General features: G+C 45.0%; 1 protein-coding gene across 1 annotated transcript; it reads left to right on the top strand.

The window, feature by feature from the left end:
• Window positions 1–30,887: 30,887 nt before the first annotated feature.
• On the top strand, window positions 30,888–50,921 carry LOC120051961 (SLAM family member 5-like). The gene is made up of 5 exons (XM_038998840.1): window positions 30,888–31,055; window positions 47,384–47,701; window positions 47,801–48,082; window positions 48,203–48,323; window positions 49,828–50,921. Exons 1-5 carry the CDS (start codon window positions 30,986–30,988, stop codon window positions 49,880–49,882), a joined length of 846 nt encoding a protein of 281 aa, XP_038854768.1. The 5' UTR covers window positions 30,888–30,985; the 3' UTR covers window positions 49,883–50,921.
• Window positions 50,922–72,089: the final 21,168 nt, after the last annotated feature.

Below are 72,089 nucleotides of genomic sequence, written 5' to 3'. Positions count from 1 at the left end.
AGACTGTACAATTGTCTACGTGAGAGACGCCTGTCTAGCGGTACGGGCATAGAGGCCGACACGCTGCTCGTGGAGTTGGCAAACGTTCTGAAAGGTAGTGTGACCGTGTGGCACAGGAGACTCGGACCTGGTGGCCGTGCTGACGGCTGGTGGCCGCGAGGTACCCCTACACCTGTCTTTCAGTCATTACTATGCAAGGCATACCTCACAGTGTTTCATATCCCCCATAGGATAGACTGTGCACTCCCAGCACTTACACAGACGAGGGGTAGCACTATGCATCACTTGCCCAACTCTATTTCAGGCACAACTTATTGTTTACATTGGGATGGAAATGTAGCACATACCCCTGACAGACATGGTCAATTAGTCAGCCCTAGCAAGCAACTCCCGAATGCACTCTGTGAGACTGAGACAGAGTATCATATTGTAGCCTAAGCCAGGTGCATATATTATAGACACAGAGATATTTAGCCAGAGACTAGGACAGTGTGTATGAGAGACAAACCAATAGACAGGGGCGAAGTGCAGCCACTATCACCTACATAGGACGAAGAAGGACATGAAACCAACAGTAGGGGGGAGCGACGGGAAGGTACATGCCGAAACACACCGGGTGACAGGATGGTTAGGATTACTATAATGCTCACCAGACACAGTGGTCCTAACCAAAAGATATGTTATTTCTATAGTTTTACAATACTTTTGGAAATAGTTAGTTGATAATCGGGGACAGCCTGTCACTTCGCACACAGGGCCCTTGCCCGTAATGTGGCGTGTGTGAATTCTGGGGCAGGATGTTTGACTAGTATCCACTTGGTGGTAGTGTGGTGCAAGTAATGAATGTAATAACCCTCCCGTTGTCTCGGCGGGTCAGAGCGACCCCGGGCAGTTCCGAGTTGATTGCCCGTGTCTGTGTGTGGGTCGGAGTGACCCCGGCAGCGTTAGCAAGGTGTATGTTGTAACCCTCCTGCCCCTGTGTGGGCGGGGTCATAGTGACGTCAGAGGGGTCAGAGTGACCCCGGCGGCGTTAGCAAGGTGTATGTTGTAACCCTCCTGCCCCTGCCCCTGTGTGGGCGGGGTCATAGTGACGTCAGAGGGGTCAGAGTGACCCTCGGCAGCGTTACCAGTCGCTTCCCCCGTGTCTGTGTGGGTCAGAGAGACCCTGGCAGGCCGGGGTCACAGTGACCCAACACCACCACCTGCTGGATACTAGTAAAAGGTCCTGCCCCAAAATTGACACGCTCAACATTCCGGGCAAGGGCCTGTGTCGAATACGGCCCTCTGTCCCATCGGGCCCTTGGGCCCCGTGTGAGTTTGGATATTGAATCTAAAAACGCCCCCCTACAAACTACTTTCCCTTGGTTGTGGAAATTGTGCCTTTCGGGTATGGCTGTTGTTACACAACCTTCCCCTTGCCTCGGCGGGTCAGAGTTACCCCCGGCCAGCGTTACGAGTCGATTCCCAGTGTCTGTGTGGGTTAGAGAGACCCTGGCAGCGTTAGCAAGTATGTTTGTTGTAACCCTCCTACCCCTGTCTGGGCCGGGTCACAGTGACCCGAGCCCTGTTGTAGGCCCTGCGTTATGAGTTGTTCCCCTCTGTCCCGGGGGCCTGGGGTCAGAGTGACCCCGGCGGCGTTAGCAAGGTGTATGTTGTAAACCCTCCCCTCCTACCCCTGTCTGAGCTGGGTCGGAGTGACCCGGGGCCTGTGTTAGGAGTTGTTCCCCTCTGTCTGGGCCGGGTCTGAGTGACCCCGGCAGGGACCAGTTGTCCCCAACAACTCAGTGCACGACCTCGGTGCTATCACACGGGGAGGCCAGCCGAGCGTCCCGGATGGGACCGAAGGGGCCGAAGGGCCCGAAGGAGCAGGCAGGGCCGACCACGCGCCTCGTCCATTCGCGTGCCTCGTCCCATTCACGTGGCCACCGTAAGCAGGGCGTAGAGAGGCTACTAATATCGTCAGGAAGAAGAAGAAGAAGAAGAAGAAGAAGAAGAAGAAGAAGAAGAGGACGAGGACGAGGACGACGACGAGGAGGAATACGACCCCGCCGAGCGTGAGCCCTCCGCCTACGACTGTAAGCAGGGCGTAGAGAGCCTACTAATATTGTCAGGAAGAAGAAGAACAAGAACAAGAACAAGAAGAAGAACAAGAAGAACAAGAAGAAGAAGAAGAAGATGAGGACGATGATGAGGACGACGACGAGGACGACGACGACGACGAGGAATACGACCCCGCCGAGCGTGTTGCCTCCGCCTACGACGCCTCGCAGTCCCGGTTTCAGCGCGGCTCAGGTCCTGGAACAGATATCCTCCAGCGTCGACCAAGAAGACGAAGAAGACTACTGCGATTCCGAAGAGGAGGACGTTTCGGAAGATGAAGACGGTGAGGAATACAACCCCGAGCGCGACGCGGACGACTACGAAGACGACTCGGCCTCGCGGTCGTGCTCCTCTTCGGAGGAAGAGCCGGAGGGAGAGCGAGAGGGAGACGCGGCCGCTGGCCGAGAGCGAGACAGAGAGCCAGACAGAGAGCGAGCCAGAGACAGAGAGCGAGAGCGAGACAGAGCCAGAGAGCCAGAGCCAGAAAGGGAGACGTTGCTGTCAAAAAACGGCAAAATCAAATGGTCCTCCGTGGCCTATCGCGGCCCGGACCGGCCCCGCGCCATCCGCCCGCCCTGCCCCGCCGTGACGCCGGGCCCCACGGCCTACGCCGCGTCGCGAGCGCTCGACATCGCGTCCGCCTTCCGTCTGTTTGTCACACCGGCGATAGAAAGGATCATCGTGGACATGACGAATCTGCAGGGGGTGAGAAAATACGGCGACGGCTGGCGACCCATGGACTCCACCGACCTGCGCGCCTACGTAGGGCTGCTGATCCTAGCCGGCGTCTACAGGTCCCGAGGCGAGGCCGCGGCCAGCCTGTGGGACGCCGAGAGCGGCAGGACCGTGTTCCGCGCCACCATGCCGCTCAAGGCGTTTCACAAGTACTCGAGGCTGCTGCGATTCGACGACCGCCAGTCGAGACCCGCGAGACTCGCCACCGACAGACTGGCGGCCGTGAGAGAGGTGTGGGACCTGTGGGAGGAGCGGCTGCAGGCCCTCTACAACCCGGGGCCCGAAGTGACGGTGGACGAACAACTGGTCCCGTTCAGAGGTACCGTCTATGCATCTGTGTACGTACGCGTAGCGTAGAGAGCACGGGCAGTCTATGTATCTGTGTTTGTACGTGTAGCGTAGAGAGCACGGGCAGTCTATGTATCTGTGTTTGTACGTGTAGCGTAGAGCACGGGCAGTCAATGTATCTGTCTATGTACGTGTAGCATAGAGAGCACGGGCAGTAGTAGCACGGGCAGTAGTAGCAATCGGCAAGAGTAGCAACGTGGAGCACGGGCAGTAGTAGCACGGGCAGTAGTAGCAATCGGCAGTAGTAGCAATCGGCAGTAGCACGGGCGGCGGAGGCGGCTGCGTGTAACGTAAACGCAGTGCGCCCCGATGGTGAGCCGGTAACGATGACGCTGGTATCTGTGTTTGTACGTGTAGCGTAGAGAGCACGGGCAGTCTATGTATCTGTGTATGACTCTGCTAATCTCCTCTCCCTCTCCTCTCCCTCCCCTCTCCCTCGCCGAAAGGACGCTGTCCTTTCCGACAGTACATTCCCAGCAAGCCGGCCAAATACGGCATCAAGTCGTGGGTGGCCTGCGACGCCAAGTCCAGCTACGCTTGGAAGATGCAAGTGTACACCGGCAAGGCGGCCGGCGGAGGCCCCGAGAAGAACCAGGGCGCGCGCGTCGTCCTCGATCTGACCGAGGGACTGCCGGGCGGTCACAACGTCACGTGTGACAATTTCTTCACCTCCTACGAACTCGGGCAGCGGCTCCTCGAGAGGAACCTCACCATGGTGGGCACGGTGCGAAAGAACAAGCCCGAGCTCCCTCCCGCGCTGCTCCAGTCCAAGGACAGACAGGTCTCGTCCTCCAGGTTCGCCTTCACGCCCACCGCCACTCTAGTGTCCTACCTGGCAAAGAGAAATAAGAACGTGCTGCTTCTGAGCACGCGGCACGCGGAGCCCGACGTTAGCGATCGCCGAGACCGGAAGCCGGCCCTCATCCTAGACTACAACTGCAACAAGGGCGGCGTGGACAACCTAGACAAGGTGGTCGGCACCTACAGCTGCAGACGGATGACCGCCCGCTGGCCCCTGGTCATCTTCCACAACATCCTCGACGTGTCCTCCTACAACGCCTTTGTCATATGGCGAGAGATCAACCCCGACTGGATGCCCGGGAAGCGGAACAAGAGGAGGGTGTTCCTGGAGCAGCTCGGAAAGGCGCTCGTGAAGCCCTTGATCCAAAGAAGGCAGCGTCTCCCCCGCACCGAAGCCGCCTCAGCACTTGTCAAAGTCATACGGGGCGAGCGTGTATCCGCCGAGGCTCGTCCGCAAGCCCTTGAGCGAGCCGTCGGCCCGGCCGCCGCCTCCGACCCAGCCCCGGCTGCCCGGCTGGAGGCGAGTAAGAGGAAGAGGTGTCAGCTCTGCCCACCCAAGAAGGACGCCAAGACACACACCGCGTGCTGCAGGTGTAAGAAATACATCTGCAAAGGCTGTTCACACCCATACTGTCACACTTGTGCCCACTGGGCCTTTAGCCAAGACGGGACAGGGTGACCCGGGGGGGACACTGTGTGCTAGGCATAATAGGAGGACAACGGGAGGGTTAAAATATTTCGCATTTTTTAATTTGACCAATGTTACTAATTAAAACATTGAAAATGTAAAAATAAAAACATTAGGCTACTTATCTATCATCTCCTACATAAAATGTTAGTTAGTGCAGCAAATCAGTAAAAACAAAAGAAACATACCATTAATGACAAAATTTAGCAGCATGAACGTCAGTCTGGCAAGCCTTCTCCATCTCAACAAATGGTTCATTCCTCTAAATCTTCAGCTGTTCAGTGGTTTGTGTTGTGAAGAGATGTGATCTTGTCCTGGTACAGAGGAGAGAATAGACTCAACCAGACCAGCAGCCCACCGATGTGTATTCATTATGCAGATTCCTCTGAAAAAGGTTTCTTAAACAGAAGGAAACAGAATGGGGAGGGACCTACCTGAATTTATCCAATGGAAACTGTTGTTTTAGTTGCAACTGTTTGGACCTATGTTTACACCCTGATCTCATCACCAGCCTGTCTCACCCTCTGGAGGTAGAGAGATACGATTACAACTCCATCTACAGTGGTGTAGTTGCAAACCCTGTCAGTAATCCCACCATCAACATCAACATCACAGCACCCTGTGGAGATGGAGGCTTAGGAGAAGAAGTATATGTGAGAAAGCGGATTATCCATGAATGCCATCAGCTCTGAGCTCATTATACTTAAATACCTATCCCTGTAAATTGGACAGTTCAATTAGATTACGGAGAATTTAAGCTTTCTGCCAATATCAGATATGTCTATGTCCTGTGAAATGTTCCTGTTACTTACGACCTCATGCTAATCACATTAGCCTACGTTAGCTCAACCAACCCGTGGGAGGGACACCGATCCCGAATACATTTTTAAAGAGCACCTTCTAGTGGAGGAAAGAGAATTTCACTATTAACTGTTTGCATGACAGGTGAATCCAGGTGAAGCTATGATCCCTTGATGTCACGGTCACCTGTTAAATCCACTTCAATCAGTGTTGATGAAGGGGAGGAGACATGTTAAATAAGGATTTTTAAGCCGATAAGACAATTGAGACATGGATGGTGTATGAGTGCCATTCAAGGGGTGAAAGGGTAAGACTAAAGATTTAAGTACCTTTGAACAGGGTATGGCAGTAGGTGTGTCAAGTGTGTCAAGAACTGCAATGCTGCTAGGTTTTTTCACACTCAACAGTTTCCCGGTGTGTATCAAGAATGGTCCACCACCCAAAGGACATCCAGCCAACTTCACACAACTGTGGGAAGCAAGGTTGCTGACATGGGCCAGCATCCCTGTGGAACACTTTCAACACCTTGTAGAGTCCATGACCCGGTGAACTGAGGCTGTTCTGAGAGCAAACGTGTGTGCAACTCAATATTAGGAAGGTGTTCTAATGTTTGTACACTCAGTTCCTTCAGAAAGTATTCACACCCATTGACTTATTCCAAATTTCGTTGTGTTACAGACTAAATTCAAAATGGATTAAACAGATTTTTTCTCCTCACCCACACAATAACCCAATAGCACATTTATTGGAAATTAAATAGAGAAATACTTAATTTACCTAAGTACTCACACCCCTGAGTCAATAATTTGTAGAAGCATCTCTGGCAGCTATTACAGCTGTGTCTTTCTGGGTAAGTCTCTAAGAGCTTTGCAGACCTGGATTGTACAGTATTTGCACATTATTCTTATTCTTCAAGCTCTGTCAGGTTAGTTATTGTTTATTGCTAGACAGACTTTTTCAAGTCTTGCCATAGATTTACAAGCCGATTTAAGTGAAAACTGTTATTAGGCCACTCAGGAACATTCAATGTAGTCTTGGTAAGCAACTCCAGTGTATAGTTGGCCTTTTTGTTTTAGGTTATTGTCCTGCTGAAAGGTGAATTTGTTTCCAGTCTGTTGGAAATCAGACTGAACCATGTTTTCCTCTAGGATTTTGCCTATTCCATTTATTTTTTATCCTAAACAGACTCCCAAGTACTTCCCGGTGACAAGCATACCCATAACATGATGTAGCCACCACCATGCTTGAAAATATGAAGAGTGGTACTCAGTGATGTGTTGTGTTGAATTTGCCCCAAACATAACACTTTGTACTCAGGACATAAAGTACATTTCTTTGCCTTATTGCAAACAGGATGTATGTTTTGGAATATTTTTATTCTGTACTGGCTTCATATTAGTGTTGTGGATTAACTACAATGTTGCTGGTCCATCTCCAGTTGTCTCCTATCATTGCCATTAACCTTGTCAATAGGGGGGCGTTGTTTTCACTTTGGAAAAAAATTGTGCCCAAATTAAACTGCCTCGTACTCTATTCTAGATCGTACAATATGCATATTATTATTACTATTGGATAGAAAACACTCTCAAGTTTCTAAAACTGTGAATTATATATGTGAGTAAAACGGAACTCATTTTGCAGCAAACGTCCTGACAGGAAGTGGAAAATCTGAAATCGATGCTCTGTTCCAGGGCCTGCCTATTCAATTGCCTAATATTTATCGATATGGATGCACTTCATACGCCTTCCACTAGATGTCAACAGGCAGTGGAAGGTGGAATGGGGTGTCTAGCTTGATCTGAGGCCGAACAAGAGCTTTTGGAGTGACAGGTCTGGAAATTTCTTTGTCTTCTCTGGCGCGCAAAGTACGTCGACATTGGCTTCTGAAAAGCGTTCGGTATACACGGCGGATATCTCTGGCTCTGATTTTATTTGATACATGTGATAATAACTTCATAAAGTATGTTTTTTCAACCAAGTTTTATCAGATTATTCAACGTTTATTGGGACTTTTGGAGTTTTCCGTTCTTTGCGTCGAGAAACTGGGAACGTCATCAACATTGGCTAGCATTGTGGCATGAATTCGACAGGAGAAAAGGACATTCTAAAACCAAACAACGATTTATTCTGGACCTAGGACTCCTTGTACAAGATTCTGATGGAAGCTCAACAAAAGTAAGAACAATTTATGATGTTATTTCATATTTCTGTGGAAAATGTTGATTCCTATTCTCTGCCGTTTTGGCGGGCGCTGTCTCGCAATAACGCAAGCTGTTTGTTATGGTAAAGTATTTTTTTTAAACTAACACCGCGGTTGCATTAAGAACCAGTGTATCTTTAATTTGCCATACAACAAGTATTTTTATGTAAAGTTTATGATGAGTTCTTTGGTCAGATTAGGTGAGTGTCCAAAATAGCTCCGGACATTCTGGTGAATCGATGCTACATATTCACAATGTATAACCACGGTTTGCAGCTCTAAATATGCACATTTTTGAACAAAACATAAGTGTATTGTATAACCTGATGTTATAAGACTGTCATCCGATGAAGTTGGTCAAGGTTAGTGATTCATTTTATATCTTTTGCTGGTTTTTGCGAATGCTATCTATGCGGTGAATAAATGCGGTTGTGTGTTTGGCTATTGTGGTAAGCTAATATAATGCTATATTGTGTTTTCGCTGTAAAACACTTAAAAAATCGGAAATATTGGCTGGATTCACAAGATGTTTATCTTTCATTTGCTGTACACCATGTATTTTTCATAAATGTTTTATGATGAGTATTTATGTATTTCACGTTGCTCTCTGTAAATATTCTGGCTGCTTTGGTGATATTTTTGATGGTAGCTGCAATGTAAAACTATGATTTATACCTCAAATATGCACATTTTCGAACAAAACATAGATGTATTGTATAACATGTTATAAGACTGTCATCTGATGAAGTTGTTTCTTGGTTAGTGACTAATTTTATCTCTATTTTGTCGGTTTTGTGATAGCTACCTATGCGGTAGAAACATGGTGAAAATATATGGTTGAATCTTTCGCTATTGTGGTTAGCTAATAGAAATACATATTGTGTTTTCGCTGTAAAACATTTAAAAAATCGGAAATGATGGCTGGATTCACAAGATGTTTATCTTTCATTTGCTGTTTTGGACTTGTGATTTTATGATATTTATAAGCTATTATTTACTTGTGGTGCTATGCTAGGCTATGCTAGTCAGCTTTCACTGATGAGGATGCTCCCGGATCCGGGATGGGTGTTAAGTAAAGGTTAATAGCTCTGTAACTGTTTTAAAGTCACCATTGGCCTCATGGAGAAATCCCTGAGTGGTTTCCTTCCTCTCCGTCAACTGAGTTAGGAAGGACGTCTGTATCTTCGTAGTGACTGGGTGTTTAGATACACCATCCAAAGTGAAATTAATAACTTCACCATGCTCAAAGGGATATAATTCAATGTTTGTTTTTTATTTTTAATCTATCTAACCAATAGGGTGCCTTTTTTGCAAGGCATTTGAAAGTCTCCGTTGTCTTTGAATCTGTGTTTGAAATGCACTGATCAACTGTGGGACCTCACAGATAATGTGGGAGGTACAGAGATGAGGTAGTCATTCAAAAAGCATGTTAAACAATATTATTGCACACAAGACCATGCAACTCATTCTGTGACTTGTTAAGCTAATTATTTTCTCCTGAACATATTTAGGCTTACCATAACAAAGGGGCTAGAAATGCTGTGAAAAGTGCCGCTCCTACATCTTTCCAATACTGTATTTGAAAGGGGCAACAAGTGTAACAACTATCAGATCAGAGTGGCATGTCTCTTTCTATAAGCATGGTGTGGTCTGATAGAAATGTGCTGTATAGAACATACTGTACAGACACCTCTTCTGTACACTCTGCAAGGTTCTATGAATAAGGCCCTGGTGTTAGTCTCAAAACAACACCCACAAATGGAGAGAGCGGAAGCCTTGTGGTTGCTATATCTCAAGTAAAGCCACACAAATGCATGTATCAAAATGAACAAGTGTCAACGTATATGGATTCCATCAACCCCCAAAACACCCCCATTTTGTCTCTGTGTGTGTTAGTGTACTCTTCTCTATCGCCACTTTTACAGAATGTGGTTATTGCTTATTTGTTCTCTCTGAGGTCAGTAACCTATATGGGTCAGTCGCTTTCATTCTCACGTGCTTATATGGGGAGATGTGGTACCGCCCTCTATCTCTGCACAGCTTCTCTCCAGCAAGAGAGCTGACACCACAAACCATGCTCACAGTCCCCTGCACCCACATTTAGCAGGCACTCTCATAAAGAGATCATCTTTTTGCTGTGAAGTACACTACCACAAGCTCACCAATAGCATTTTAACTCAATTAAATGCTCAAGTCATTTTAAGATACAAGGGGTATGATGAATGACGTTTATTTCTCTTTATAGAGAGGTGTAGATAAGGTCTCTGTCTCTAAGCTAGACAGGATGTGGTAGGGCTGCAGAGAAACAGAGATGATAAAAAATGGGGGCTTGGAGAAATACACCATCTCTGACTGATATCATCGACCACACGCCCAAGGTCACAAGCACCAAAATTCTGTTCAAACTAGATTTTGGGTTCAGAGTAGGGCTAATGCCAAAAAAGTGTATTGTTGTATATAATTTGACGTTTTGAGGATATGGTAAGTGCATTATCTGTCTCTTCCCCATGCTGGTGTCTTAGCAAAGATTCAAGATGGCTGATGTGTGAAACTACACTGAGTAGTTTGAGTAGAAAGCCTCAAAACAGCATGGTTGTGTAATGAATCCCTGAAAAGTAGTGCTCCTAATCAAACATCTAATCAAATATTATTGGTAGCATACACATATTTTGCAGATGTTATAGCAGGTGCAGTGAAATGCTTATGTTTCTTGCTCCAACAAAGCAATACTGAAGGTAGCATGGAGGTTTGAAGCGTTGGGCCAGTAACCAAAAGGTAAAAATCTGTTGTTCTGCCCTTGAGCAAGGCAATTAACCCTAATTGTTCCAGGGTCGCTGTCAATATTGGCTGATCCCTGGCTGTGACCCCCCTCTCTGAGAGTGTCTCAGGGGAGTGGGATCTGCAAAAAATGTACATGCAGTGTAACATGACAATATAATTACCCTGTAATTATAACAATACACACAAATCCAAAAAAGAAAAAGAAATAATGAAGAAATATCAGAATGAGCAATGTCAGAGTCTGGAATAAAAAATATCAGAATAAGCAATGTCAAAGTCTGGAATATAAATATCAGAACGAGCAATGTCAGATTCTGGAATATAAATACATTTGTATTTTATGGTGTGTTTAGACATTGTCACGCCCTGACCTTAGTATTCTTTGTTTTCTTTATTATCGTTGGTTAGGTCAGGGTGTGACAAGGGTGATATATGTTTTTGTCCTGTCTAGGGTTTTTGTATGTTTATGGGGTTGGCACTAGTCTAGGTGTTTTGTTATGTCTATGGTTGCCTAGATTGGTTCTCAATTAGAGGCAGCTGTTTATCGTTGTCTCTGATTGGGAACCATATTTAGGCAGCCATATTCCTTGAGTATTTCGTGTGTAATTGTCTATGGTTAGTTGCCTGTGTCAGCACTATTATTCTATAGCTACACGTTCGTTATGTTGTTTTTGTATAGTTCGTTCAGTGTTCGTTCTTCATTAACTTCTTCTGGCTGCAAGCCCGAGGCCGCCCACAATATGACAACAGCCACTTCAAGTGCAGGGCGCGAAATTCAAAATATATTTTGTAGAAATATTTAACTTTCACACATTAACAAGTCCAATACAGCAAATGAAAGGTACACATCTTGTGAATCCAGCCAACATGTCCGATTTTTAAAATGTTTTACAGCGAAAAGAGCACGTATATTTATGTTAGCTCACCAACAAATACAAAAAAGGACAGACATTTTTCACAGCACAGGTAGCATGCACAAAGCCAACCTAACTAACCAAGAACCAACCAAACTAATCAACAAACAACTTCATCAGATGACAGTCTTATAACATGTTATTCAATAAATCTGTTTTGTTCGAAAAATGTGCATATTTCAGGTATAAATCATAGTTTACATTGCAGCTACAATCAGAAATTGCACCGAAAGCAGACAGAATAATTACAGACACCAACGCCAAATACCTAAATACTCATCATAAAACATTTCTGAAACATACATAGTGTACAGCAAATGAAAGACAGGCATCTTGTGATTCCAGACAATATTTCCGATTTATTAAGTGTTTTACAGCGAAAACACAATATAGCGTTATATTAGCTTACCACAATAGCCAGAAACACAAGCCATTTCCCAGTAGCAAAAGTTAGCGATCGTAACAAACCAGTAAAATATATATAATTTGATTAACCTTGATAAGGTTCATCAGATGACAGTCCTATAACATCAGGTTATACATACACTTATGTTTTGTTCGAAAATGTGCATATTTAGAGCTGAAATCAGTGGTTATACATTGTGCTAACGTAGCTACTTTTTCCCACAATGTCCGGATTTTTTTCTGACACACATATTCTGACCAAATAGCTATTCATAAACATAACTAAAAAATACATGTTGTATAGGAAATGATAGATACACTAGTTCTTAATGCAATCGCTGTGTTAGAATTCTAAAAATAACTTCATTACGACATCCAGCTTAGGTATGGCGAGAGCGTACCCAAAAGCTTGGCGCAAACGACTAGTTCACATGTTCGACAGATATATGAAATAGCATCATAAAATGGGTCCTACTTTTGCTGATCTTCCATCAGAATGTTGTACAAGGTGTCCTTTGTCAAGAACAATCGTTGTTTGTATTTAGAACGTCCTTTTTCCCTCTTGAATTAGCAAGCGCACTAGCCAAGTGGCGCGAAGCTCTCCTTTCTGAACAAAGGCACACAACGCAACACGCCTAACGTCCCGAATAAATTTCAAAAATCGAATAAAACTATATTGAAAAAACATACTTTACGATGATATTGTCACATGTATCAAATAAAATCAAAGCCGGAGATAGTAGTCGCCTATAACGAAAGCTTTTCAGAAGGCAATTCCAGGTCCAACCTCGCGCCTTCCTGAAAACAGGAAATGGGTGACACGTCATTCCAAGACGATTTATTCCAACTCAGACCAAGATAAACACTCAATTTCTTCTCTCGCAGCCTCTTGACATCCAGGGGAAGGTGTATGACGTGCATGTATACTAATACGTATCATGCCCATTTATAGGCAGGACCTAGAAGAGAGCATCGATTTCAGATTTTCCACTTCCTGGTCAGGAAGTTTGTGCCAAATGAGTTCTGTTTTACTCACAGATATAATTCAAACGGTTTTAGAAACTAGAGAGTGTTTTCTATCCAATAGTAATAATAATATGCATATTGTACGAGCAAGAATTGAGTACGAGGCCGTTTGAAATGGGCCCCTTTTATCTGGCTACTCAATACTGCCCCTGCAGCCCAAACAGGTTAAAGAAGATGTACTGAAATCACGCTGCGCTTTGGTCTCATCACTATAACGAACGTGACAGACATTTAGGTTATGAACAGAAAAGGTATGTACAGCATACAGAATACAGTATATACATATGAAATGGGTAAAACAGTATGTAAACATTAAAGTAAGCAGTGTTTAAAGACACATTACACAGGGCAGCAGTCTCTAAAGTGCAGGGTAGAGTAACAAGTGGTAGCCGGCTAGTAACAGTGACTAAGTTCACGGCAGAGGCCGGCAAGTGGTGAATGTTTAACAGTCTGATGTGCTGGCGATATAAACTATTTCAGTCTCGGTCACAGCTTTGATGTCACGTTTGTTGAAGGAAGAGGACCAAGGTGCAGCGTGGGAAGCGTACATTTTCTTTTTATTAGAATGACGCCGAACAAAACAATAAACACTACAAAAACAAACCGTGAAGCTAAAGGCTATGTGCCATAAACAAAGTCAACTTCCCACTAAGACAGGTGGCTACCTAAGTATGGTTCTCAATCAGAGAGAACGATAGACAGCTGTCCCTGATTGAGAACCCTACCCGGCCAAAACATAGAAATACAAATAATAGAACATAGAAATCCCACCCCAACTCACACCCTGACCAAACCAAAATAGAGACATAAAAAGGATCTCTAAGGTCAGGGCGTGACAGTTGATGCACCTGTACTGTCTCCGCCTTCTAAATGGTAACAGGGTGAACATGCCGTGGCTCGGGTGACTGAGGTTGATGATGATATACTTCGCCTTCCTGTGATACCGGGTGCTGTAGAGGTCCTGGAAGGCAGGCAGTAAGCTGAGATCTGGTGTTTGGAGGATGTTTGTTTGTAAACCCAGCTTAATGTACGTGTCATAATACACAGAAATTAAGTGTTAAACCTAAATATTGGAACTTTAGAGAATGTTGTGAATTCACTTTTTGGGGGTTTCAGTGCAGGTAAAAGGCAGCATCAAAACACAATAACTCTGTTTCTCAAACAATCAATGGTTTAGAAATGAAAATGGTTGAACTTCTCTAGGATAGGGGGCAGCATTTTCACTTTGGATGAATAGCGTGCCCAGAGTGAACTGCCTCCTACTCTGTCCCAGATGCTAATATACAGTATGCATATTATTATTACTATTGGATATAAAACACTCTGAAGTTTCTAAAACAGTTTGAATGATGTCTGTGAGTATAACAGAACTCATATGGCAGGCAAAAACCTGAGAAAAAATCCAAACAGGAAGTGAGAATTCTGAGACTGGTCAATGTTCAACTCATCGCCGATTCAATTCCCTGTAAGATATGGAGCTGTTTGCACTTCCTACGCCTTCCACTAGATGTCAACAGTCTGTAGAACATGGAATGAAGCCTCTAGTGTGATGTGGTGCCTGATGGGAGGTGTTTCAGTCATTGGTCTGGCAGAATGCCAGTTCCTGGTCATGCGCTTTCCTCATGATATCGCCTTGCGTTCCATAACTTCTACAGACATGAAGGAATGCTCCGGTTGGAACGCTATTGGATATATATGATAACAACATCCTGAAGATTGATTCTCTACTTAGTTTGACCAGTTTATTCGACCTGTTATATAACTTTTTGAAGTTTTCGTCCGAGTTTGCCTGCATCTGCGCGAGCGTTTGGACATGTGCACTAAACATGCTAGCAAAAGTAGCTACTTAGACATAAGTAATGGACATTATTGAACAAAACAACGATTTATTGTGGAACTAGGATTCCTGGGAGTGCATTCTGATGAAGATGATCAAAGGTAAGGGAATATTTATGATGTAATTTCGTATTTCTGTTGACTCCAACATGGCAGAGAAATTTTGTTTTTATCTGAGCGCCGTCTCAGATTATTGCATGGTGTGCTTTTTACGTAAAGTTTTGTGATGAGTGATGAGCTCTACAGCAGAGTCTCACAACTCAATCACTGGTTGAAAACTGTTTTCTGCCCCTCCCAAAAGATAGAATTTGTAGATAATTGGCCCTCTTTCTGGGACTCACCCACAAACAGGACCAAGCCTGGCCTGTTGAGGAGTGAAGGACTCCATCCTAGCTGGAGGGGTGCTCTCATCTTATCTACGAACATAGACAGGGCTCTAACTCCCTTAGCTCCATAATGAAATAAGGTGCAGGCCAGGCAGCAGGCTGTTAGCCAGCATGCCAGCTTAGTGGAGTCTGCCACTAGCACAGTCAGTGTATCAGTCATCCCCATTGAGACTGTGTCTGTGCCTCGACCTAGGATGGGCAAAACTTAACATGGCGGTGTTCGGCTTAGCAATCTTACTAGAATAAAGACCTCCTCCATTCCTGCCATTATTGAAAGAGATTGTGATACCTCACATCTCAAAATAGGGCTACTTAATGTTAGATCCCTCACTTCCAAGGCAGTTATATTCAATGAACTAATCACTGATCATAATCTTGATGTGATTGGCCTGACTGAAACATGGCTTAAGCCTGATGAATTTACTGTGTTAAATGAGGCCTCACCTCCTGGTTACACTAGTGACCATATCTGTTTACAGGCCTCCTGGGCCATATACAGCGTTCCTCACTGAGTTCCCTGAATTCCTAATATTCAAAGTTTTGTGACTTTAATATTCACATGGAAAGGTCCACAGACCCACTCCAAAAGACTTTCGGAGCCATCATCGACTCAGTGGGTTTTGTCCAACATGTCTCCGGACCTACTCACTGCCAAAGTCATACTCTGGACCTAGTTTTGTCCCATGGAATAAATGTTGTGGATCTTAATATTTTTCCTCATAATCCTGGACTATCGGACCACCATTTTATTACATTTGCAATCGCAACAAATAATCTGCTCAGACCCCAACCAAGGAGCATCAAAAGTCGTGCTATAAATTCTCAGACAACCCAAAGATGCCTTGATGCCCTTCCAGACTCCCTCTGCCTACCCAAGGACGTCAGAAGACAAAAATCAGTTAAGGGGGCAGCATTTTCACGTTTGGATGAAAAGCATGCCCAGAGTAAACGGCCTGCTACTCAGTCCCAGTTGCTAATATATGCATATTATTAGTATATTTGGATAGATAACACTCTGGCGCTTCTATAACTGTTTGAATCATGTCTGTGAGTATAACAGAACTTATGTAGCAGGCAAAACTCCGAGGACTAACCATTCAGAATAATTTTTTTTGAGGTCACTGTCTGTTCAATGAGGTTTCATTGGGATACTAGATTTCTAAGGGACTTGTTTGCAGTTCCTACCGCTTCCACTGGATGTCACCAGTCTTTGGATATTGGTTGAGGTTATTCCTTTGTGCAATGAAGCAGTACGGCCATCTTGAATCAGTGTAACGTTATGTGTACTGTTTGAGAGTTGCGCAAGACTAGAAAAGTAGCGTTAGTTTGTTGTCCTCCTATATTGAAAACAGATAGACCCGTCTTAAACTTCTTCTCAATAGGGGGTGCTATTTGCACTTTGTAATAATTTCGTTCCCAAATTAAACTGCCTCGTACTCAATTCTTGCTCGTACAATATGCATATTATTATTGGATAGAAAACACTCTCTAGTTTCTAAAACCGTTTGAATTATATCTGTGAGTGAAACAGAACTCATTTTGCAGCAAACTTCCTGACAGGAAGTGGAAAATCTAAAATCGATGCTCTGTTCTAGGGCCTGCCAATAAATGTCCTTGATATATATCAGTATACATGCACTTCATACGTCTTCCACTAGATGTCGACAGGCAGTGAGAGAAGAAATTGAGTGTATAACTTGATCTGGGGTCGAATAAATGCTCTTTGTATGACGTGTCACCAGTTTCCTGTTTTCTGGAGAGCGCGTGAAGGGACCTGGTTTTGCCTTCTGTACAGCTGTCGTTATAGACGACTAATATCTCCGGCTTTGATTTTATTTGATACATGTGACAATATCATCGTAAAGTATGTTTTTTCAATATAGTTTTATTAGATTATTGAAATTTTTTCGGGACGTTAGGCGTGTTGCGTTGTCTGCGTTTGTTCACGAAGGAGAGTTTAGCGCCACTTTGCTAGCTTTCCGTGCTAATTGACTGGAGAAGAGGACATTCTAAATCCAAACAACGATTGTTCCCGACAAAGGACCCCTTGTACAACATTCTGATGAAAGATCATCAAAAGTAGGACCCATTTTATGATGTTGTACCCATTTTATGACTCAAGCGTCCCACATATCCATGAGAGGTTAACAAGAAGTTAAGCTTTATTTTGGTCTATTGCACTTGTGATTTTATGATTTTATAAATATTTCTAATAATTTAATTTGAATTTCGCGCTAGCGGAACGTCTAGCTGTAACAGGTAATGCTTTCGCCGTAAAGCCTTTTTGGAATCTGACAACGCGGTTGGATTAACAAGAAGTTAAGCTTTTAAATGATGTATGACACTTGTATTTTAATGTATGTTTAATATTACAATTTTTGTATTTTGAATTTTGCACTCCGCAATTTCACCGGATGTTGTCGTAGGTTTCCCGCTAGCGGTTCATCCGCCCTAACAGGTTTCAAGAACAAATTCTTGCTAACAATGATGGCATAGGAACAGTGGGTTAACTGCCTTGTTCAGGGGCAGAACAACAGATTTTTACTTTGTCAGCTTGGGGATTCGATCTAGCAACCTTTCGGTTACTGGCCCAACACTAACCACTAGGCTACCTGTCTTTCTGCTGACAAGGTTAGGAGCAACACAGCTGTATGTGGAGTAGTAGTTATTTCCATCTACCTCCAAACGGAGAGATAGATCAGTGGTGAGATCAGGACTGCTGGTCTGGTTTAGTATTTCTTCTCCCCTGTACAAGGTCAAAGTCACCTCTCTCTTATGTATTACTGAAAACACACCACACTCCAGGAGCTGTTGTCACACTCTGTCTCCTGAGGTATGGAAACAACATCTGGAAGACAAATAGTAAATACATTGGAATGGAATTTATATTTAATGTTTTTGTAATATACCACACACACACACACACACACACACACACACACACACACACACACACACACACACACACACACACACACACACACACACACACACTTACAGTAAAGAGTGAGGCTAAATTTAGGTGTCCTCTTCTCTCCATCTTTATTCTCCACAGAATAAACCCCAGCATCTTCTATCTGTAGGTCTGACAGACTGAATAATCCTGTCACATTGTCCCAGTGAAGGCAATTTTTAAATCTCTCTTCTGGATCTATTTGGCTTTGTCCATTGATCACATTTGCATTAGTGTCTTCTCCATACCTTAAATATCCAGTTTTAAACACTCTCTCTGGAAAAGATAAAGACTTTCCCATGATGCCTTTCACCTGCTGAGTCTCAGACTTGATTGTTTGCTGGGAAGCACAGAATACTGTGGACAGGGAGAGACTCAATATCAACACAATAGTAGTATTCCAGGAGGTCTGCAAAACAGTCGCACAATAAATCTCACAATACCAGGATAAGTGCTTAACATGTCAGTAACTGCATCCATATGATATTGCAATCTGATGCCAGAAGATAACAATGACATTCAATCATTAGTTGATTTGTGCAGCACGTCTACAATGTAGTAGCCTGGAACCACACTATTGACTTGAGTATCACAGTTCCTCTCAGCTAATAACAGGTCTGATGTGATGGTGAAGGTCAGGAAACAAAGTTTTAGGACTGGTAGTTCAATATTTTGTCTGAAATTGAGTTCACATGGAAATACATTCTCTGAGCAAGGGAAAATCTTCCACCAATTGACTGTTTTCTTTTCTTTCTAAAATAAAAAAATCAAGGATCACTGAAAAGCACATGATAGAGGGATATTTAACACATTTCCACTTGCTAAACAGGAGAGGCTCAAAACTGTGCCTCACCTGCCCTGAATGACGGACAGCCACTGTTCATGCCACGAGAAGTACCGGATCCTGGAAAATAGGTTTCGGAATGCAACAGTCCGAAACTGAGAGGTGCCGGATCCTGTTCTCAAATTAACTTCTTCTTGCTGCAAGCCCGAACCTGGGCACAATATGACAACAGCCACTTCAAGTGCAGGGCGCGAAATTCAAAATATATTTTTTAGAAATATTTAACTTTCACACATTAACAAGTCCAATACAGCAAATGAAAGGTACACATCTTGTGAATCCAGCCAACATGTCCGATTTTTAAGATGTTTTACAGCGAAAACACCACATATATTTATGTTAGCTCACCAACAAATACAAAAAAGGACAGACATTTTTCACAGCACAGGTAGCATGCACAAAACCAACCTAACTAACCAAGAACCAACCAAACTAACCAAGAAACAACTTCATCAGATGACAGTCTTATAACATGTTACTCAATAAATCTATGTTTTGTTCGAAAAATGTGCATATTTGAGCTATAAATCAGTTTTACATTGCAGCTACCATCACAGCTACCGTCAGAAATGGCACCGAAGCAGCCAGAGTAATTACAGACACCAACGTCAAATACCTAAATACCGTTCATAAAACATTTCTGAAAAATACATGGTGTACAGCAAATGAAAGACAGGCATCTTGTGATTCCAGCCAATATTTCCGATTTCTTAAGTGTTTTACAGCGAAAACACAATATAGCATTATATTAGCTTACCACAATAGCCAGAAACACAAGCCATTCCCCAGCAGCAAAAGTTAGCGATCGTAACAAACCAGCAAAAGATATATAATTTTTGACTAACCCTGATAAGCTTCATCAGATGACAGTCCTATAACATCAGGTTATACATACACTTATGTTTTGTTCGAAAATGTGCATATTTAGAGCTGAAATCAGTGGTTATACATTGTGCTAACGTAGCATCTTTTTCCCACAACGTCCGGATATTTTTCTGACACTCACATATTCTGACCAAATAACTATTCATAAACATAACTAAAAAATACATGTTGTATAGGAAATGATAGATACACTAGTTCTTAATGCAATCGACGTGTTAGAATTCTAAAAATAACTTCATTACGATATGCAGTTTACGTTATGGCGAGAGTGTGCCCAAAACCTGGCCGCAAACTACTAGTTCACATGTACGACAGATATATGAAATAACATCATAAAATGTGTCCTACTTTTGATGATCTTCCATCAGAATGTTGTACAAGGGGTCCTTTGTCCAGAACAATCGTTGTTTGGATTTAGAATGTCCTCTTCTCCAGTCAATTAGCACGGAAAGCTAGCAAAGTGGCGCGTAGCTCTCCTTCCTGAACAAACGCAGACAAAGCAACACGCCTAACGTCCTGAAAAAAATTCAATAATCTAATAAAACTATATTGAAAAAACATACTTTACGATGATATTGTCACATGTATCAAATAAAATCAAAGCCGGAGATATTAGTCGTCTATAACGACAGCTGTACAGAAGGCAAAACCAGGTCCCTTCACGCGCTCTCCAGAAAACAGGAAACTGGTGACACGTCATACAAAGAGCTTTTATTCGACCCCAGATCAAGTTATACACTCCATTTATTCTCTCACTGCCTGTCGACATCTAGTGGAAGACGTATGAAGTGCATGTATACTGATATATATCAAGGACATTTATAGGCAGGCCCTAGAACAGAGCATCGATTTCAGATTTTCCACTTCCTGTCAGGAAGTTTGCTGCAAAATCAGTTCTGTTTTACTCACAGATATAAATCAAACGGTTTTAGAAACTAGAGAGTGTTTTCTATCCAATAGTAATAATAATATGCATATTGTACGAGCAAGAATTGAGTACGAGGCCGTTTGAAATGGGCACCTTTTATCCGGTTATTTAATACTGCCGCTGCAGCCCAAACAGGTTAACGTCGGTAGCCCTGCCCCCTGGTAAACAGTGTATGATCGCTGGATGATTCGTTTTAAGTCTAATACTATGGGTAATGGAGTCGCCAATGACTAGAGCTTTCAATTTGTCAGAGCTAATGGTGGGAGCCTTCGGTGTCTCAGACCCCGTAACGGGATGAGTAGACACCAGAGAAGGCTCGGCCTCAGACTCCGACTCGCTGCTTAATGGGGAGAACCGGTTGAAAATCTGTCGGCTGAATGAGCGACACCGGTTGAGCATTAATACAGCATTTCCCTCCAGAAGCCATGAGGAAGTTGGTCTGCTGCGGGGACCGTGGGAGGGGATTTATACTACCATCTGTACTTACTGGTGGCACAGACGCTGTTTCATCCTTTCCTACACTGAAATGACCCTTGCCTAATGATTGCGTTTGAAGCTGGGCTTGCAGCGCAGCTATCCTCGCCGTAAGGCGATCGTTCTCTTTTATATTATGAGTTCAGCGACTGCAATTAGAAGGCATCATGTTAATACTTAGCTTCGGCTGTTGGAGGTCCAGATAAAGCGTCTAGAGTGAAAAAGTTGAATGAAAAAAAATAGTGTTTTCTATCCAATGCTACCAATTATATGCATATCTTAGCTTCTGGGCCTGAGTAACAGGCAGTTTACTTTGGGCACGTCAGTCATCCGAAATTCCGAACAATAACCAGTATGCCAAAGAAGTTTCAACTGACTTGCCTAGTTAACTTCTCTGGGATATGTGGGATGGTAACGTCCCACTTGGCCAAAAGCCAGAAAAAAATGGAGCGCGCCAAATTCAAATATATTACTATAAAAATCAATCTTTCATGAAATCACACATGAAAGACACCAAATTAAAGCTACACATGTTGTGAATCCAGCCAACATGTCTGATTTCAAAAATGATTTACGGGGAAAGCACACCAAAACATTGTGTTAGCTCAGTATATAGCCACAGAAAAACACAGCCATTTCCCAGCAAAAGATAGTAGTCACAAAAAGCAGAAATATAGATAAAATGAATCACTAACCTTTGATGATCTTCATCAGATGACACTCATATGACATCATGTTACACAATACATTTATGTTTTGTTCGATAATGTGCATATTTATATCCACAAATCTCGGTTTACATTGGCGCCATGTTCAGAAATGCCTCCAAAATATCCGGAGAAATTGCAGAGAGCCACGTCAAATAACAGAAATACTCATCATAAACTTTGATGAAAGATACATGTTTTACATATAATTAAAGTTACACTTGTTCTTTATGCAACCACTGTGTCAGATTTAAAAAAACTTTACATAAAAAGCACACCATGCAATAATCTGAGATGGCGCTCAGATAAAAACTAAATTTCTCCGCCATGTTGGAGTCAACAGAAATACGAAATTACATCATAAATATTCCCTTACCTTTGATCATCTTCATCAGAATGCACTCCCAGGAATCCTAGTTCCACAATAAATCGTTGTTTTGTTCAATAATGTCCATTACTTATGTCTAAGTAGCTACTTTTGCTAGCATGTTTAGTGCACATGTCCAAACGCTCGCGCAGATGCAGGCAAACTCGGACGAAAACTTCAAAAAGTTATATAACAGGTCGAATAAACTGGTCAAACTAAGTAGAGAATCAATCTTCAGGATGTAGTTATCATATATATCCAATAACGTTCCAACCGGAGCATTCCTTCATGTCTGTAGAAGTTATGGAACGCAAGGCGATATCATGAGGAAAGCGCATGACCAGGAACTGGCATTCTGCCAGACCAATGACTGAAACACCTCCCATCCAGCACCACATCACACTAGAGGCATTCATTCCACGTTCTACAGACTGTTGACATCTAGTGGAAGGTGTAGGAAGTGCATACAGATCCATATCTTACAGGGAATTAAATCGGCGATGAGTTGAACATTGACCAGTCTCAGAATTCTCACTTCCTGTTTGGATTTTTTCTCAGGTTTTTGCCTGCCATATTAGTTCTGTTATACTCACAGGCATCATTCAAACTGTTTTAGAAACTTCAGAGTGTTTTATATCCAATAGTAATAATAATATGCATACTGTATATTAGCATCTGGGACAGAGTAGGAGGCAGTTCACTCTGGGCACGCTATTCATCCAAAGTGAAAATGCTGCCCCCTATCCTAGAGAAGTTCAACCATTTTCATTTATAAACCATTGATTGTTTGAGAAACAGAGTTATTGTGTTTTGATGCTGCCTTTTACCTGCACTGAAACCTCCAAAAAGTGAATTCACAACATTCTCTTAAAAATTCCAATATTTAGGTTTAACACTTAATTTCTGTGTATTATAACACGTACAATAAGCTGGGTTTACAAACAAACACCCTCCAAACACCAGATCTCAGCTTACTGCCTGCCTTCCAGGACCTCTACAGCACCCGGTACCACAGGAAGGCCAAGTATATCATCATCATCCTCAGTCACCCGAGCCACGGCATGTTCACCCTGTTACCATTTAGAAGGCGGAGACAGTACAGGTGCATCAAATGTCACGCCCTGACCTTAGAGATCCTTTTTATGTCTCTATTTTGGTTTGGTCAGGGTGTGAGTTGGGGTGGGATTTCTATGTTCTATTATTTTTATTTCTATGTTTTGGCCGGGTAGGGTTCTCAATCAGGGACAGCTGTCTATCGTTGTCTCTGATTGAGAACCATACTTAGGTATCCCTTTTTCCCACCTGTCTTAGTGGGAAGTTGACTTTGTTTATGGCACATAGCCTTTAGCTTCACGGTTTGTTTTTGTAGTGTTTATTGTTTTGTTCGGCGTCATTCTAATAAAAAGAAAATGTACGCTTCCCACGCTGCACCTTGGTCCTCTTCCTTCAACAAACGTGACATCAAAGCTGTGACCGAGAGACTGAAATAGTTTATATCGCCAGCACATCAGACTGTTAAAACTTCTTATGGCTGCAAGGGGCGGTATTGAGTAGCCTGATAAAATGTGTCCATTTCAAACGGCCTCGTACTCAATTCTTGCTCGTACAATATGCATATTATTATTACTATTGGATAGAAAACACTCTCTAGTTTCTAAAACCGTTTGAATTATTTCTCTGAGTGAAACAGAACTCCTTCTGCAGCACTTTTCCTGACCAGTAAGTGGAATGTCAGAAATCGATGCTCTGTTCAACTTCATGCCTATACATGGGCGTGATATGTAAGAGTCTACATACACTTCATACGCCTTCCCCTGGTTGTCAAGATGCGGTGAGAGAAGAAATTTCGTGTCTATCTTGGTCTGAGGTGGAATAAAGTGATCAGTGCCACTTGGCAAGTGCCCATGCTAAATGAAGACGGATATTTGCCGTTCCAGATCAAAACAACGACTGTTCTGGACAAAGGACACCTTGTCCAACATTCTGACGGAAGATCACCAAAAGTAAGAAACATTTTATGATGCTATTTCTAATATCTGTCGTGCATGTGAACTGGTCGTGGGCGCCCAAGTGTTTCTGGCTATTGTGGCTACGCTAATAGCACGCTACATTTTGTTTGCGCTGTAAAACATTTAATAAATCGGAAATATTGTCTAGAATCACAAGATGCCTGTCTTTCAATTGCTGTACACTATGTATTTTTCAGAAATGTTTTATGATGAGTAATTAATTATTTGACGTTGGTGTCTGTAAATATTATGGCTGCTTTCGGTGCAATTTCTGATTGTAGCTGAAATGTAAACTATGATTTATACCTGAAATATGCAAATCTTTCAAAAAAAACATATGCTATACAATAAATATGTTATCAGACTGTCATCTGATGAGGTTGTTTCTTGGTTAGTGGCTATTTATATCTTTATTTGGCCGAATTTGTGATAGCTACTGATGGAGTCAAAAACTGATGGAGTAATAAAAGTGGAGTCTTTTGCTAACGTGGTTAGCTAATAGATTTACATATTTTGTCTTCCCTGTAAAACATTTTAAAAATCGGACATGTTGGCTTGATTCATCAGATGTGCACCTTTCATATGCTGTCTTGGACTTGTTAATTATGGCTGCAGGAGGCGTATTGAAAAACTGGAAAATATGTGCCCATTTTCAAACGGCCTCTTAATCAATTTTTGCTCTTACAATATGCATATTATTACTACTATTGGATAGAAAACAGTCTCTAGTTTCTAAAAACGTTTGAATTATTTCTCTAAGTGGAACAGAACTATTTTTACAGCCCATTTCCTATCCGGATTTGAGATTTCCAAAATCGATGTCTCTCTTCAAGACCTTGTCTATAAAAGGGCATGTCACTTGGGACCATAGAAACACGTCATACGCCTTCCACTGGGTGTCATGCGGAAGTGAGAGCAGAAAGGACTTGAATATCTCGTTCAGGGCTTGAATACAGCCTCTTGGAGTGAGAGGACCGCCATAATTTTTTTTCTCCCAGGCGCGAAGTTGGACTTTGTATTGCCTCCTGGAAAACTGTCGTTATACGTGAATATAGTCTCCGGCTTCGATTTGACTTGATACATGTCACAATATCATCCTAAAGTATGTTTTTTCAATATAGTTTAATTATATTATTGAAATTTATTCGGGACTTTAGACGTGATGCTTTGGAAGAATTGTTTGAAGAAGGAGAGGTTAGCGCCGCACGGCCAGTGTGCTTGCTAATTCAAGAGGGAAATAGTTCGTTCTGGATCCCAAACAAAGACTGTACTGGACAATGGACCCCTTTACAACATTCTGATGGAAGATCAACAAAGATAAGGACCCAATTTGGGATGCTTTCTCATATATCTGTCGAACTGTGCTATGCTACCGTTTGACTAGAATCAATGCTGCTGTGTGCTAGCTAATGTAGGAAGCTAATATAACGATATATTGTGTTTTCGCTGTAAAACACTTCAAAAATCGGAAATATTGGCTCTATTTACAAGATCTTTGTCTTTCATTAGCTATCCACCATATATTTTTCTGAAATGTTTTATGATGTGTAATTAGTAGTTGACGTTGGTGTCTGTATTTTCTCTGGCTACTCCCGTGCGATTTCTTACTGTAGCTATGATGGTAGCAGTAATGTAAAACTGATTTATAGCTAAAATATGCACATTTTTTGAACAAAACATAGATTTATTGTGTAACATGTTATAGGACTGTCATCTGAGGTAGTTTTTTCTAGGTTATTTAGGTTGGTTCTAGGTTAGTTAGGTTGGCTTGTGCATGCTACTTGCATCCTACTTGTGCTGTGAAAAATGTCTGTCCTCTTTTTTATTTGGTGGTGAGCTAACATAAATATATGTGGTGTTTTCTCTGTAAAACATTTAAAAAATCGGACATGTTGGCTGGATTGACAAGATGTTTATCTTTCAAATGCTGTATTGGACTTGTTAATGTGTGAAAGTTAAATATTTTTAAAAAATAGATTTTGAATTTCGCGCCCTGCACCTGAGCTGGATGTTGTCATAAGTGTACCGGTGTCGGGCTGCAGCCATAACAGGTTAATGTGTGAAAGTTAAATATTTAAAAAAAATATCTTTTGAATTTCGCGCCCTGCACTTGAGCTGGATGTTGTCATAAGTGTACCGGTGTACATATATCACCCTTGTCACACCCTGACCTAACCAACGATAATAAAGAAAACAAAGAATACTAAGGTCAGGGCGTGACAATGTCTAAACACACCATAAAATACAAATGTATTTATATTCCAGACTCTGACATTGCTCGTTCTGATATTTATATTCCAGACTCTGACATTGCTCATTCTGATATTTATATTCCAGACTCTGACATTGCTCATTCTGATATTTATATTCCAGACTCTGACATTGCTCATTCTGATATTTATATTCCAGACTCTGACATTGCTCATTCTGATATTTATATTCCAGACTCTGACATTGCTCATTCTGATATTTCTTCATTATTTTCTTTTTCGGATTTGTGTGTATTGTTATAATTACAGGGTAATTATATTGTCATGTTACACTGCATGTACATTTTTTGCAGATCCCACTCCCCTGAGACACTCTCAGAGAGGGGGGTCACAGCCAGGGATCAGCCAATATTGACAGCGACTCTGGAGCAATTAGGGTTAATTCCTTTGCTCAAGGACAGAACGACAGATTTTTACCTTTCGGTTACTGGCCCAACGCTTCAAACCGCCAGGCTACCTACAGTATTGCTCTGTTGGAGCAAGAAACATAAGCATTTCACTGCACCTGCTATAACATCTGCATAATATGTGTATGCTATCAATAGTATTTGATCAGATGTTTGATTAGGAGCACTACTTTTCAGGGATTCATTACACAACCATGCTGTTTTGAGGCTTTCTACTCAAACTACTCAGTGTAGTTTCACACATCAGCCATCTCGAATCTTTGCTAAGACACGACAAATAATGCACTTACCATATCCTCAAAACGTCAAATTGTGACCTTGGGCGTGTGGTCGATGATATCAGTCAGAGATGGTGTATTTCTCCAAGCCCCCGTTTTCTATCATCTGTGTTTCTCTGCAGCCCTACCACATCCTGTCTAGCTTAGAGACAGAGACATTATCTACACCTCTCCATAAAGAGAAATAAACGTCATTCATCATACCCCTTGTATCTTAAAATGATTTGAGCATTTAATTGAGTTAAAATGCTATTGGTGAGCTTGTGGTAGTGTACTTCACAGCAAAAAGATGATCTCTTTATGAGAGTGCCTGCTAAATGTGGGTGCAGGGGACTGTGAGCATGGTTTGTGGTGTCAGCTCTCTTGCTGGAGAGAAGCTGTGCAGAGATAGAGGGCGGTACCACATCTCCCCATATAAGCACGTGAGAATGAAAGCGACTGACCCATATAGGTTACTGACCTCAGAGAGAACAAATAAGCAATAACCACATTCTGTAAAAGTGGCGATAGAGAAGAGTACACTAACACACAGAGACAAAATGGGGGTGTTTTGGGGGTTGATGGAATCCATATACGTTGACACTCGTTCATTTTGATACATGCATTTGTGTGGCTTTACTTGAGATATAGCAACCACAAGGCTTCCGCTCTCTCTCCATTTGTGGGTGTTGTTTTGAGACTAACACCAGGGCCTTATTCATAGAACCTTGCAGAGTGTACAGAAGAGGTGTCTGTACAGTATGTTCTATACAGCACATTTCTATCAGACCACACCATGCTCATAGACAGAGACATGCTAATCTGATATGATAGGTGCAACATGTGTAACAACTTTCAAATACAGTATTGAAAAGATGTAGCAGCTGCACTTTTCACAGCATTTCTAGTCCCTTTGTTATGGCAAGCCTAAATATGTTCAAGAGAAAATAATTAGCTTAACAAGTCACAGAATGAGTTGCATGGTCTTGTGTGCAATAATATTGTTTAACATGCTTTTTGAATGACTACCTCATCTCTGGACCTCCCACATTATCTGTGAGGTCCCACAGTTGATCAGTGCATTTCAAACACAGATTCAAACACAAAGACAAGGGAGGCTTTCAAATGCCTTGCAAAAAAGGCACCCTATTGGTAGATAGATAAAAAATAAAAAACAAACATTGAATTGTATCCCTTTGAGCATGGTGAAGTTATTAATTTCACTTTGGATGGTGTATCTATACACTCAGTCACTACGAAGATACAGACGTCCTTCCTAACTCAGTTGACGGAGAGGAAGGAAACCAAGGGATTTCACCATGAGGCCAATGGTGACTTTAAAAGAGCCATTAATGGCTTTGATAGGAGAAAACTGGAGATGGACCAGCAACATTGTAGTTAATCCACAATACTAATATGAAGCCAGTACAGAATAAAAATATTCCAAAACATACATCCTGTTTGCAATAAGGCAAAGAAATGTACTTTATGTCCTGAGTACAAAGTGTTATGTTTGGGGCAAATTCAACACAACACATCACTAAGTACCACTCTTCATATTTTCAAGCATGGTGGTGGCTACATCATGTTATGGGTATGCTTGTCACCGGGAAGTACTTGGGAGTCTGTTTAGGATAAAAATAAATGGAATAGGCAAAATCCTAGAGGAAAACGTGGTTCAGTCTGATTTCCAACAGACTGGAAACAAATTCACCTTTCAGCAGGACAATAACCTAAAACAAAAGGCCAGCTATACACTGGAGTTGCTTACCAAGACTACATTGAATGTTCCTGAGTGGCCTAATAACAGTTTTCACTTAAATCGGCTTGTAAATCTATGGCAAAACTTGAAAAAGTCTGTCTAGCAATAAACAATAACTAACCTGACAGAGCTTGAAGAATAAGAATAATGTGCAAATACTGTACAATCCAGGTCTGCAAAGCTCTTAGAGACTTACCCAGAAAAACACAGCTGTAATAGCTGCCAGAGATGCTTCTACAAATTATTGACTCAGGGGTGTGAGTACTTAGGTAAATTAAGTATTTCTCTATTTAATTTCCAATAAATGTGCTATTGGGTTATTGTGTGGAGATGGGTGAGGAGAAAAAAATCTGTTTAATCCATTTTGAATTTAGTCTGTAACACAACGAAATTTGGAATAAGTCAATGGGTGTGAATAGTTTCTGAAGGAACTGAGTGTACAAACATTAGAACACCTTCCTAATATTGAGTTGCACACACGTTTGCTCTCAGAACAGCCTCAGTTCACCGGGTCATGGACTCTACAAGGTGTTGAAAGTGTTCCACAGGGATGCTGGCCCATGTCAGCACCCTTGCTTCCCACAGTTGTGTGAAGTTGGCTGGATGTCCTTTGGGTGGTGGACCATTCTTGATACACACCGGGAAACTGTTGAGTGTGAAAAACCTAGCAGCATTGCAGTTCTTGACACACTTGACACACCTACTGCCATACCCTGTTCAAAGGTACTTAAATCTTTAGTCTTACCCTTTCACCCCTTGAATGGCACTCATACACAATCCATGTCTCAATTGTCTTAAGGCTTAAAAATCCTTATTTAACATGTCTCCTCCCCTTCATCAACACTGATTGAAGTGGATTTAACAGGTGACCGTGACATCAAGGGATCATAGCTTTCACCTGGATTCACCTGTCATGCAAACAGTTAATAGTGAAATTCTTTTTTCTCCACTAGAAGGTGCTCTTTAAAAACGTATTCGGGATCGGTGTCCCTCCCACGGGTTGGTTGAGCTAATGTAGGCTAATGTGATTAGCATGAGGTCGTAAGTAACAGGAACATTTCCCAGGACATAGACATATCTGATATTGACAGAAAGCTTAAATTCTTCGTAATCTAATTGAACTGTCCAATTTACAGTAGCTATTACAATGGAATAATACCATGCTGTTGTTTGAGGAGAGTGCACAATTTTGAACAGGAAAAGTTATTAATAAACAAATTAGGCACATTTGGGCAGTCTTGATACAAAAATACAATGGTTCATTGGATCAGTCTAAAACGTTGCACATACACTGCTGCCATCTAGTGGCCAAAATCTAAATTGCACATGGGCTGGAAAAGTACATTATGGCCTTTCTCTTGCATTTCAAAGATGATGGTACAAAAAAAATACAAAATAAAGTTTTTTCTTTGTATTATCTTTTAACAGATATATTGTGTTATATTCTCCTACATTCCTTTCACATTTCCACAAACTGCAAAGTGTTTCCTTTCAAATGGTACCAAGAATATGCATATCCTTGCTTCAGGGCCTGAGATACAGGCAGTTAGATTTGGGTATGTCATTTTAGGCGAAAATTTACAAAAAGGGGCAGATCCTTAAGAGGTTTTTAACAACCTACACTTTGGTTTGTCACTACATAACAAGTCTACTAACGTCTCTCTTTATCTCAATAGGGATAGGTATTTAAGTATAGTGAGCTCAGAGCTGATGGCATTAATGGATAATCCGATTTCACAGGGTGCTGTGATGTTGATGTTGATGGTGGAATTACTGACAGGGTTTGCAACTACACCACTGTAGATGGAGTTGTAATCGTATCTCTCTACCTCCAGAGGGTGAGACAGGCTGGTGATGAGATCAGGGTGTAAACATTGGTCCAAACAGTTGCAACTAAAACAACAGTTTCTATTGGATCAATTCAGGTAGGTCCCTCCCTGTTCTGTTTCCTTCTGTTTAAGAAACTTTTTGCAGAGGAATCTGCATAATGAATACACATCGGAGGGCTGCTGGTCTGGTTGAGTCTATTCTCTCCTCTGTACCAGGACAAGATCACATCTCTTCACAACACAAACCACTGAACAGCTGAAGATTTAGAGGAATGAACCATTTGTTGAGATGGAGAAGGCTTGCCAGACTGACGTTCATGCTGCTATATTTTGTCATTAATGGTATGTTTTTTGTTTTTACTGATTTGCTGCACTAACTAACATTTTATGTGGGAGATGATAGATAAGTAGCCTAATGTTTTTATTTTTACATTTTCAATGTTTTGGTCGTTGAAAAATGCTAAGTATTTTAAACAGTGCAACATTTACACTGTGTGTAGCCTATCGCTAAGACTCATTCCAAAATAATATTCCTCCATTTCCGGAGAGACATCCTCCTGTATCCTGTCCAAGCATTAGACAAATATTTACAGTACGGGATAGATGCAGACAGAGACTAGTTTCTAAAAGCAGAGCTCTTTAATGGAAAGAAAGAGTTGTAGGATATAAAAGTTTGTGATCTGTACACCAACTACAGAGTATGCCAATACTTTATTGATTCATAGACTCATTTAGATGAGAGATTAATAATATTTTGGAAACAACAGGCAGACAACCTTTTATAGTTCTATGAGACTGAGACTGTAGCTTGTCATTTGACACTAATTTGTGTTCTATTAGAATTTTGGTCACATGTTCACTGTGTTTAGTCTCACAGTGTCTGCCCATTGATGTTTGAAAAGACTAATGCCTATGGATGGGATAATAAAGCATGCACCTTTATGGTGTTGTGACTTGGGAATTCTGTCAACCATGATGAATCATTGAAGGACAATGGACATGGCTTCATCCCAAAATGATGAAATTCTTTCTTGGATATCATTATCTAAGAGTCATCAGGTAAAATGTACATTAAAACTCAGTGGCATTTAAGCTACTTTCGAGTGGGTCATTAAACAGGAAATGTTTCTGGTTTCTGTCATTATGTGGTCAGTGGCTGTCTGTCACACAGATGGATGGAAGAGCGAGAGGCAGGTCGTTCAGTGGCTGTCTGTCACATAGATGGATGGACTTTTTTACAGAAGTCATGGTCTGGTCACTGGTCAGCTCACCACAAATGTGATGTTCCTCTGGTCATAGCGTGGGACAAAAAAATCGGTGTTTTTTAGGGTGTAAGTGTCTCGCTTGAAAGTCGGCGGCTCCGGCACTGGTCGTGGTCCCCACCCCACCATAGTCACTACCCGCTTACGTAGCCTCCTCCAAATGGCCACCCTCCACATTAACCCCACTGGATTAAGGGGCAGCACCGGACTAAGGGGCAGCACCGGACTAAGGGGCAGCACCGGACTAAGGGGCAGCACCGGACTAAGGGGCAGCACCAGGATAAGGGGCAGCACCAGGATAAGGGGCAGCACCAGGATAAGGGGCAGCACCAGGATAAGGGGCAGCACCAGGATAAGGGGCAGCACCAGGATAAGGGGCAGCACCAGGATAAGGGGCAGCTCCGGACTGAGGGACGGCAGCTCCGGACTGAGGGACGGATCCTGGCTGGATGACTGCTCTGGCGGATCTTGGCTGGACGGCTCTGGCGGATCCTGGCTGGACGGCTCATGGCTGGCTGACGGATCTGGCTGCTCATGGCTGGCTGACGGATCTGGCTGCTCATGGCTGGCTGACGGATCTGGCTGCTCATGGCTGGCTGACGGATCTGGCTGCTCATGGCTGGCTGACGGATCTGGCTGCTCATGGCTGGCTGACTGATCTGGCTGCTCATGGCTGGCTGACGGATCTGGCTGCTCATGGCTGGCTGACGGATCTGGCTGCTCATGGCTGGCTGACGGATCTGGACGCTCATGGCTGGCTGACGGCTCTGGACGCTCATGGCTGGCTGACGGCTCTGGCAGATTCTGTCTGGTTGGCGACTCTGGCAGATCCTGTCTGGTTGGCGGCTCTGGCAGATCCTGTCTGGTTGGCGGCTCTGGCAGATCCTGTCTGGTTGGCGGCTCTGGCAGATCCTATCTGGTTGGCGGCTCTGGCAGATCCTGTCTGGTTGGCGGCTCTGGCAGATCCTGTCTGGTTGGCGGCTCTGGCAGATCCTGTCTGGTTGGCGGCTCTGGCAGATCCTGACTGACGAATGGCTCTAGCGGCTCCTGACTGACTAACGGCTCTGACGGCTCGGGACAGACGGGCGGCTCTAATGGCTCGGGACAGACGGATGGCTCAGACGGCACTGGGCAGACGGATGGCTCAGATGGCGCTGGGGAGACGGATGGCTCAGATGGCGCTGGGGAGACGGATGGCTCAGATGGCGCTGGGGAGACGGATGGCTCAGATGGCGCTGGGGAGACGGATGGCTCAGATGGCGCTGGGGAGACGGATGGCTCTGGCCGGAATAGGCGCACTGTAGGCCTGGTGCGTGGTGCCGGAACTGGAGGCACCGGGCTAAGGACACGCACCTTCAGGCTAGTGCGGGGAGAAGGAACAGGGCATACTGGACCCTGGGGACGCACATTAGGCCTAGTGCGTGGTGCCGGAACTGGTGGTACCGGGCTGGGGACACGCATCTCAGGGCTAATGCGGGGAGCAGCAACAGGATGCACAGGACTCTGGAGACGCACAGGAGGCTTGGTGCGTGGCGCCGGAAATACCGGACCGTGCAGGCGTACTGGTTCCCTTGAGCACCGAGCCTGCCCAACCTTACCTGGTTGAATGCTCCCCGTCGCCCTACCCGTGCGGGGAGGTGGAATAACCCGCACCGGGCTATGTAGGCGAACCGGGGACACCATGCGTAAGGCTGGTGCCATGTATGCCGGCCCGAGGAGACGCACTGGAGACCAGACGCGTTGAGCCGGCTTCATGACACCTGGCTCAATGCCCAATCTAGCCCTACCAGTGCGGGGAGGTAGAATAACCCGCACCGGGCTATGAACACGTACAGGAGACACCGTGCGCTCTACTGCGTAACACGGTGTTCGCCCGTACTCCCGCTCTCCACGGTTAGCCTGGGAAGTGGGCGCAGGTCTCCTACCTGCCCTCGGCCCACTACCTCTAAGCCCCCCCCCAAGAAATTTTTTGGGCTGACTCACAGGCTTCCTACCGCGTCGTCGTGCTGCCTCCATTCGCCGGTATCCCTCCTCACACTGCGCCAGAGAATCCCAGGCTGGCTCCGGCACTCGCCCTGGGTCGATCGCCCACCTGTCGATCTCCTCCCACGTAGTGTAGTCCATATTATGCTCCCATTTCCATTCCTCCTTGCGCTTCTCCTGTTGCCGCTTTTCACGCTGCTTGATCCCGCGTTGGTGGGGAATTCTGTCACGATCGTCAAAGGGACTGAGAGAGGACCAAGGCGCAGCGCGTGGAAAGTACATCTTCTTTTTATTTAAAGAAGGAAAAAACAAAACAACAAACAAACAAAACAGACGACCGTGAAGCTATCAAACATAAGTGCTGACACAAAACACTTCAACATAGACAATTCCCCACAAACAGCTAAAGCCTATGGTTGCCTTAAATATGGCTCCCAATCAGAGACAACAATAACCAGCTGTCTCTAATTGAGACCCAATTCAGGCAACCATAGACTTTCCTAGATACCTACACTCAACCATAGACACAGCTAGACTTCTATACTAAACATAAACCCAACTACTCTAATAAACCCCCTAAACCTTACAACCACCCTAGACACTACAAAAAACACATACATTCCCCATGTCACACCCTGACCTAACTAAAAATAATTAAGAAAACAAAGAATACTAAGGCCAGGGCGTGACAGGTTGTAACAGATTTTTATTGTTCGAAATATTTGTGAATTAACAGGTTCTGTAATGGAGAAGGTAGAACAAAATAATCGTGCAATAATGTAAGAACTAACCCACTGCTGGGTCAAATGCATGAATAACAATAACCCAGCAAAACATTAAAGTAATCCACTGCTGGGTCAAAATAACTGAATTTTGGGGGTAAATCAAGTAACCCAAAGTGTTGGGTACTTCACGTAACACAACAGTGCTGGGTCAAAATAACTGAATTTTGGGGGTAAATCAAGTAACCCAAAGTGTTGGGTACTTCACGTAACACAACAGTGCTGGGTCAAAATAACTGAATTTTGGGGGTAAATCAAGTAACCCAAAGTGTTGGGTACTTCACGTAACACAACAAGTGCTGGGTTAAAATAACCCAGTGCTGGGTATGTACTATAGTGACCCACCAAAGCATTTTTTTTAAGTGTATGAAGCATTAGGCTTTCGGTCTGATATGCACTTTTGAACACCCAGTAAAGTAATTAAGTAAAAATACTTTAAAGTACTACTTAAGTAGTTTTTGGGGTATCTGTACTATACTTTACTATTTATATTCCATACATTTTCCTTGACACCCAAAAGTGCTCATTACATTTTGAGAGCTTAGCAGGACAGAAACATTTTCAAATGCATGCACTTATCAAGAGAACATCCCTGGTCATCCCTACTTCTGATCTGGTGGAGTCGCTAAACACAAATGCTTAGTTTGTAAAGATGTCTGCGTGTGCCCCTGGCTATCCGTCAATAAAAAAATAAAATGGTGCCGTCAGGTTTGCTTAATATAAGTCTTTTATATTTTTTATTTTATTTAACCAGGCAAGTCAGTTAAGAACAAATTCCTATTTACAATGACGGCCTACACCAGCCAAACCCGGATACGCTGGGCCAATTGTGCACCGCCCTATGTGACTCCCAATCACGGCAGTTTGCGATACAGCCTGGAATCGAACCAGGGTGTCTGTAGTGACTCCACAAGCACTGAGATGCTGTGCCTTAGACGGCTTCGGGACTCGGGAGCCCATGTTTATACATTTACTTTTGATACTTATGTATATTTTAGCAATTACATTTACTTTTGATACTTAAGTGTATTTTAAACCAAATACTTTTAGACTTTTACTGAAGTATTTTACTGGGTGACTTTCACTTTAGTAATTTTCTATTAAGGTATCTTTACTTTTACTCAAGTATGATATTGGGTACTTTTTCCACCACAGTGAGTAAGCTCCAGTCATTGTACTGTCACCATCATAGCCTTGACCATGGCATTTGTTCACTGATATCCCCTTATACTTTTAATCAGTTTAGTTTTTGCTTTTTCTGTCACATTCCTGAAGCCCAAGAAACAAACGCTTAGATTTCTAGTACATATTGAAATTAAAACGGTTTATTAATTACTTTTTGAAAGGTTACTGTCAAAATGATTTACATAAAACATTTAAATAGACACCCCCGCAGCCTTGCCGGTGTAGATGTGGCTGCAACCGGACTAGATTGTGAACGACTCTTGGCGGAATGCATTGCGTGATGTTCATTGCGTGTTATTCTAGATCTTTGGGACATTCCATACCCTAAACTCTAACCCCTACCCTTAACCCAAAGGTGCCAAACTCAATCCACGGAGGATCGAGTGGCTGCGGGTTTTCGCTCCACCCTTGTACTTCATTGATTAATTAAGGTCACTAATTAGTAAGGAAGTTCCCACACCTGGTTGCCTTGGGCTTAATTGAAAGGAAAATCACAAAACCTGCAGACACTGGGCCCTCCATGGAATGAGTTTGACACCCCTGCCTTAACCCATACCTTAACCATTTTAAATGTCAACTTCAATTGGATAGGGACGTCCCAAGGATTATGTATAGCACGGACCGTTGCTTGATGTCCGTGAGAGTGATACACACAATATCGTTCACAAACTGAAGCCCCCCCCCCCCCAAACAATTCATTCTTAAATTCAATGTTCAAAAGTTCAATCTCATCACGGACAAATATAGCATTTTAGCTAATTAGCAACATTTCAACTATTTACTACTTTTTAGCTAGTTTGCAACTACTTAGCATGCTAGCTAACCCTTCCCATAACCCTAACCTCACAACCCTTTTAGTTAACCTTAACTTTAACCCTTTAACCTAACTCCTAAACTTAACCCTAACCTTAAACCTTAACCCCTGGCCTAGCTAATGTTAGCCAGCTAGCTAACGTTAGCCACTTAGCTAGTATTCGAATCAAATTGTATTTCTCACACATACACATGGTTAGCAGATGTTAATGTGAGTGTAGCGAAATGCTTGTGCTTCTAGTTCCGACAGTGCAGTAATATCTAACAAGTAATCTAACAATTCCGCAACAACTAACTAATACACACAAATCTATAGGGGTGAATGAGAATATGTACATATAAGTATATGGATGAGCGATGGCCGAGCGGCATAGGCAAGGTGCAATATATGGTATAAAATGCAGTATATTCATGTGATATGAGTAATGTGAGATATGTAAACAGTATTAAAGTGGCATTACTTAGGGGCATTGTATAAAGTGACTAGTGATCCATTTATTAAAGTGGCCAGTTATTGGTTCTCAATATAGGCAGTGAGTTAGTGATGAGCAATGAGTTAGTGATTGCTGTTTAGCAGTCTGATGGCCTTGAGATAAAAGCTATTTTCAGTCTCTCGGTCCCAGCTTTGATGCACCTGTACTGACCTCACCTTCTGGATGGTAGCGGTGTGAACAGGCAGTGGCTCAGGGGGTTGATGTCCTTGATGATCTTTTTGGCCTTCAGGTGCTGTAGGGGTCATGGAGGGCAGGTAGTTTGCCACTGGTGATGCGTTGCCTTGCGGTTGAGGGTGGTGCAGTTGCCATACCAGGCGGTGATTCAGCCCAACAGGATGCTCTCGATTGTGCATCTGTAAAAGTTTGTCAGGGTTTAGGGTGACAAGCCAAATTTCTTCAGCCTCCTGAGGTTGAGGAAGAGCTGTTGCGCCTTCTTCACCACACTGTCTGTGAGTGGACCATTTCAGTTTGTCTATGATGTGTACGCCAATGAACTTAAAACGTTCCACCTTCTCCACTGCTGTCAATTCAATGTGGATAGGGGGGTGCTCCCTCTGCTGTTTCCTAATGTCCAGGATCATCTCCCTTGTTTTACTGACGTTGAATGAGAGGTTATTTTCCTGAAACAACACTCACCTCCTCCCTGTAGGCTGTCTCGTTGTTGTTGGTAATCAAGCCCACTACTGTTGTCATCCGCAAACTTGATGATTTAGTTGGAGGCGTGCATGGCCACGCGGTCGTGGGTGAACAGGGAGTACAGGAGGGGGCTGAGCCACACTCTTTTGGGGCCCCAGTGTTGAGGGTCAGCAAAGTGGAGCAAAGTGTTGTTTCCTACCTTCACCACCTGGGGGGTGGCCCTTCAGAAAGTCCAGGACCCAATTGCACAGGGCAGGGTTGAGACCCAGGGCCTCCAGCTTGATGATGAGCTTGGAGGGTACTCTGGTGTTGAATGCTGAGCTGTAGTTAATTAACAGCATTCTTACATGGGCATTCCTTTTGTCCAGATGGGATAGGGCAGTGTGCAGTGTGATGGCGATTGCGTCGTCTGTGGACCTGGAGCAGGACTCTAACTCGGAATCTTATAAGAAATCCCGCTATGCTCTCCGACGAACCATCAAACAGGCAAATCATCAAAACAAGACTATGATCGTATTGTACGACAATGGCTCTGATGCTCGTCGGATGTGGCAGGGCTTGCAAACCATTACAGAGTACAAAGGGAAGCACAGCCGAGAGCTGCCCAGTGACATGAGCCTACCAGATGAACTAAACTACTTCTATGATCGCTTAGAGGCAAATAACACTGAAACATGTATGAGAGCACCAGCTGTTCCGGAAGACTGTGTGATCACGCTCTCCGCAGCCGATGTGAGTAAGACCTTTAAACAGGTTTACATTCACAAGGCCGCGGGGCCAGACGGATTACCAGGAGGTGTACTGCGACCATGCTCTTACCAACTGGCAAGTGTCTTCACTGACATTTTCAACCTCTCCCTGTCCGAGTCTGTAATACCAACATGTTTTAAGCAGACCACTATAGTGCCTGTGCCAAAGAACACAAAGGTAACCTGCCTAAATGACCACCGACCTGTAGCACTCACGTCTGTAGCCAAGAAGTGCTTTGAAAGGCTGGTCATAGCTCACATCAACACCATCATCCCAGAAACCCTAAACCCAGTCCAATTTGCATACCGCCCCAACAGATCCACAGATGATGCAATCTCTACTGCACTCCACACTGCCCTTTTCCACCTGGACAAAAGGAACACCTATGTGAGAATGCTATTCATTGACTACAGCTCAGCATTAAACACCATAGTGCCCTCAAAGCTCATCGATAAGCTAAGGACCCTGGAACTAAACACCTCCCTCTGCAACTGGATCCTGGACTTCCTGACGGGCCTCACCCAGGTGGTAAGGGTAGGTAACAACACATTCGCCACAGTGATCCCCAAAACAGGGCCCCCTCCGGGGTGCGTGCTCAGTCCCCTCTTGTACTCCCTGTTTACTCATGACTGCACGGCCAGGCATGACTCCAACACCATCATTAAATTTGACACAACAGTGGTAGGCCTGATCACCGACAGCCTATAGGGAAGAGGTCAGAGACCTGGCCGTGTGGTGCCAGGACATCAACCTCTCCCTCAAAGTGAACAAGACTAAGGAGATGATTGTGGACTACAGGAAAAGGGGACAGAGCACGCCCCCATTCTCATCGATGTGGCTGCAGTGGAGCAGGTTGAGAGCTTCAAGTTCTTTGGTGTCCAAATCACCAACAAACTAACATGGTCCAAGCACACCAAGGCAGTCGTGAAGAGGGCACGACAAAACCTATTCCCATTCAGGAGACTGAAAAGATTTGGCATGGGTCCTTAGATTCTCAAAAGGTTCTACAGCTGCACCATCGAGAGCATCCTGACTGGTTTAATCACTGCCTGGTATGGCAACTGCTCTGCCTCCAACCACAAGGTACTACAGAGGGTAGTGCGAATGGCCCAGTACATCACTGAGGCCAAGCTTCCTGCCAACCAGGACCTCTATACCCGGCGGTGTCAGCGGAACGCCCTAAAAATGGTCAAATACTCCAGCCACCCTAGTCATAGACTGTTCTCTCTGCTACCACACAGCAAGGCTTCTAAACAGCTTCTAACCCCAAGTCGTAAGACTCCTGAACATCTAATTAAATGGTTACCCAGACTATTTGCATTGTCCCCCCTCCCTTTCCCCCTCTTTACACCACTGCTACTCTCTGTTGTTATCATCTATGCTTAGTCACTTTAATAACTCTACCTACTTGTATATACTACCTCAACTAACCGGTGCCCCCGCACATTGACTTTGTATCAGTACCCCCCTGTATATAGTCTCGTTATTGTACTGCTGCTCTTAAATTATTTGTTACATTTATCTCTGATTCTTATCCTTATTTTTTGAAACTGCATTGTTGGTTAGGGGCTCGTAAGTCAGCATCTCACTGTAAGGTCTACACCTGTTGTATTCGGCACATGTGACTAATACGATTTGATTTTATTAGTTTTTTTGGCCAACTGAAGTGGGTCCAGGGTGACCGGTAAGGTGGAGGTGATATGATCCTTGACTATTCTCTAAAAGCACTTCATGATGACAGAAGTGAGTGCTACAAGACGGTAGTCATTTAGTTCAGTTATTTTTTCCTTCTTGGGTACAGGAACAATGGTAGCCATCTTGAGGCATGTGGGGACAACAGACTGGGATAGGGAGCGATTGAATCTGTCCGTAAACACACCAGCCAGATGGTCTGCGCATGCTCTAAGGATGCGGCTAGGGATGCCGTCTGGGCCAGCAGCCTTGCAAGGGTTGACACGTTTAAATGTTTTACTCACGTCAGGCACGGAGAAGGAGAGAGGGGGGCTCAGTCCTTGTTAGAGGGCCGCAATGGTGGCACTGTATTATCATCAAAGCAGGCGAAGGTGTTAAGTTTGTCTGGAAGCGTGACTTCGGTGTCCGTGACGTGGCTGGTTTTCTTTTTGTAGTCTGTGATTTCCTGTAGACCCTGCCACATACGTCTCATGTCTGAGCCATTGAATTGCGACTCCACCTTGTCCCTGTACCGGCATTTCGCTTGTTTGATTGCCTTGCGAATGGAAGAACTACACTATTTATATTCAGTCACATTCCCAGACCTCTTTCCATGGTTAAATGCGGTGGATCACGCTTTCAGTTTTCATCGAATACCGCCATCCATCCACGGTTTCTGGTTAGGGTAGGTTTTAATAGTCACAGTGAGTACGACATCTCCAATGCACTTCTTTATAAACACATTCACCGAGTCAGCATATAGGTCGATGTTGTTCTCTGAGGCTGACCGGAACATATTCCAGTCCGCGTGACCAAAACAATATTGAAGCTTGGCTTCCGATTAGTCGGACCAGCGTTGAATGGTTCTCATCACTGGTACATCCATTTTGAGTTTCTGCCTATAAGACCTCAGAGCCTTGGATCATTTCTGTTCTGTTATTATATATATTAATATTACATTTTGGGGTTGTTTCGACATACACTTGTCTCATGGTCTTGTTTCTACACATTTTAAGATGTTTGCTTGCCTTGCGCAGGGATGCATGCCAAGAATTTGGACGTTCAGTGAAAATGAAAAGATCCACCTTGATTCCTTTGTATTTTTGTTGCATAAAGTCTGCACTTAGGGTCTCTGTGTGCCCTTTTAAAACCTTTGCTTCACTGGCAATACCAATACCTGCATTTTGGATTGCAAGGTTGCTGAGTTTGGGGCTTTTAAATGTATCCATCTTAGTTTATTACAGCTGGATACAGTATATGTTACAGTTGGTTTGCACTTGGCTAGTTGTAGCTAGATGTTGTTGAATGTAAACAAAGCCGACCTCGAATAGTTTTCTCTTGCTTGTGTAAGTTTAGGTACTAGTTTTCCTGTCCTTTGTCCTGTCCTTTGTCCTTTTTGATTGTCCTTTTTGTTATTTGTTAGCTAGCTAGGTGTTTTAGCTAACAGCAGGTAGCCAGTAGCTAGAAACTCTTAGCAACTTGTAAACAACTGTTAGCTTGTTAGCTATCCAGTTGAGTTATCTGGATAAAAGTTGTCTTCTGATGTTGTATTCTTAGTCCTTCTTTATCTTTCTCTCACTTGTTTTTCTGAAATGTACTCTTCCTTGAAATCATTTGAAATATGATATCTAATACTAGATATTAGGAGCTAATCATTTTTCCAGCTGCTCTTGGAACTGATGTTTTGAAATGATCTGTCATTTTCCATTGAGAAATATATTTCCCTACAAAAATCATTGCAGTTGCACAAGCTGTTTTATTATATGGCTACTGCAATAGCTGCGTCCAAAATAACATAGTTACAGTCACTTTTGTACCTGCAGGGTTAATGTTATATTATACTGTACAATTCAGTAATTGTGTAGTACAGGGGTAGACAACCCTGTTCCTGGAGTGCCACAGTTACTACTACAGGATATTGTTCCAACTAGGCACCACACCTGACCAACTGAGCTAATTGATCAGTTCAGTTATTGCCTAAATTCAACACACCTGTCCTTCCAGGTCTGTTAAATGAAAAACATCAATTGCCTGCGTCACTCCAGGACCGTGGTTGCCCACCCCTGGTGTAGTGGTTATGTCCTAACTCTGGTTATTTTGCAGTTATACTGCAATTGCTGCATTCAAAATAACCAGTATACAGCAAATACTGTAACTGCAGTTTCACAATTCAAATGAATTACAAGTTGACGGCATAGCCAATGCTTTGTTGTTAATCGCCAGTTTTACTGTTACAGTAGCCAGCTGAAGAAATAGCCCCTCAACTGTTGCACACATTTTCTTTTTACTGTTTTTCTTATATCAAGTCGCTGTCTGAGTGTTGTCCTTTGTTACAATCCATATAGCGATGCTGAGAAGTATGTTTATCCTAAATGAACAAGACTTTGGTATGTGAGTATGTGTTGGTGAGACAAACGCAGAAAGATATTAGGCTTATTCCGAATGCATACTTAATATCAAATCAAATGTATTTATAAAGCCCTTCTTACATCAGCTGATATATCAAGTGCTGTACAGAAACCCAGCCTAAAACCCCAAACAGCAAGCAATGCAGGTGTAGAAGCATGGTGACTAGGAAAAACTCCCTAGAATGGCCAAAACCTAGGAAGAATCCAAGAGGAACCAGGCTATGAGGGGTGGCCAGTCCTCTTCTGGCTGTGCCGGAGTATGTACGCTGTGTCTGGCTGTGTCTGGAGTATGTACGCTGTGTCTGGCTGTGTCTGGAGTATGTACGCTGTGTCTGGCTGTGTCTGGAGTATGTACGCTGTGTCTGGCTGTGTCTGGAGTATGTACGCTGTGTCTGGCTGTGTCTGGAGTATGTACGCTGTGTCTGGCTGTGTCTGGAGTATGTACGCTGTGTCTGGCTGTGTCTGGAGTATGTACGCTGTGTCTGGCTGTGTCTGGAGTATGTACGCTGTGTCTGGCTGTGTCTGGAGTATGTACGCTGTGTCTGGCTGTGTCTGGAGTATGTACGCTGTGTCTGGCTGTGTCTGGAGTATGTACGCTGTGTCTGGCTGTGTCTGGAGTATGTATGCTGTGTCTGGAGTATGTATGCTGTGTCTGGAGTATGTATGCTGGAGGCTAGCTTCCTTGTGCTGAAGAACATGCAACATTAGGGAGGCTATCACCACAATGATTGTCACATCACCAATTTGCTTAGAGAATGTGAAAACATTGTGTATAAAAGTCCTGTAGTTACACTCCTAGGCCTACCCACCCATGCAAAATAGCCTTCCTTTTCCCAGTGCAATTTCACTTTTACTTTTAGAAATCCAAAGACCCCTATCAGGTCTACATTGATCCGACAACTGTAATAATTATGGACACGGATAGACCTTAAGCATTACTGAGAACTATTCTGTTCGCTGCAGTGGAAAAGTAGTCATTGCGGTGGAAACTTATTTCACCACATACAGTAGGCCTGTGTGTGAGATGGGACTCCTGTACACAGGGAAGACTGTGTGGGGCTACTTCTCAGTGTGGTCAAACCACCTGCGTGACAGAAAAAGGCGGACCACACGATGTGACAGACTGATGGGAAAGGAAACGACTCTGTGTTCTCAAGCAGAGACACAGTCACATATTCAGATAGACAATGTATACCGTTTGCTATTGGAGGACAAATACATTACGTTCGTAGGGTGTGCATGAGTTCTCTTCTATTCACCTGTAGAACTAATACTGAAAAGTTGCTCTTGTACAATCCCAATAATATACTGTTGGGCCTATGAGCCAATAACCAGATTATTAAGCTAATGACCTGGGTAACATAATGCCTAATTGAGCCCACCTGCTGCATACATTAAGCCTATGTCTCCTCAGAGGATGTGACACTGAAGCATTTGTTCTACCTTACTCAACACCTTAAACCATAGCCGTAGGAAGTAGGGGTGCTGAGGGTGCTGCAGCACCCCCTGAATATAACAGTAGTAGTGCACTGGGAATTTAATATTCCTGTATTAGCAGACCAATATAGCCATCTGTAGTGCGGGCAAAAAAACATCCACCCTCTGTGTCAATGAAAACAATAGCAGCACCCCCACTCCCAAACTACTTCCTGTAGCTGGGCCTAAAATCTACAAATCTTTTGCAGTTAGGACTTTTTTATTTAGGAAAAAAAAGGAAATACTTTAAAGTACTACTTAATTCGTTTTTGGGGAGTATCTGTACTCTACCATTTATATTTTTGACAACTTTTACATTTACTCCACAACATTCATAAAGAAAATAATGTACTTTTTACTCCATACATTTTCCATGACACCCAAAAGTACTCATTACATTTTGAATGCTTAGCAGAACAGAAAACAGTCAAATGCACACACTTATCAAGATAACATGCCTGGTCATCCCTACTGCCTGTAATCTGGCAGACTCATTAACCACAAATGCTTAGTTTGTAAATTATGTCTGAGTGTTGAAGTGTGCCCCTGGCTCTCCGTAAATAGAAAATATTTTTTTTAAAGTATAATGCGCTCTGCTTTGTTTGATATAAGGATTTTGAAATGATTCATACTTTTACTTTTGAGACTTAAGTATATTTTAGCATTTACATTTGATACTTCAGTAGATTTAAAACCAAACACTTTTACTCAAGTTTATTTTACTGGGTGACTCATTTTTATTTTTTATTAAGGTATCTTTACTTTTATTCAAGTATGACAATTGGATACTTTTTCCACCTCTGATTATTGATATACATTACATTTGAGTAATTTAGCAGACACTTTCTACAGGCTATAGCTGCTTATAATCTGAATATTTTTGCAGTGTCCATATGTACAGAATACCTGCCTCTTTCCTACTGCTAGTAGGACAACCATCATGCCCCTGATCTATTTTTCTGTGTTCTCAACACAAAACCTTTTTCAACAAATAACACATAGGCTAATGCCTACAATAGTCCTCCATCATGCTGAAATTGTAACGGCCGTCGTCGGAAGAAGGTGAAGACCAAAACGCAGTGCGGTAAGTGTTCGTCATGTTTAATCGAAACTGAACACTAAAAGGCAAAAACAACAAAGTGACAACCGAAACAGCTCCGTCAGGTGTAACACACACGAAACAGAAATCAACCACCCACAAACACAGGTGGGAACAGGCTACCTAAGTATGATTCTCAATCAGAGACAACGATAGACAGCTTCCCCTGATTGAGAACCATACCAGGTCAAACACATAGAAATACAAAACAAGGACAACATAGAACACCAGACATAGAATTCTCACCCAAACTCACACCCTGACCAACCAAAATAGAGACATAAAAAGGATCTCTACGGTCAGGGCATGACAGTACCCCCCCCCCCCCCCCCCCCTGGACTCCGGCCGCAAGACCTGAACCTATAGGGGAGGGTCTGGGTGGGCATTTCACCGCGGTGGCGGTTCTGGTGCGGGTTGTTACCGCCCTTACCACCGACCTCGGACCGGGGACCCTCGCAGCGGGCCCCGGACAGGAGGGAGACTCTGGCTGTTCCGGACCGGAGGGAGACTCTGGCTGTTCCGGACCGGAGGGAGACTCTGGCTGCTCCGGACAGGAGGGAGACTCTGGCTGCTCCGGACAGGAGGGAGACTCTGGCTGCTCCGGACAGGAGGGAGACTCTGGCTGCTCCGGACAGGAGGGAGACTCTGGCTGCTCCGGACAGGAGGGAGACTCTGGCTGCCCCGGGCAGGAGGGAGACTCTGGCTGCCCCGGATAGGAGGGAGACTCTGGCTGCTCCTGACTGAAGCCCGTCGCTGGAGGCTCCAGACTAGAGGGCGTCGCTGGAGGCTCCGGACTAGAGGGCGTCGCTGGAGGCTCCGGACTAGAGGGCGTCGCTGGAGGCTCCGGACTAGTCCTTCGTTGGAGGCCTCGTGCCATGGATCCTCACTGGAGGCTTCGTGCCATGGATCATCACTGGAGGCTTTGTGCCATGGATCATCACTGGAGGCTTTGTGCCATGGATCATCACTGGAGGCTTCGTGCCATGGATCATCACTGGAGGCTTCTTGCCATGGATCATCACTGGAGGCTTCGTGCCATGGATCATCACTGGAGGCTTCGTGCCATGGATCATCACTGGAGGCTTCGTGCCATGGATCATCACTGGAGGCTTCGTGCCATGGATCATCACTGGAGGCTTCTTGCCATGGATCATCACTGGAATGGAGAGACACACAGGAGGCCTGGCTCTGGGAGAAGGCACAGGACTCACCAGGCTGGGGAGACATGCAGGAGGCCTTGTCCTTGGCCGAGGCACCGGATACATTGGGCCGTGGAGGCGCACTGGAGGTCTCGAGAAAAAAGCCTGCACAACCCATCCTGGCTGTATGGTGACTTTGGCTCCGTCAGGTGTAACACACACGAAACAGAAATCAACCACCCACAAACACAGGTGGGAACAGGCTACCTAAGTATGATTCTCAATCAGAGACAACGATAGACAGCTGTCTCTGATTGAGAACCATACCAGGCCAAACACATAGAAATACAAAACAAGGACAACATAGAACACCAGACATAGAATGCTCACCCAAACTCACGCCCTGACCAATCAAAATAGAGACATAAAAAGGATCTCTACGGTCAGGGCGTGACAGAAATGTTCCTCTGACCCTGTAATTCAAAGGATACAATCTAGGCTATTTAAGAGGCTGTAGTGGAAAGTTATGTTACTTGGTAATGAAATATCTCTGTAAAGTCATGTGCTTTTTCATTGATATCCTTGACTTTTATTTTGGGGAAAAAACAACAGTCAATTGGGGAAGAACTTCCCTCACTCAGAGAATGCATTTCCATTTGAACTTAATTTCGGACAAAATATTCAACTAGTAGTCCAAACAATTATTTCCTGACCCCAACCATCACATTAGGCCCGTGAATAACTACGAAGGACTGTGATACTCACAGTCGTGTCATTCCAGACGACTACAATGGAGACGTGCAGAAAACATTAACAAATGATTGAATGTCATTGTCATCTTCAGTGCAGTCTGACATCAGATCATATCATGTGGCTGCAGTTACTGACATGTTAAACACTTATCCAGGTATTGTGAGATTTAGTGTGCGACTGCAGTCATTGTGTTAATATTTAGTCTCTCTCTTTCCACAGTACTCTGTGCTTCTCAGCAAACAGTCCAGTCTGAGATTCAGCGGGTGAAAGGCATCGTGGGACAGACTTTCTCTTTTCCAGAGAGGGTGATCAAGACTGGCAATTTACTTTATGGAGACCTTGACACTATTGCAAATGTGTACCCTGGTAAAGAAGGCAAAATCACCCTTGAGAAGAGATTTGAAAACCGCCTCCGCTTGAACAATGTTACAAGATACTTCACTCTCTCAGACCTTCAGATTGACGATGCTGGGCTTTATACTGTTGAGATTACAGACGAAGGGAAAAAAACTAAAACATTTGAGCTCATTGTATACAGTAAGTGTTTGTGTGTGTGTGTGTGTGTGTGTGTGCTGTATATTACGAACACATTTAATATAGGTTCCAATTTCAATTTATTTGTATTTTTTCTTCCAGATTTTGTTTCCAAACCTCAGGTGACAGACTGTGACAGCAGCTCCTGTAGTGTGGTGTGTTCTGTGGACAATGAAAAAGAGGTGACCTTGACCTTGTACAGAGGAGAGGAAATACTAAACCAGACCAGCAGTCCTGATCTCACCACTGATCTATCTCTACGTTTGGAGGTAGAGGGAAAGAACTACAACTCCACCTACAGCTGTGTGGCTGCTAACCCTGTCAGCAATGAGACAGTTCATGTCCCAAAATGTTGCAGTGAAGATGGTCATGCTAATGATGCAGGTAAGACACATTTTCAATTAAATCCACCCAGGAAATAACATTTACCAAGTGAAAGTGAAGTTTAGTTGAGCTCATTCAAAACATATTTTACAAAAATAATTACCTTGTGTTTTATTTCAGACAGTGGTGAGAGGACTCTGGGTATGCTTATTATTGCTGTAATCTGCGTTTTGGTTGCCTCAGGGCTGGTTGGACTTGCAATCTATCTAAAGAAGAGGGGAAATGAACACTCACAAGGCAGGTATTTATCTTTTAGATGTGTGAGGGCACTCCCAAAAGTTAAAGCATGCTTAGCCTTTTTTTTACAATCAAGGGTAATGTTTTGGAAAAGGTAGGAAATGTTTGCTTGAACAACAGATGCAGGTCAAATAAAGTGTCATATCTTCCACAATTCCTCTGTTTGTTCAGACAGTGTCATTATCCCAGACAACTTCTCTAAATGTTGAAAAAGCAGAAGGCACACACACACAGACACACACAAACGCTCTCTCTCTCTGATAATGATTACTTGAATAGCTTGGCTTATCTGACACCAACATGACTGCAACCACAGAGACCAGTACTCATAGTAACAAATGAGTCCTGAGTGTTTACAGAACCTGTCCTGTGGGCTGAGCGTCTGTATGTCTCTGTCAGTTAGTCACACCTCCCTTTAGGCCTATATTTACTTTACTTTATTTGTCTTCTTAGATTCATCCGAAAGAATGCAAGTTGACATTGAGTATACAGAGATAACTCCTAAAAAACGAACAGATAATCAGGTTAGTAAAAATGTTACAAGCTGATTGACAATACAGCAGCTTTAGCAGCCCTCATGGCTACAACTGTAGGCTTTAGCTCTGTGTCAGTGGGTTAATGTGGTCTTGAGTTGCACAGACCACCTGAGTTTGATACCCGGCCTGATGTCATTGCAACCAGTTTTGCCCATTTGGTTGCACAATGAAAATCCACACAGCACATATGGTGTACCGGAGCGCCAAGTCTAGGTCCGAAAGACTTCTTAACAGCTTCTACCCCCAAGCCATAAGACTCCTGAACAGCTAATCAAATCGCTACCCAGACTATTTGCATTGCCCCCCCCCTCCACTCTTTTACGCTGCTCCTACTCCCTCTTTATTATCTATGCATAGTCACTTTAACTCTACCTACATATACATACTACCTCAATCCTCGACTAACCGGTGCCCCCGCACATTGACTCTGTACAGGTACCCCCTGTATATAGCCTCGCTATTGTTATTTTACTGCTGCTCTTTAATTATTTGTAACTTTTTTAACTTAACCAACAATGCAGTTTTAAGAAAAATAAGTGTTAAGGGCTTGTACAGTAAGTAAGCATTTCACTTTCACTTCATGTCTACACCTGTCGTCTTCGGCGCATGTGACAAATAACATTTGATTTGATTAGATTAGTAATTCCTTTGATTTTTATATAGTCTTTTACAGTATTTGCAAAGTCTGTGGACTTTTTTAAAGTTAGGCTTCATGATTCCCTCCACTAGCGTTAGGAAAGGTTCTAGATGTGTTGTGTTGACTGTTGAGTTACCTACTGCAGAACAATGAGAGTAGACAAGAGAGTGACAGGCGTATCCTGTTTCCTTCCTTCCTCTGGCACAACGTTTCTAATAAAGCATAAGATCCTTTTTTGTTACTTTCCTAACCTCTTTTATCTCCCCTCTCTGTCCCTTATTTCCTTGTCCCTCTCCGTTCTTCCCTCCCCTACCTACCCCCTTCTCCTTGCCTAGGAGGAGCGAACAGATATACCAGAATTGGAGTCGAGTAGAGAAAACCCTACCCTGACATCAGTTTATGATACACTCCTGTTACATCGCATGGCTGCCAGCGGGGATGTTGACACAGCATGAAAGAGGAAAACGGGAGGTCAATAGGATAACTCACATCATGTAGGGGACAGTATATCAGAAAGACGACGTTGAAACAAAATGAAAGTAAAAATATATTCACCCAGAAAACCTTTTAGAGGTACAGTTGTTATGGGAGAAAAATCCCCCGGAACTGTTGCGCTGATATAAATTCAGGGTTTCTTTGTAGGTCATTCTCAGACATTCTGTCAAATAGGAGCCTCGATGACATCCACTGATAAGGACCCATTCAATAACTATGCATTGAGTTAGTAGCAGGATCAGGATAATCCTTCTTTTCAAGTGCCTTTTTTCCCAAATCCCAATGTATAAGTTAAAAACGAATGGAACATATATTTTAATGCAATTCACTAGTGTGTTTGCAATGCTACCACTGTGCCAAAGTCACTCCCTCCTGCAGACTCTGTACACTCTCCTTCTATCAGAGAATGTTGTGCTCCACCTACATTAGTGCAGCCTTTGTATATATCTGCCAGCACAGGTTACTATGACCCGAAAATACAAAATCTGTCGATACCATAGTGAGTTGTTGCATTGTTATACTACTCTATTTCAGAGTAGTTACTGAGACTGAATATGAAGATCTAATTCACTTTTCACTATTTTAAAATAATCTCTTGACTTATTCAAACTCATAAAAATAAACATTTTGTACTGAGCTTCAATATATTAAGTCAAAGACTTACCCATACATTTCATTTAAAGTCATAAAATGTGTATATTTCCTGATGTTTAACAGTCATCAATACATCAATACCCTTGCTTGAAATATATTAATGTTTTACATACCCCATCACAACACAAAATATGATGGTAGATTACTCCGTTCTCCATTTATGTGTTTGTTGTCATTTAAATCTGTGTAAACAAATAATGTATTGCTTCAGAATACTTGTGTAAACTGTCATTCCTTGAATCCATGGCTGCTTCTATTAGTTTGAGAGTGGCAACATTTCTCCAGAAACACAACTTCATGTTGTGGTTTTAATGTAACCTACTTCTAGGGTCAAATAGGAGGGACCACTGTAATTGGTTGGTGGATTCTCTATTTAGTGAGTTTAAGTGTGTGTGATCTTTTTTTCCTGCCACTTTGCATGCCAGGCAGCTGTACATTTCAATTTTTTTATTTACAATAATTTCCAGCTTTGTTTTGAAAAAATGTTGGCCTTTTCTTCCAATCCTTTTCCTCCGTCTAGTGGTTGAATGTTTTTATATTTCAGTTTACTGTATACTGTTGTAATGCGTCTGTGTGTAGCTGGGGTAGATGAGTCAGGCGCAGGACAACAGATATGAGTAATGTAACCAATTTTACTCAACAATAAATAACAAAACACGTCAATAAATCCTAGGCCACAATTACGGACCGCAATACAATAAACGATCACTCATAAACAAACATGGTGTCACGTTCCTGACCTGATTTCCTTTATTTTGTCTTTGTTTAGTATGGTCAGGGCGTGAGTTGGGGTGGGCATTCTATGTTACGTGTTTCTATGTTGGGTTTCATGTTCAATTAGCCTGATATGGTTCTCAATCAGGGGCAGGTGTTTTACGTTTCCTCTGATTGAGAACCGTATTTAGGTAGGCTGTTCACACTGTTTGTTTGTGGGTGAATGTTCCTGTGTCAGTGTTTGTACCACACGGGGCTGTTTCGTTTAGTTTGTTAGTCTGTTCCTGTTCATTTGCGTTCTTCGTTGTCTGTAAGTTCACATGTTCAGGTCTTGTAACGTCGTTTATTGTTTTGTAGTTTATTAAGTGTTTTTCGTCTTCGTTATTATTATAAAAATAAATATGGAAACATACCAAGCTGCATTTTGGTCCGATCCTTGCTCCTCCTCAGACGAGGAGGAGAACGAATGTTACACATGGGGGAACAGAGGGTTAAATAATGAACAAGTAATTGGGGGATTGAAAAGTGGACAGTTAAGACAAAGTTAAAACAAAGACAAAGACAAAGTTAAGACAAAGACAAAAAAAATGGAAAATGAAAATTGGATCAGCGATGGCTAGAAGGACGGTGACGTCGACCGCCGCCCGCACAAGGAGAGGTACCGACTTCGGCGGAAGTCGTGATAACTGTACATAATTTACAGTGTTTCGCTCTGAGACAGTGTACTGTAAATTGTGTAAGTATATCTTAAATCATGTGCAACCAAAATGTTCTCTCATCTTTCTATGCCTTAGACTGTGGTCATGCATTTTTGTGCCAATGTGCCATTATTATAACATTATTGTGAGTAACAATTAAAACATTTGTGAAATATGCCATGTTGATGTTATTTTTATTGTTTAAATCCCATTTGGTAGCAAAACATGAGAGACTCATTTATCATTCTGTGTATTTATGTTATTTATTCTCATTTTATTATTGTTATATTGCTGTGTTATTGATTATGTATTATAGATGTGTTGTGGTAGAGTGTAATAATATGTTGTGTTATGTACTGTTTTATTTTGTATGTAATTGCGTAATGGTGACTGGACCCCAGGAAGAGTAGCTAATGTGGGTCTGGAATAAATCCAAATGTTATGTAATTTTCCAAGAAAATCAGATTGCGCAATGTTGTAATTTGTTTAACTCCAATGTTTTGTTACAGGAAATGAGTAACCTTCGTATATAAAACACACGTTAGCTTTCAGTCTGTAGCAGCATGGACAAAGTGGTGGGTAGCCTACCTTTACACTTTTAATTTGATTCCTGATCTATAGCATAACTCCACATAATTACGTTTTCAACTACAATCACGGAAGTAATATTTCTCAATGGAAAGCAGTTAATCCAAGCGATAACAACACTGGATTATGGCTACCATCCACCAACTCTAAATGGATGAAAAACGCGCTTTGGTAATGAAATGTAACTTCCTTATCTTATAAAATACATTTGACCAAGTAAAATATAATTATTCATGTTCTGAGTCATTCAGTGGGGTCTTTCTCTAACATATTGTAACGACCCGGTATTGTGTTCTGTGTTTGTGGGTGTGTTATGGTTCTCATGGCTACTAGCAGGGGTTAAATATGTCAGGACAGATGGAAAGGTTGGGGGGGTATGATGGGTAATCCCGCGGGGTTTGGAAATGCAGAAATAGGGGTTACTGTGTCATCTCTCTCTCTTCTGTTCGGGGCCTTGATCTGTTCCTATGAGAGTGACCCTTAGCTCGACAAGGTGTAATTGTGTACGTTCAGCATTTAGTGGCGTGGGCTGTGGCCTGAACAATAGCCCAGTTTAGGAATAAACCTGTGTTCTGACCTGCACACCTAGAGTCCGTCTCTTTTCTCTTTATGACCCAGCCGGGTCATTACATTGTTGTCAGAAGTGCTTTCGAACTACGGGATCGAGACTAGGCGAGTTAGCTGTTCAGTATAGGCCGGGTTGGCTTTAGCGTGACTCGCATCTACGGTCATGATGCTTGGGGCGAGGCGGAAAATTAAGGAAGAGTCGAGGCGGAAAATTAAGGAAGAGTCGGACAAAGTGTCCGTTGTGGGCTCGGGGGTACCCGTTCGGGAGGGTCGCGCGGCGACTGCCGTAGAAGAGCTGGAGAGCCACATGGCGGGAGTTAAATTGTCAGTCAGCAAGATGGCAGAACTGGCGGGTTTTCCTTCACACCGCTCGAGAGCAGACGTCACGGCGACGGGGATATCGACGTCACCGGGTGCGGAAATGGCTGGGCCGGCTTATGTAAACAGAGATGGTAGCGGCCTATTGCCATTAGCCACGGTAGCGGCTAAACTGCCAAAGTTCAATGGACAAGGTAAATGGGAAGTTTTTTTCACTCAATTCGAGTTGTTGGCTAGAGCCGGGAGGTGGTCTGACGAGACGAAAGCGTTACAGCTTGCCCTGAGCCTGGCAGAGGAGGCGTCGGAATGCCTGTTAACGCTAGCCCCGGACGAGAGGGGCGACTACGGTGCGCTAGTGGAGGCATTGGGGGGCCGTTTCGGCAGCGACGCGCAGCCCAACATGCTGCGGATTGAACTGAGTAACAAAAAGAGACTTCAGGGGGAATCATTAAAGGCGTTGGCAAGTGGTATTCTGAGCCTGACCAGTCGGGGCTTATGCAACTATGCCGATTGGGGTGCAAGACGAGCTGGCACGGGACAGTTTTATTAGAGCGCTCTCTTCCACTGAACTGGGTAAGCATGTTCAGATGGCGGACCCACCATCTCTGCGGGCTGCAGTGGAGATAGCCAGGAAGAGGGAGCTGATCTGGGGTGAGGGAGTGAGAGTGGAAGTCGCCAGTCAACCAGAGGTGAGAGCAGCGGTGGCTGGGGTGCCAGGGGTTACAAAACCAGAGTGGGTTGACGAGTTGGGCGGGCTAGTCAAGACTGCTTCGCTTGTCATGGAGAGGGGCTCCAGGCAACGTCGCAGTGTCAGCTCAACTCCTATTGTCTGCTGGGGTTGTGGCCAGCCTGGCCACATTCAGCGGGAGTGTGGCAGATTCTCCCGTCACCAGGGAAACGACAGCGGGTTCTCGCGCAGGGGGCAGCGTGGGCCCACCCCCCCGCTCCCGAACCCACTGTAAGCAAAAGAGGTACCCAGCAGCGCAGACAAGAGGGTGGGGACCTGCTCCCCCAGGGTGTAGCTGCCGCCGTGTTTCCTAGTCCGGTAGTTGTGGTGGGACGTACCACCGTTGGGGACTTCTGCAATGTCATCGTCAAGGTAGAGGGGGTGGAATGTTTGGCCCTGGTCGACACGGGCTCTACAGTAACCCTGGTGAGACCAGACATACTACCTGTTAGGGTGCGGGTGGAGCCGACCCTTGTCCAGCTACGGACTGTCACGGGGGAGCTAGCCCCCATGTTAGGGAAGTGTCAGCTATCTGTGACTGTGGGGGGGAGAACTGTGGGGTGTCCGGTGTGGGTAGCAGCGGTGCAGGACCCCTGTATACTGGGAATGGACTTTTTGAAAAACTGTGGGGCTCAGTTGGACTTAGCGTCGGGCACTTTGAGACTGTCGGGGGGGCCCACAGTGGGAATGTCGCCTTCGGGAGGGCCAGCAGGGGGCAGGGCTGTCCCTCCGTCTTCCTCCAAGCTTGCAGAAACTCCACCGGTCATCCCGGCTGCTCCCTTGGTCGTTGTGCCATCCCAGCAGCTGTCTCCGGCGGCGACGGCCTTCACTCCACATCATGGTGCAAGCACAGGCAGCCCAGTAGCCCAAAACACACTGGCTCCTTCACCCCATCAGCCCGACGGGGGGAAGGAGGAAGCTATCGACGCCGTCGAGGCTGTGTGGCTGAAGAACTGTCAGGGTCTGGATGAGAGACAACAGAGACAGTTAAAGCAGCTGCTGTTGGACTTTAAAGATAGCTTCGCTTGGGGGGAAGATGAGGTAGGACAAACGCACCTAGTTCAGCACGAAATAGACACTGGGGACGCCCGACCCATTAAAATTCGGCCCCGTCGTATTCCCCTTGCCAGGAGGGAAGCAGCAGACACAGCTATTGTTGACATGTTGCGGGCTGATTTCATTGAGCCATCAGATAGCCCATGGTCCGCGCCGGTCGTCATGGTGCCTAAGAAAGGGGGTAAACTTAGGTTTTGTGTTGACTACAGGGGCCTAAATTCTGTCACCACTAAAGACTCTTATCCCCTACCGAGGATTGATGAGTCGCTGGACCACGTGAGAGGGTCCTCGTGGTTCTCCTCCCTTGATCTGCGCAGTTGCTACTGGCAGGTGCCCCTCTCGCCAGGGGCACGTGAAAAAACGGCCTTCTCCACAGATAGGGGCCATTGGCAGTTCAAGGTGCTGTGCTTCGGGCTCTGTAATGCTCCTGCCACCTTTGAGAGGCTCATGGACAGAGTGCTGGCGGGGGTTCCGAGAGACGAGTGTGTTGTGTACATAGACGACATATTGGTGCACGGCACATCGTTTGAGGGGGCACTGGGGGCAATTAGGCGAGTGTTGGAGAGGATCTCGGGGGCGGGGCTAAAATTACATCCGGGGAAGTGCCATTTCATGCAAAGGGAGGTGGCGTTCCTGGGGCATCAGCTGGGTGGTGAGGGCATCAGCACGATGCCAGACAAAGTAGAGGCTGTGAGGGGGTGGCCAGTTCCAGGGGGGAAAAAATAGGTTAAGAGCTTCCTGGGGCTGGCATCCTACTATCGTAGGTTTGTGAAGGGGTTTGCGGGGGTAGCGGCTCCTTTGAACCACCTTCTCATGGAGGACACTGTTTTTCAGTGGACCGAAGAGCACCAGCGGGCGTTTGAGGCCCTCAAACGTGCCCTGATGGAGGCCCCTGTCCTGGTCTCACCAGACCCGAACCGTCCGTTCATCCTGGACACCGACGCAAGCAATGAGGGTTTGGGGGCTGTGCTGGCTCAGCGTGGTCCTGATGGGGAACACGTAGTAGCTTATTACAGCAGAACTTTTGATAAGGCTGAAAAACGCTACTGCGTGACAAGGAGAGAGCTTTTGGCTGTCGTGGCAGCGGTACGCCATTTCAAGTACTACCTGGGGGGCCTGCCGTTTGTGGTCCGGACGGATCACTCCGCTCTGCAGTGGCTTCTCTCCTTCAAGGAGCCAGAGGGTCAGATTGCCCGCTGGCTGGAGGAGCTGCAACCCTACGACTTCCAGGTGGAGCACAGAGCCGGCCTTCGCCACAGCAATGCAGACGCCTTGTCCCGCCGCCCGTGTGCTGAGGATGGCTGTGGGTACTGCGCCAAACGGGTGGAGCGAGAGAGAGAACTGTGCAGGGAGGAGGGAGTCACCGCCACGGTGAGTCAGCTGAGTGTGACAGAGTGCCGGGAGCTTGAGGCTGTGGACGTTGGGGAGTGGAGGACGCAGAGCTGCCAGGAGGAGGACGCAGAGCTGCGTCCTGTGCTGCGGTGGGTGGAAGAGAGAAGACGACCGCCGTGGGGGGACGTAGCCCCTCTTTCACCAGTCACCAAAGGACTGTGGGCTAAATTCACAGTCCTTAGAGTGGCTGAGGGAGTGCTCCAGAGGGGGTGGAAAAAACCAGCGACTGGAGAAATTACGTGGCAGGTAGTGGTGCCCAAAAGGCTGCAGGGGAGCGTGTTACAGCAGCTTCATGGGGGAGTAGGCGCAGGGCATTTTGGGGTCTCCAAAACGTTAAAGCGCATGCGTAAAGGCTTCTATTGGGCCAGGCACAGGAGGGATGTTGAGGACTTTTGTAGGCAGTGCGACGAGTGTGCTGCTAAAAAAGGACCTCCAGGTCAGTCACACGCCCTCCTACAACAATTCCCAGTAGGGGAGCCCATGGAGAGACTGGGGGTAGACATAGTAGGGCCGTTTCCAACCACAGACAGCGGTAACAGGTGGATTCTAACCGCTATGGACTACTTCACCAAGTGGCCGGAGGCTTACGCTCTCCCAGACCAGGAGGCAGAGACAGTAGCTGATGCGTTGGTGGGGGGAATAATCAGTCGGTTTGGGGTGCCACAGTCTATTCATAGCGACCCGGGGAGAAACTTCGAGTCACGGGTGTTCTCAGAGTTGTGTAGACGGTTAGGCGCGGAGAAGACGCGGAGAAGAGTGATGGGCTGGTGGAAAGATTTAACAGAACATTAGCACAGCAGCTGGCCATCGTTACCTCAAAACACCAGAGAGATTGGGACACCCACTTACTGTTTATTCTTATGGCGTGTAGGTCGGCTGTTCAAGAATCGACTGCGTGCTCCCCAGCACTACTAATGTTAGGTCGTGAGTTGCGCACCCCAGCCGAACTGACGTTTGGCCACCCTCCTGATAATGACGACGGGGTTTTGCCTGGCCCGAACTATGTGCGTCGTCTGCAGAACCGGTTAGAAGCGGCTCACACCTTCGCAAGAGAGCAACTCGAGAACGCAGGGGTGCGCCAAAAGCGCCACTACGACTCGCGCGCTAGGGGGAGGCACTTTGGAGCGGGAGAATGTGTGTGGCTTCACAACCCCACGCGCAAGAAGGGGCGGTGCCCAAAGCTGGACAGTGCATGGGTGGGGCCGTGTCTGGTGATAGAGAGAGTGGGGGAGGTGACGTACCGGGTGGAGGTCCCCCCACGGAGCAGGAAGGTGGTGGTCCACCGGGATCGATTGGCACCCTACAGAGGGAGGTAAACGGTAGGGAATGGGAGTGAGGTCTCTGATGTGAGCCCACGGGAACAGTCTAACGAGGAGACTCTAGCACAACCTGAGCCTGGGGAGAGAGCTGCTTCTTCGGAGGGCGCTGGAAATGACATTGGGGCAGAGGAGTGTTCTGGGGGTTCACTGGTGAGAGGCACGGGGAGGCCCAAGAGACTGATGCGACCTCCGGGTCGTTTTAAGGATTTTGTTGTGTAACCCTAGGGGCTAGGGTTTAGAAAGGGGGGGCTATGTAACGACCCGGTATTGTGTTCTGTGTTTGTGGGTGTGTTATGGTTCTCATGGCTACTAGCAGGGGTTAAATATGTCAGGACAGATGGAAAGGTTGGGGGGGTATGATGGGTAATCCCGCGGGGTTTGGAAATGCATAAATAGGGGTTACTGTGTCATCTCTCTCTCTTCTGTTCGGGGCCTTGATCTGTTCCTATGAGAGTGACCCTTAGCTCGACACGGTGTAATTGTGTACGTTCAGCATTTAGTGGCGTGGGCTGTGGCCTGAACAATAGCCCAGTTTAGGAATAAACCTGTGTTCTGACCTGCACACCTAGAATCCGTCTCTTTTCTCTTTATGACCCAGCCGGGTCATTACAATATCATTAACATTGTATTTAAAAAAAATCGGATTTCGTATCTTCATGCATCTGATAATAAGCACTGAACTCTGTTGACAGAGCGGTGGCGCAATCTCGCAGTAACATTTGAGGGTTTTACAGGTGTTGGTTCTCTGCGAAGTTGTTTGTGAGAAATCTTCAAAAAAGAACAGGGATTTTTGTATTAATATGAAAAGCGTACAGTATACTACAATATGAAAATACTACATGGCATGTCTCAAAATCAATATCTATTTTATGTCCTGCAGATTCGTGAAGAAAAATTACGAGGTCAACAGTGAGTCTGTCAATTAGCCTAATTCTCTCACAACATCCAGTCTAGCTGTCACAATGCTGTTTTCCAGATTTTTGACCACTTTCATTCTCTGGCCTCCATTGATTTAGTCACCCTAATTTTGGCTATCCCTAAGAGTAAACACTTTTGAACGGATTATGAATGAGACATGGTTTTGGACAATTGATTTTCTTAGAGGAGTGTCTACACAATTAACATACTATTTTGGTCAAAGTATGTGTTTTTGATTGGACATCTTAATGACATGTATTCATGTAATCGTCCACTCCATTACACTCAAAAGTTACTTCACCTTCAACCAGTGAATGCTAGTGATATCTAGCTATGCTCGCTATTCTACCAGTCTCTCTTAAAGAGTGTTAGAAAGCTAATAGCACATCCTGCATTCACATTTATTTTGAAGGGGTCTGCGGTAGGTTGATAACGACATCACCAAAGTATGTTGTATCAGATATTTCAAACGTTAATCCCAGCTAATGAGAAAACAGTCATGGTATTTAATTTAAGAGAATGTACAAGGTTTAACAAGGCAATCTTGGGGCTATTTGGACTGTGTGCAACACAGTAGAGATGTGTGGCTGCTGTGAAATGTTATTCCATGAGGAACTAACAGAGGCCCGGATGTTGGTGACGTCACCACGTTTTATTAAACAAAACCCCTGACTTTTCTCATTTGGTAAAAAGTCTGTCCTCCGTGACCCGGAAAACTGGTAAGTGGTCAAGTTGAGTCTCAATTCGTTAGTAGGCAAACGGAACACGGTCCTTCCCTCCTTGATATCCCCCTTTTGGCGAGGATGCACAAGGGAATCCTACCAATTCTCCGAAGAGTTTTGAAATCTACCACACCCCATTTGAATCAGCTGTTGTGTTCTCGAAGGAGAAAAGTATGCAAACATTTAAAAACAATAAGCTACTTATCCTTTTATGTATAAATGCTTGATTTGTTTTTATCACTTTATACATTTATTTTGGGATTCCATGTGCCTGATGACGTGCGATTGAAGAAGTCTCATTTCATACAAGTGCATTTTCGTCCACTTTCCCTCTCTTCGCCGCCACTCCTTGATTACCTTTTACCTTTTTCAAAAGCCCATAGAGGACTGTGGAAAGAGCAAATCCAATTGAGAAAAGGCCCCCTTGAGTTCACGCTAAAGACTTTGTTTATTTGCATGGGCTGCGTCGCATTCCACTGAATCCGTCTGTCAGCCATTCGCATATGTGGTGGATAGGCACTTGTCAGCGCCATTATTTGCCAGACATGAGAGGAAACCGACAAGTTACTTCTCAAGACATCATCTGTCTAGTCTGAACGATTTGAGATGAAAACAACCCCCCATGTCTTAGAGTCAGGTTTACAATGAAAAGGGTGCAAACAAGGCCATGGCATTTATCTGATCCTCTGTTTCTCAGGTTGGTCTTATTAGCTGTGAATCAGGGTTGGGCTCAATTACGATTTTTGGAATTGATTCATAAATTTAAATTCAGCACACTCCTAAAACCTCTAAAGAATGTAGAATTTGAGTTGGAGTAAAAGGAAGTAGAATTTAATTAATTACAATCGAAGATTGTGTATTATTTTGACAGAGATGGCCGCCTCGCTTCGCGTTCTTAGGAAACTATGCAGTATTTCGTTTTTTTATGTATTATTTCTTACACTGTTACCCCAGGAAATATTAAGTCTTATTACATACAGCCGGGGAGAACTATTGGATATAATAGCAACGTCAACTTACCAACATTACGACCATGTCACGTTCCTGACCTATTTCTGTTAGTTTGTTGTATGTGTTAGTTGGTCAGGACGTGAGTTTGGGTGGGCATTCTATGTTTTCTGTTTCTATGTTGGTTTAAGGGTTGCCTGGTATGGCTCTTAATTAGAGGCAGGTGTTTGGCGTTTTCCTCTAATTGAGAGTCATATTTAGGTAGGTTGTTTCACAGTGTTCGTTGTGGGTGGTTGTCTCCTGTGTCAGTGTTTGTCGCACCATACGGGACTGTTCGGTTTGTTTTTTTTGTACATCGTCATTTTGTGTAGTCTACTTTCCCTGTTCGTGCGTTCTTCGTGTTTATGTAAGTTCGTCGTCCAGGTCTGTCTACTCCGTTTGTTGTTTTGTTAGTTATAGTGAAGTTCGTGTTTTTCGTCTTTCTGTAAATAAATTATGTGTTCACAACCCGCTGCGCCTTGGTTCCATCACTACTCCTCCTCTTCGGTTGAAGAGGAGGAGGACCACCGTTACAGAACCACCCACCTTAATGAAGCCAGAACCAAGCAGCGGTGTAATCGGAGGAAGGGACAGCGCAAGAAGGAGGAATGGACATGGGAGGATGTTTTGGACGGTAAAGGTTGCTACACATGGGAGGAGATCCTGGCTGGAAGGGATCGCCTCCCATGGGAACAGCTGGAGGCACTGAGGAGAGCAGAGGCAACCGGAGAAGGGAACCGGCGTTATGAGGGGACGCGTCTAGCACGGAAGCCCGAAAAGCCCGTGAGTACTACCCAAAAATTTCTTGGGGGGGGGCTAAGAGGTAGTGGGCCAAGGGCAGGTAGGAGACCTGCGCCCACTTCCCAGGCTAACCGTGGAGAGCGGGAGTACGGGCAGACACCGTGTTACGCAGTAGAGCGCACGGTGTCTCCTGTACGTGTGCATAGCCCAGTGCGGGTTATTCCACCTCCCCGCACTGGTAGGGCTAGATGGAGCATTGAGCCAAGCGCCATGAAGCCGGCTCTACATATCTGGCCACCAGTACGTCTCCTTGGGCCGGCTTACATGGCACCAGCCTTACGCATGGTGTCCCCGGTTCGCCTACATAGCCCGGTGCGGGTTATTCCACCTCCCTGCACTGGTCGGGCGACGGGGAGCATTCAGCCAGGTAAGGTTGGGCAGGCTCAGTGCTCAAGGGAGCCAATACGCCTGCACGGTCCGGTATTTCCGGCGCTACCTCCCCGCCCCAGCCCAGTACCACCAGTGCCTACACCACGCACCAGGCTTCCAGTGCGTTTCCAGAGCCCTGTTCCTCCTCCACGCACTCTCTCTATGGTGCGTGTCTCCAGCCCAGTGCCTCCAGTTCCGGCACCACGCACTAAGCAACCTGTGCGTCTCCAGAGCCCTGTACACACTGTTCCTTCTCCCCGTACTCGTCCTGAGGGGCGTGCCCTTAGCCTGGTACCACCAGTGCCGGTACCACGCACTAGGCCTATAGTGCGCTTTGAGAATTCAGTGTGCCCTGTCCCTGCTCCCCGCACTAGGCTTGAAGTGCGTGTCTCCAGTCCGGTGCCTCCAGTTCCGGCACCACGCACCAGGCCTACAGTGCGTCTCAGCCGGCCAGAGTCTGCCGTCTGCCCAACGGCGCCTGAACTGTCCGTCTGCCAAGCGCCGCATGAACTGCTCGTCTGTATTGAGCCTTCAAAGCCGCCCGTCTGCCATGAGCCTGCAAAGCCGCCCGTCTGCCATGAGCCTACAGAGCCTTCCGCCAGACTGGAGCCGCTAGAGCCTTCCGCCAGACAGGAGCCGCTAGAGCCTTCCACCAGACAGGAGCAGCCAAAGCCTTCCGCCAGACAGGATCAGTCTGAGCCATCCGTCTCCGCAGCGCCATCTGAGCCATCCGTCTCCGCAGCGCCATCTGAGCTATCCGTCTCCCCAGCGCCATCTGAGCCATCCGTCTCCCCAGCGCCATCTGAGCCATCCGTCTCCCCAGCGCCGTCTGAGCCATCCGTCTGTCCCGAGCCATTAGAGCCGCCCGTCTGTCCCGAGCCGTCAGAGCCGTTAGTCAGTCAGGAGCCGCTAGAGCCATTCGTCAGTCAGGATCTGCCAGAGCCGCCAACCAGACAGGATCTGCCAGGGCCGCCAACCAGACAGGATCTGCCAGAGCCGCCAACCAGACAGGATCTGCCAGAGCCGCCAACCAGACAGGATCCGCCAGAGCCGTCAGTGAGCCATGAGCGTCCAGAGCCGTCAGCCAGCCATGAGCGTCCAGAGCCGTCAGCCAGCCATGAGCGTCCAGAGCCGTCAGCCAGCCATGAGCGTCCAGAGCCGTCAGCCAGCCATGAGCGTCCAGAGCCGTCAGCCAGCCATGAGCGTTCAGAGCCGTCAGCCAGTCATGAGCTGTCCCTCAGCCCAGAGCGGCTATTTATCCAGAACTGCCCCTCAGTCCAGAGCTGTCTCTCTGTCCGGAGCTGCCTTTCAGTCCGGAGTTGCCCCTCTATCCTGAGCTACCTCTCTATCCTGAGCTACCTCGCTATCCTGAGCTATCCCTCTGTCCTGAGCTATCCCTCTGTCCTGAGCTATCCCTCTATCCCGGTGCTGCCCCTTGTCTCGATGTTACCCAAAAGATTAAGTGGGTGTAATATGAGGGTGGTCATTTGTAGGGGGAGATGTAAGCTGGGATTGACTATGGTGGGGTGGGGACCTCGCCCTGAGCCTGAGCCACCACCGTGGTCAGATGCCCACCCAGACCCTCCCCTAGACTTTGTGCTGGTGCGCCCGGAGTTCGCACCTTATGGGGGGGGTTATGTCACGTTCCTGACCTATTTCTGTTAGTTTGTTGTATGTGTTAGTTGGTCAGGACGTGAGTTTGGGTGGGCATTCTATGTTTTCTGTTTCTATGTTGGTTTAAGGGTTGCCTGGTATGGCTCTTAATTAGAGGCAGGTGTTTGGCGTTTTCCTCTAATTGAGAGTCATATTTAGGTAGGTTGTTTCACAGTGTTCGTTGTGGGTGGTTGTCTCCTGTGTCAGTGTTTGTCGCACCATACGGGACTGTTCGGTTTGTTTTTTTGTACATCGTCATTTTGTGTAGTCTACTTTCCCTGTTCGTGCGTTCTTCGTGTTTATGTAAGTTCGTCGTCCAGGTCTGTCTACTCCGTTTGTTGTTTTGTTAGTTATAGTGAAGTTCGTGTTTTTCGTCTTTCTGTAAATAAATTATGTGTTCACAACCCGCTGCGCCTTGGTTCCATCACTACTCTTCCTCTTCGGTTGAAGAGGAGGAGAACCACCGTTACAGACCAGGAATACGACATTCCCGAAGCGGATCCTCTGTTTGGACCACCACCCAGGACAATGGAGCTGATCCCAGTAGGTGACCCAAAACAACAGCGCCGTAGAAGGTGCAGACTGAGCGGTCTTCTGGTCAGGCTCCGTAAACGGGAACATCGCTCACCGCTCCTGAGTATACTACTCGCCAATGTCCAGTCTCTTGACAACAAGGTAGACGAAATTCGAGCAATAGTTGCCTTCCAGAGAGACATCAGAGATTGTAACAGTCTCCGTTTCATGGAAACATGGCTCACTCGGGATACCTTATCAGAGTCGGTACAGCCACCCGGTTTCTTCATGCATCGCGCCAACAGAAACAAACATCCCTAAGAAGGGCAGGGGTATATGCCTTATGATTAACGAGTCGTTGTGTGATCATAACAACATACAGGAACTCAAGTCTTTTTGTTCACCCGACTTAGAATTCCTCACAATCAAATGCCGACCACATTATCTACCAAGAGAATTCTCTTCGATTATAATCACAGCCATGTATATATCCCCCCCAAGCAGACACCTCGATGGCTCTGAAAGAACTTCATTGGACTCTGTGTAAACTGGAAACCACATATCCTGAGGCTGTATTTATTGGAGCTGGGGATTTTAACAAGGCTGATCTGAAAACAAAGCTCCCTAAATCTAAAAAGAAAACTAGCCCTGTCGCGGACACCAACGTCTTGCTCCCAGACGAACTAAACAACTTCTTTGCTCGCTTTGAGGACAATACAGTGCCACTGACACAGCCTGCTACCAAAACCTGCAGTCTCTCCTTCACCACAGCCAACATGAGTAAAACATTTAAACGTGTTAACCCTCGCAAGGCTGCCGGCCCAGTCGACATCCCTAGCCGCGTCCTCAGAGCATGCGCAGACCAGCCGGCTGGTGTGTTTCCAGACATATTCAATCAATCCCTATCCCAGTCTGCTGTTCCCACATGCTTCAAAAGGGCCACCATTGTTCCTGTTCCCAAGAAAGCTAAGGTAACTGAGCTAAACGACTATCACCCCCGAAGCACTCACTTCCGTCATCACGAAGTGCTTTGAGAGACTAGTCAAGGATCATATCACCTCCACCCTACTTGACACCCTAGACCCACTCCAATTTGCTTACCGCCCCAATAGAGCCACAGTCGACGCAATCACAATCATACTGCAAACTGCCCTAACCCATCTGGACAAGAGGAATACCTATGTAAGAATGCTGTTCATCGATTACAGCTCAGCATTTAACACCATAATACCCTCCAAACTCGTCATTAAGCTCGAGACCCTGGGTCTCGACCCCACCCTGTGCAACTGGGTCCTGGACTTTAACAGGCCGCCCCCAGGTGGTGAGGGTAGGAAACAACATCTCCACCCCGCTGATCCTCAAAACTGTGGCCCCACAAGGGTGCGTTCTCAGCCCTCTCCTGTACTCCCTGTTCACCCACGACTGCGTGGCCATGCACGCCTCCAACTCAATCATCAAGTTTGCAGATGACACTACAGTGGTAGGCTTAATTACCAACAACCATGAGGCGGCCTACAGGGAGGAGGTGAGGGCCCTCAGAGTGTGGTGTCAGGAAAATAACCTCACACTCAACGTCAAAACAAAGAAGATGATTGTGGACTTCAGGAAACAGCAGAGGGAGTACCCCCTTATCCACATCGACGGGACAGTAGTGGAGAGGGTGGAAAGTTTTAAGTTCCTCGGCGTACACATCACGGACAAACTGAAATTGGTTCCACCCACACAGACAGTGTGGTGAAGAAGGCGCAACAGCACCTCTTCAACCTCAGGAGGCATGAAGAAATGTGGCTTGTTACCAAAACCACTCACAAACTTTTACAGATGCACAATCGAGAGCATCCTGTCGGACTGTATCACCGCCTGGTACGGCAACTGCTCCGCCCACAACCGTAAGGCTCTCCAGAGGGTAGTCTGCACAACGCATCACCGGGGGCAAACTACCTGCCCTCCAGGACACCTACACCACCCGATGTCACAGGAAGGCCAAAAAGATCATCAAGGACAACAAACACCTGAGCCACTGCCTGTTCACCCCACTATCATCCAGAAGGAGAGGTCAGTACAGGTGCATCAAAGCTGGGACCGAGAGACTGAAAAACAGCTTCTATCTCAAGGCCATCAGACTGTTAAACAGCCATCACTAACATTGAATAGCTGCTGCCAACATAATGACTCAAATCTTTAACCACTTTAATAATAAAAAATTGGATGTAATAAATGTATCGCTAGTCACTTTAAACAATTTCACTTTATATAATGTTTACATAGCCTACATTACTCATCTCATCGACTGTACTCTACATACTCATATACTGTACTCTATAGCATCTACTACATCTTTCCTATGCCGTTTGGCAGTCGCTCATCCATATATTTATATGTACATATTCTTATTCATTCCTTTACACTTGTGTGTATAAGGTAGTTGTTGTGAAATTGTTAGATATTACTGCATGGTCGGAACTAGAAGCACAAGCATTTCGCTACACTCGCATTAACATCCGCTAACCATGTGTATGTGAGCAATAACATTTGATTTGATTGACAAGATAGTCAAGTGACCACTTTTCTTCTTCATTGGCTGATTGCTTCCATCTCATAGGAATCCTCACCCAGTTGACTACTTTAAATTGGTTGAAGCCATCATTGGCAATGTCCATGCTAAAACAGGTTATATCTATGATGAGTCCTCTATCTATCTCTATGACAACAGGCACAACTCAGTCATTTTTTTCAAAGTTGCCGAAATGCCACGTGTGTCCACTTATGTGCATTCATAACAACCTAACCATTACAGCATTTCTGTTCAATCAAATAAGTCTCACGTAGCAAATTAGCAATTACGTTTTTTGTTGACCAAATTTGATACCCTCATGGACCTCAATACAAAATGTTCTCACTTCGTGGGCTTATTTTGGTGGACAGATTTTGCGGGCAGAGTAAAACCTCTGGTGCAATTAAAATAAATTCCACTCAGTTATAAAACATGAGAGTTTCATTGAATCTGACAGGGCACACTTCCAGATACCCAAAAAATATTTAACTTTTCTCTGGAAACAATGTTCATATACTCTTTTAACCTCAGTGCTTAGAATAGCCAGTTATATTTCCACCAAATTTGATCTCTTCTTTATGAAGCCCTCAAGCCAGGGTCAACTTGTGGGTAAACTAATGTATTCTGGGAAATGTAATATTTTCCCCATATTGAACGAAATGTAAGTGATTAGTTAAGTATAATAACTTCGCATGCAGGTTTTGTTTTCGTTGATCATTCATTTTATTGTTTCAACAATATTTTAAGTGCATGTATATAACGACACGTTTGATGTGTTGTGTACAAGTATACAGCTAATATAGAATAGAAGAGACATTTTAATTTCACTGAATTCAATTCTATTTCCTTTAATTCCATTCCATATCCTGTTTACTACTTCAATTGGAATTCAATTCAAATTCAATAATCTAATTGGAATTTATCAGACATTCTCAATTAAATTCTGAATTGAGCCCAACCCCGTTTCCTATGGAAGATTGACAGTATCATTTAAAACAACTGATATTCCCACTAGTGTCAGAATTCTCTGATGTGGCCCTCCAACCATCTTTTTTTGCAAAAAATCCTAAACAATCTAATCTGAATTCCCGATCTCTCTCTCTCTCTCTGTGTGTTTATCCCAGCAGTAGGAGGAGTCAGGGAGAAACTCCAATCAGAGCTGAGAGTGAGGTGCGTGTCTTTGTGTGATGGAACCCCAGCAGGACAAGAGGTGCGGAGCCAGTGCCTCACACACTCCTATGTGGAACTCCTCATCACCGAGGGCAATATCCAATGGCACAACGATAGGTATGCTTCCACGTGAACCGTAAGCTCACCGTCAGATATGCCCACTGCTAATGAGGAAGCAACGATCAAGCTTGACAATATCTTCAAACCACCCCTATCTCTGGATTGTCCTCAAGTAAAAACCGTCCTGTTGAAGGGACCCGCGGGCTCACAGAAGATGGCAATTGTCCAGAAGTTTTATTTATTTATTTTTATTTAAAAAAAAAAATTATCCCCTTTTCTCCCCAATTTTTCGTGGTATCCAATCGCTAGTAATTACTATCTTGTCTCATCGCTACAACTCCCGTACGCGCTCGGGAGAGATGAAGGTCGAAAGCCATGCGTCCTCCGAAGCACAACCCAACCAAGCCGCACTGCTTCTTAACACAGCGCGCCTCCAACCCGGAAGCCAGCCGCACCAATGTGTCGGAGGAAACACCATGCACCCGCCCCCCTCGGTTAGCGCGCACTGCGCCCGGCCCGCCACAGGAGTCGCTGGAGCGCGATGAGACAAGGATATCCCTACTGGCCAAACCCTCCCTAACCCGGACGACGCTAAGCCAATTGTGCGTCGCCCCACGGACCTCCCGGTCACGGCCGGCTGCGACAGAGCCTGGGCGCGAACCCAGAGACTCTGGTGGCGCAGCTAGCACTGCGATGCAGTGCTCTAGACCACTGCGCCACCCGGGAGGCCCCGAGAAGTTTGTTTTTAACTGGGCCGAGGACAGAGCCAATCAGGATGTCGACTCCTTGTTTGTCTTTCCCTTCAGTGAACTCAATTGGCTAATGGACCGGAGCTTCAGTCTGAGGGGCCTCATCAGCCACTTCCACTTGTCCATGACGTCGGAGAGCGAGAACCCCGGTCTGGACCAATAAAACCTTCCCCTGGACTTTGAAAGCATATCAGTGGAGTCTGACATCAATAAGGAGATGCCTTTGCCCATCCTCCTAGCGAACCTCATCTGGTGTCAGCTGCTTCTTCCCTTTGCCTACGTCTGGGTGATCACCAGGCCTGCGGCTGCCAGTTTCATCCCCATCAACTTCCTCCCCCAACAACAGTGCTTGACAGAGATACGGGGCTTTGACGACACCCAGAAGAGGGAGTTCTTTAGAAAGAGGTTTGGCGATCAGAGTCTGGTGCACAAAGCTATCTCCCTAGCCATGAAAGCTATTGCCCTAGAGTCATCACGGAACCTCTGCATCCTGTATCAAACACCGTTGTGCTGTGAGATGTTGGCGGCCATTTTAGAAAATACTGAGGTGGGAGACTTACTTACTTTTTGCTCGTTCATATCGGTTTGAAGAACGATCGAAATGGTGAACACTCAGAATCAATCAGAGAGGTTGTTCGTAAGCTTGGGAAGCTGGCTTTTCTACAACTGGAAAGAGGAAGCCTCATATTCAGCGAGAGTGATGTGAAGGAACATGGAATCGACGTCTCCAAAAGTTCCATATTCCACAGGTTGTGTAGGCCGCTCATCGCAGGGTGTGAGATGTACCTGGAGGAAATGTACCGCGCTGCGTACACAGGCATTCAAGACTACCTAGCTGCTCTGCACGTGTTTCTCACCTAAACAAAGAAAAGGAGAAACCTACTACTCCAACCTACTACCGCCAACAATTGAAAGGGACGCTCAGGAGAGAAACTCTTTTAGACCTCCACAGATGCTCCGTGGACAGCGTTTTATGGAATACGCATGGAACTTATGACATCTTCCTCTGCTTCCTCCTTGGCCTCTCAACAACACCCAACCAGACTCTCTTAGATCTAGCATGTCTAGGGAAAGGTTTAAAGGTCACAGGCTCCAAGGGGATCACAAAGATCACGGCGGAATACATTAAGCAGGCGATCAAGGCTGAGCCTTACACTCAGACCACCGTGGCACTGTGCCGCGGCACAGTCTGCGGGAGCTAGGGGACTCCTCACTGGGCAGGGAGGTCCGACGCTACCTGACCTCCCGAGTCCCGGTGGGGGTTCCTGCTGGAGCCCGACCAATGCTGGGAGCTGGCGGACATGCTTTGGGCAGGCAGGGAGATGGAGAGGGAAGTGTTTATGGAGATGGAACGTTTGAGTTGGATGCACCAAATGAGCATGTGGGGCTTTTGGAGGATGCAGACCGTACTTGGAGACAGACACTGGCAGGTCTACTAGAAAGACATCATTGCTGTTTGAATGGTCTATTAGGGAGACATCCCCACAGATTGTACTGCCACATCTACCAAATTGCCACTGCAGAGACTGTTGAGGGATTTCTAGTTTAGAGAGATGTATAGGCACATTAGGAAGGTAGGTTTGAGTGTTTTATATGTAGAGAGAGAAAAATTGATGATTGCAATCCATGTTTATGGCTGAGTAGTGGGTAGTAGTGTCTACTGAAAAATCTTAAACTCAATCAATTAATCGATTCTTCAAACAAACAAACGTTATTTGCTTAGAGCAGGGCTGTCCAACCCTGTTCCTGGACTGCTACCATCCTGTAGGTTTTCACTCCAACCCTCATCTAGCGCACCTGATTCTAATAATTAATAATTAGCTGCTTGAAAAGCCGAATCAGGTTGGTTACAACTGGGGTTGGAGTGAAAACCTACAGGAGGGTAGCTCTGTAGGAACAGGGTTGGACAGCCCTGGCTTAGACCTTTGTACAAACTGACTTGACGTTCACATGTCAGAAGGCATAGCGCAGTTGAGGTTGGTCATAGTGCCAATAGACTCCAGGTAGAAGTGCCATGTCAAAGCCCCTCTCCATTTGTTAGGTACCTTCTTTACCGCCACCACCCTGAACAGCTCGTAGGGTGGCACCAGCACATAGAGGCCTGAAGAGTAGCGACAGTGGCGTGAGTGCGAGCAGGGCAGCAGGTGCGTGTGGCACGTCCGGATGGTCAGGTCAAAGCTGGAGCTGTACCGCCGCGTGGACGACAGGACAAAGTGCCCGGTGCGCACCTGATCCCCAAACCCCCCTCGCAAGTTGTCCCCGCGCCCACTGTCAGCATACACCAGCAGGCAGCCCTTCCCATCTTGCTCCGACTCTGCCTCCGCCTCCTTCCGACCTATCATGAGCCGTAGGGCATCGGTCAATAGGCAGTGGAGGGACTTGAACAGGAAGCACCAGCGGTGAACATTTGCATCAGGGCCCAGATATCTGGCTTCCACGTCGAAGATCAAAGGTAAGGTGCGGTTGTATGTGATTGTGTAGAGGGTCAACGCTGTGACATGGAGGTCGGTGAGGTTCGCCACAGTCATCTTGCAGTGTTCAGCTTGTGACCAGGCGGTGGAGAAAGCGGGGCTGGCCTGGCGTTCTCTGGTCAGCAGGTCGCCTGCGGTGATGTTCCCCATCATCTCCTCCCTGCACGCCGGTTAGCTGTCGTCCACCGAGCTCGGTTCTATGTTCCACCGCTCCTCATCACAGCGGCACTGGGACTGCTGAGGACAGCTATACAGCATTACAATCATTCTGGCACTGCTGAGGACAGCTATACAGTGTTAGAATTATTGTGCCACTGCTGAGGACAGCGATTCAGTGTTAGCATATACGTATACTGTATATGGCTACATACATAATGCACTGGTTTCCTGTAAATTGTGTCACCAATATATTCAAATAATATGTACAACTGGGGTCACCCACCTCTGCACTGTTGACTGTAGTGAACATTGTTGCCAAGAGCAACAGGACTCCTGCCAATTATTTCATACTAATGCAGGTTGACAGCAAAACAACCTGTTGATAGAATGTTGGAAAATAATCACTAATTTCCTAATACTGGTATTTTTACAATGAAGCAACATGACTGATGAATCTTGGTCAGTCAGTCATAACTGCTAGAACCTGAAGTTGATCAACTAATGTGTACATATTTCAATTCACTTTCAAATTCATTTTAAAAACATTGAAAAATATTGTGTTTTTTGATTATTGTCCATTGTGGTGGTGTGTGCCAGCAAGTGCGTGTTCTTACCGGATCTCTGTCCTCTCTTTGTCCAGTCCCAGTTCCAGATAGTTTTAGCTGACACTTTAGGCCTATCCTGTTAAGTCAGGCTCTGAGACAAACAGCTTCACAGAAATCACCTGACAATAAATTAATGATCTGAGCTTGTGCTGGGTCGAACGCTAGTGTAGACTACCCACAGATACAAACTCTGTCTTGAAGCTAACCTCCTTCACTGGGTGTATCTCAATAGTCCTCAGTGGCTTCCTCTCCTCTGCTTCAAATGCACTGATCTGAAACATGGGACAGGTGAAAGCAATATTGTGGATGTATTTGCTTTCAGCAGTTCTGATTTTTAA

The sequence above is a fragment of the Salvelinus namaycush genome, chromosome 8 (assembly GCF_016432855.1).
Source record: "Salvelinus namaycush isolate Seneca chromosome 8, SaNama_1.0, whole genome shotgun sequence".
Classification (NCBI taxonomy): Eukaryota; Metazoa; Chordata; class Actinopteri; order Salmoniformes; family Salmonidae; genus Salvelinus; species Salvelinus namaycush.
The sequence above is the reverse complement of the archived record's forward strand: the minus strand, read 5'-3'. Positions and strand labels throughout refer to the sequence as shown.

Coding starts and splice junctions, on each gene's coding strand:
- LOC120051961 (XM_038998840.1), top strand. CDS start 30,986: ATGAACCATTTGTTGAGATGGAGAAGGCTTGCCAGACTGACGTTCATG. Junction 31,056..47,383: donor GCTATATTTTGTCATTAATG/GTATGTTTTTTG, acceptor CTCTTTCCACAG/TACTCTGTGCTTCTCAGCAA. Junction 47,702..47,800: donor ATTTGAGCTCATTGTATACA/GTAAGTGTTTGT, acceptor TTTTTCTTCCAG/ATTTTGTTTCCAAACCTCAG.